The following is a 72,089-nucleotide window of genomic DNA, read 5'->3' on the forward strand; positions in this document are numbered from 1 at the left end:
GACACTCCTTTCTCGTCCTATTTTTTCCCATATAACCTTATTGGGCCAGGAGTAAATGGCCCAAATTTTGAGCCAGCTTTTACATCTAAGGCAGGACTAGAACTCATATTCTCCCACTTTCTAGCTTGGTGCCTTAGCCACTAGAGACTAGACCAAACTAGCTTATAGATGGAGTATGGGGTATTTGCTTTATCCTATTTCCAAGGTGTGTGGCTGTATGAGGTGGTGGGATGCAAATCATTTAACAACAGGTTCTGTGGATGTGGCTAGGTGGGCATGGTTAGGTGGTTATACGACTGGGTAGACATGGCTAGGTGGTCATGTGACTCGGGGGCGTGGCCAACTCAACATCACATCATGCCTGGCCCCGCCTCCCAGCCTCAACAAATACAATGTCTATTTATTTACTACCACTGAACATCATTTAACGGTAGCAAGGAAAACCACAAAATGGAGAAAACTGACTTAAATCATGCTTAGCAATGCAAATTTTGGATCAGTTGTGGCCATAAATTGGGGACTACCCCTAATGAGAATGTAGGATAAGGCAGTGTTTCCCAACCTTGGCAACTTGAAGATATTTGGACTTCAACTCCCAGAATTCCCCAGCCAGCGAATGCTGGCTGGGGAATTCTGGGAGTTGAAGTCCAGATATCTTCAAGTTGCCAAGGTTGAGAAACACTGGGATAAGGAGCCTACTTTGCTCACCCCTTTGGAGTAACTTTGAACAAACATTTCAGGATGAAATATTTTTGGGTGCAGGTGTTGTTATTGCCAAAGGTGATGTTGGTTGATGGGGCAGCTGGTCTGGGCCAGGGGCTTCCAGAGGGAGATGGTAAATCTGAATGAGGGCAGCACTCCCAGGGTCGCTTCTCAGGCGAGGAGATGGGTGCTACCCAGCTGCGTCAGGAGTGAGGGGGAATAAAGTGGCTACCCGGCAGGCCAAATGTTCATTCACTTGCTTGCTTTGCTGTCCTGCCTCTGTTCTTGCAAGCTGTCTGCAGGCTGTCCTTTAATACTGAGCTGTCAAACAGGTAACCAATCAGAAATGAGTATATTGCCCCCTGTCGAGGTCAGACCTGAGGGAAAACTTAAGGACATAACATTCCTTCCCACCTAGTGAGTGCATGTGTAGTCAGCAAGGTAGGCGGGGCATCGTCGAACCCGCCTGCATCGTTTACTGCAGTGTTTCCCAACCTTGGCAACTTGAAGGTATTTGGACTTCAACTCCCAGAATTCTCCAGCCAGCGAATGCTGGATGGGGAATTCTGGGAGTTGAAGTCCAGATATCTTCAAATTGCCAAGTTTGGGAAACACTGGTTTAGTGTGCCTTCAGCCGGCGAAGAGAAAGGCTGGACCTTTTGGGCTCTTGGATTTAATGGGGGCTTCGGCATATGATAAAATTAGAAAATCCAAACCAACAAAGCCATTAAGCCATAATAAGAATTGCCCAAAGTTCCTTCATTACATCATCACCCAGTAAGTTTCAACCAGGCCCAGGTCTCAAGACAACCTACAAAGTTATTCCTGCCTGACAACCAATCAGGGTACATTTCCTACACAGGAACAGAAAGCTCCAAGGCGGGACCCAAGAGAGGCTATGAATTGCTCTCCTCTCTCACCCACCCATGTGCCCTTTTCCCCCCAGGATCTCAAACCATGTGTTCCTGTCCACCATTAAAACATCTTTCCAAGCAGTCTCTATGTTTCCAATGTCTTTCTTTCCACTTGGAACTGAACCCAGATGGACATTTCTTCCAACAATAGTGTTGTGGTTAGCTCTGGCCCAGCTCCTGCCTCAAGGACTGTGGATGTGGGGGAGACATCCACATGCTGCAGGCCTGTTTTGCCCCCGGTGGAATCTGCTGATGAAGGCTCCTCTGACCAAGAAGACATGAGTGACAGGGAGGAGGAGAGTGTGGCAGATAGCTCAGAAGGAGATCAATTATCTCTCTCCTTCTTGGATTCAGAACAAGAGTTAATGATACAGCCACGCATGCAGAGAGCGATGCATAGGCAACAACAACTGAGAGATTATTATCAAAGAAAATGAGGCCACCTGTGGTTGGGTGGGGCTGTGGTAATTAGTGAGGCTGTGGGTTTGGCCATTGAGGAGGATTATCTGATCATTGTGTTTCGTGCCTGCTTTGCTGCGTTTGACCTTTTGTGTGCTGATTTTTCCCTGCTTTGAAACTAAACCAGGGCAAAGTGTGTTTCACTTTGTGAAAGAAGAAGGACTGTGAATTGCCTCACAGCTGCAAGCTAAGTATCACAGAACTGATAAGGGACTTGTACCAATTACCAGTTTGTTTGAAGTGCTCTTTGCTATACAAAAAGAGGGCTTAGTTTAAGTGAATTTTCATTATAAAGAACATCGTTTTGAATTTTCAAACGTGTGTGTGTCTGAAATTTGTACCTGTGAATTTTCGGGAGGAGTCTACCAGAGAGCCCGACAGAACAAATAGCAAAACTGACTCCAACAGCTGGTTGTTAGTGTGTATAAGCTGGGTTTTTGGAAGGAGTTTGGCAGAGCCTTCTTCTTAAGGTTGAGAGAGAGTGACAGTACTAAACTCTGATGTCTAAATGCCTTCATCACTATAGGACATCACACTGGTTCTCTCAAATTAGCAGGTTACAGAATTTGCATCCACACTGACTTTTTTCCATTATTGCTTCTTCGAAGTCAAGCCCCCTTTCAAGGTTAATTTTAAGGTGTTTTCACTTTTAGTTATTCCTAACAGAACAGGGATTTTGATCTCAGCAAAACAATTGCTTTGCAGCCTGTTGGGAATCATAGAGTGGAAGAACCTGACAACAATCTCTCCAAGGAGTCTGGCAAGCTTTATGAAATTTACTCAGTGCAGTATTTATAGCTTGGGTTTGGCCACTTGAGATACTCTTTTCAGTTTCTGTAGTAAACTTTGCATAGCCTACCATGCTGCTGATCTTATGCCTTGCTTTGCCGTTCTGTCGCAAGTTGTAATAAGTTACACATTCTCATGACTAAGGGAGAGATCTGAGTGGGACTTGAGGAGGCAGGGGTGTCTCAATGTCCTGCTTGTGACTCTGTTGAAAGCCAACATGAACCCAGTGATCTCAGTTTACAGATTCTAACTTGGGTTGAAAGTACAGTGTTCCCTCGATTTTCGCGGGGGATGCGTTCCAAGACTGCCCGCGAAAGTCGAATTTCCGCGAAGTAGAGATGCGTAAGTAAATACACTATTTTTGGCTATGAACAGTATCACAAGCCTTCCCTTAACACTTTAAACCCCTAAACTGCAATTTCCCATTCCCTTAGCAACCATTTAAATCATTACTGACCATGTTTATTTATTAAAGTTTATTAATTTAAAAATATTTATTAAAGTCGGTTGAAAGTTTGGCGATGACATGTGACGTCATTGGGTGGGAAAAACTGTGGTATAGGGAAAAAATCCGCAAAGTATTTTTTAATTAATATTTTTGAAAAACTGTGGTATAGACTTTTCGCGAAGTTCGAACCCGCGAAAATCGAGGGAACACTGTACTGTATTTTGATTCCACCTCTTTTTCTATAGCAGCCATCCTTGGAGAGTTGCTCTCCATGTGGTCAAAATTCTGCTTTGACTTGATGCCTGAAACTCAAACGACATTTTTATATCTGTGGCCTGTTTCCTAGCTTCTCGTAGATTTTCATCAGAGCCTAGAAACAATCTTTCATAGCCATTATTTTCTTGGCTATCTCTTTCTTTCCCAAATCTGTTTCAAGAGAACAAAAGCTTTTTATTTTCTAGAGAAGGAGGAATGCAGGGGTGGGCATGGGCTCCTGGGAGATTGGCAGGGTTCGGGTCAAGGACTGCCAGGGTTCGGCAAACCCCCAAATGAGGAGTGGCCACACCCACCCTTCCCAGGAGTCTCCATGCAGCCTGTTTATCATTCCAGGTAAGTGCAGAGGCTGTGCAGAGGATTGGGAGGGCAAAAAACAGGCCTCCAGAGGTTCCAGAAGTCCAGAAATAGGCCTGTTTCCAGCCTCTGGAGGGCATCCACAGAGCCCCAGGGAAAACAGTTTCCTCCTTCCTGGAGGTTTGAGGAAACCTTTTGGAGACTGGGGAGGGCAAAAAATGGGCCTCCCAGAAGTTTCGGAAGTCCAGAAAGGGGCCTGTTTCCATCCTCCAGCATCTGGGGGAAGCCATTTTTGTTCTCTCCAGGTTCTGAAGGCTTTTCCCAAGCCTCTGGGAGGGCAACAAACAGCCCTCCCAGAAGACCCAGAAGGCTGGAAATGAGACCATTTCCAGTTTCCAGAGCAGGGGTGGGCAGCAGGTAGAATGGGGTGGAACGCAGTTCCACCAGTGGAAATGAAGATGCATGCGCAGCTCTAGCTGATTGGTGGCTGTCACTTCCTGGATTATTGGTCTCAGCTCGGCTCTCTCTTTTCTCTCTGCTGCTGCTGCGTCTGCACTACTTGCTTTTTTCCTCTTTTCTCCTTCCTGGCCTCGGATGAGCTTCCCTCTCTCCTGCCCGGCTCCCCTCCAGCGTCACACAGCCACCTCCATCCTGAGGTGCAAGCAGAAGGCATGGGTGGAATTTATGCTTCTGGCAGCACCCATTCACCTAGCTACTTGGCCTGAGGCAGGGGAGCAACCCAGGAAGGGGAGCACGGAAAACACAAAGCAAATTGTCACCCCAGCGCGCAACACTGGTAAGGTTGTAAGTTGAGGACTTAACAGTTGATTTGAATGATCATCATTCAAGCCACTGCCACCTGGTCACATGGCCGGCAAGCCACTCCTACCCAGTCACATGACCATTAAGCCACACCCCCAAAATAAGCCACACCCACAGCATGGCAGTAAAAATTTTGGCTGCCCATTACTGCTCCAGAGGGACTCCGGAGCCTGGGGAAAACAGTTTTCATCCTCCTAAAGGCTTGAGGAAAGCCTCTGGAGCCCAGGGAGGTTGAAAAATGCCCCTCCACCACGGTGCAGTTGGCCAACTAGGCCACGCCCACCATGGCTACATCCACCAGCAACGGGGCAGCAAACCCATTGCTAAAGGATCGGAAGCCCCCTGCCCTTGGAGGAGTGGTGTGATCTCCTTTGGTTATATGTTAAAGTAAGTAGCTCTATTCAGGAAGCTCTTCCTTAAGAAAGACAGCTGTAAATTGTCTGGGGAGCAGCTGTCAATTTGCCGTTCTAAATGCAACGCAAGAGGTTGCTTCTTCCCTGTCTAAATTAGGCTTCATGTCAAGATTCCATGTCTCCATTTTGAGCTCCTTACTATCTCAGTGAGCGCCTTACCTTGGTGCAAAGAATGCAGAACATATATGACTTCTCATTGTTAACTTATCCTTTATTGCATCACCGGCTCAAGGTTGACTCAGCCTTCCATCCTTCCGAGGTGGGTAAAATGAGGACCCGGATTGTGGGGGCAATATGCTGGCTCTGTTAAAAAGTGCTATTGCTAACATGTTGTAAGCTGCCCTGAGTCTAAGGAGAAGGGCGGCATAAAAATCAATCAAACAAACAAACAAATAAATAAATTGCTGTGATTTGGGTTGATAGCGTTAGGGAGAAAGGCTGATAACCTTCTCCCTAATGCAGAAAGATACCAAGCAGGGAACATATTGACAGTCAAAACTGTCAGTTCAAATTTATTACAGGTTCTGGGTTTCCTACCCCTTTGGCTTGCCATTGTGCCTCAGCTTTCTGGGTCTAAAAATGGAATGGATTGGGGAGAAAAAAATACCCAAACAAGATTCCAGACCAGATTACCTCAGGGACCGCCTTCTGCTACACGAATCCCAGTGACCAGTCAGGTCCCACAGAGTGGGTCTTCTCCGGGTCCCGTCAACCAAACAATGTCACTTGGCGGGACCCAGAGGAAGAGCCTTCTCTGTGGCGGCCCCGGTCCTCTGGAACCAACTCCCCGCAGAGATTAGAATTGCCCCCACCCTCCTTGCCTTTCGAAAGTTGCTTAAAACCCACCTCTGCCACCAGGCATGGGGGAACTGAGATATACTTTCCCCCTATGCCTTTACAACTTTATGCATGGTATGTCTGTATGTATGATTGGTTTTTTATAATAATGGGCTTTTAACTTTTATCTGCAGAGAGGGGCGGCATACAAATCAAATCAAATCAAATCAAATCATAAATAAATATAAAGGTTCAGTCTGAGTTGCCAGGCAAGTTCCAGTTCAGATCTCTGACAAGATATAAGGAGAAACAAGAAATAATTACAGTGATGATAATTGACTAGTGGAAAAACTCGCCTTCAGAGGTTGTGGGTGCTTCATCATTGAGGTGGGGGTGTTAAGAAAAGCAGGGGGCTGGATTTGGAAACTTCCATTGCCCCTTCCAGCTATATTCTGATTGAATTTATGTGTTGTGTATGTGTTCTGTCTGGGTTCCCCCAGACCTCAACACCAACTGGAAAAAACAGCCAGACACTCTGGTAAAAGCAAAAGTACTTTATAGCTGGAAAAAATAAACACAGAGGAAAACCTGTTCTTCCCAACAGACAGGCTATAATACTTTACAGCAGAGTCCTGATGTCCAGACAATACAGCAAGCTTCTTGCTGGCACACCCACCCCAAGGTTTCAGTAGTCAAAGGCACAAACCAGGATTCCAAGACGCCAAAGTTCACAGCCAGGTCCCAAGACTCTCAAAGATAAAACTCCACAAGCCAGGAAGGGTGGGTCTGCCTTTTAGCCTTTCCAAAGAGCACCACACCCAAACCCAGCTGTTGCCTCTTTAATGCTGAAAGTACTTAGCCAATTGGTCCCTTCTCTGTGTAGCTCTTCTCTGTCGCAGATCAATTATGGCTTGTGCATTTTCCTCTAAGGAATCCAGGCTGCTTGCTGGGGAGAGCTCCCTCTGGGGGGACCCTGGCTGTCCTCCCTCTTCTTCAGCCTGGGATTCGTCCTCCTCATCTGCCTGCACCTCCTGTTCCTCATCATCTCCCTCTGAGCTGGAAACCGACAGAAGATCAGCCGTTCCCTGAGGGGCCTCAGACGGAACCACAACACCATGCGTGTGTGAATGCACACATATGTACCTACACATGCATGCTATATTTGGCCAGACTACTTACAGGACTGTATTCTGCTGCATACGTCCTAGGGATCGATTAGGGAAGGGGTAGGCAAAGTTGGCACTTCTATGACATGTGGACTTCAACTCCCAGAATGCCTGAGCTAGCATGACTGGCTCAGGAATTCTGGGAGTTGAAGTCCACAAGTCAGGGAAGAGCCAACTTTGCCTACCCCTGGATTAGGGCCCACAGGGTTGGCCTTCTCCGGGCCCTGTCAGTCAACAATGTTGATTGGTGGGACCGCATGGGAGGGCCTTTATTGTGGCGGCACCGGCTCTATGGAACCAGCTGCTCCTGGAGATCTGTACCCTTCTAGAAAGCCTTAAAAACCTGACTCTGACTTAATAGTGTTAACTAATAAGAGTCTGGCTCTTTTTCTTCTTAATACAGTACTATAATCTGTCCCCCCCCCCCTTTATAGTTGATAAATCTTTTTTTTTTTTGCAAGGGTTCTGGAGAATGTTTAAGAAGGAGAAGTAGGCATAATGGCATACCTGAATTTGCAAGAGGATAATGATATTAATTTAACAAAGGTTAAAAGGAAATCAATGTTGAATTCAGTTAGAAGAAAATTAGACATCTAGATGACATATCAGAGGTCGAGGTTGGGAGGATTGATGAATAGCGGAAGTAATTACTGTAATTTGGAACAAATAACTTTTGGGGGCAATTATATTTGTTTTACTAATCCGATACTGTTTTTATTGTAATGTGAAGGTATTTTGAAATGTATTGAAAAGGTTTGTATGGAGGAAAAAAATAAAAAAAAATTACCACCACCCCTCCCAAAAACCCTGGCTCTGCTGGCAGGCTTGGGGACGATGAGCTATACCAGTGATGGCGAACTTATGGCACAAGGGGCCACAGGTGGCATGCCAAGCGATATCTGCTGGCACATGAGCCATTGCCCTAGCTCAGCTCCAACGTGCATGTGTGTGCCAGACAGCTAACTTTTGGCTTGAACAGAGGCTCTGGGAGGGCATTTTTAGCTTCCAGAGAGACTCCAGGGAGATGGGGGAGGGTGTTTTTACCCTTCCCTGGCTCCAGGGAAGCCTTTAGAGTCTGGGGAGGGCAAAACATGAGCCTACTGGGCCCACCAGAGGTTGGGAAACAGGCTGTTTCTGGCTTCCAGAGGGCCTCCAGGGGGTGAGGGAAGCTGTTTTTGCCCTCCTCAGGCATTGAATTATGGGTGTGGGCACTCATGCATGCACAATAGCGCATGCGCACGCTCTTTCGGTACCCAAGGAAAAAGATTCACCATCACTGAGCCATACCACCTAGCTCTGGTGAAGAAGATATGAATGCTTTAATTTCAGAGATTTTAACTATTATATTATATTGTTACTGTTTTTATTTGTTGTACATTGCCCAGAGTCTGTAAGGAGTTGGCCACCCTATAAATTTCATAAATTAAATAAAATTAATAAAATTACATGATATATATTTAATCACACCTCCTGCATCCCCTTTCTACTAATTCCCACGATCCTTATGTCTTCAATCCATCCTGAAACTTTGCTATGGCAGTAATACAAAAATGGAACTGGGAGGCATTTTGAAGTGTAGGGCTGGTCCCGTGCTACAAGGCTTCGAGCCAGGCTGTGCTGTCACTGCGCCTATTGACAAAATATGGGCATTGTGGCCAGCGAAGAACTTTAGCTTGAGGAAACTGCCAAGAACCGATTCTCATGTGCATCCCCCCGCCTTCATTTTTTGGCCTTCATCGTTAATGAACTTGAAGCTGCTGCTTTTGAGAGAATACAGAAATAATAGGCAAGATCTCCAATCCGAAGGGTGGGAAGAATCTTGCCTGCAGCTTCAGAAGAGAAATGAAATGTACAGAAAGACGGTTACATCAGGTTCATTAGAGCTGGTGGGAAAAACAGTGAGGCTGGCTACCAGCCATATTTTCTAGTTTAAAATGGGTTGCCAGAGTCCTGAGAGACTTTAAGTGGGTGAACTCCACTCTATTCAGAGTGTTCACTGCATTTTTTAAAAAATGCATTTATATTTATAATGAAATGTAACAAGCAACACACATCTCTCGCATTGGTTTTGTGTGCCCTTCTCCTTTTCCAGCCTAAAGTGATGCTTTGACAATGGCAATCTCCATATGGGTCTATTCATACATGACAAATGCTATGGTGCATTTATCCTGATAATTATCTCCACATTTATGCCATCATTCATTTAATGGGAAATTCTTGTTTTCTTTTATTTTTTTGCAATTCAATGTCTGGTTTGATTCCAAGTGAAGATTATTTATTTGTCTGTCCATCCATCCATCCACCCTCCATCTTTATTACTTTATAGGTAACTTCAGCATCTCCCAGAGGTCTTTGCTCTGATGCATGGCTATCGAGTTCAGACATAAAAGAGGTGTGTGGTTTCCTGTGGTGGTTGAAATGCAAATCTATGTAGCCCATGTGGAAAGAAGCAAGAATGATGGCTTTTTAAAATGCTTTAAATGCAAATTCCAATAACCAACAGCTTTATATGATAAAAGAAAGGGCAGAAAAGATGAAGACTTGAGAAAAGAATTAAACCCTTCAAAAGAGGAATTTGGGTAGCAGTCAGTAATAAAGGCCATTGTGTTTGCTATTCCAAAACCTAATCCAGCAATTTAAAAGATGGACTCTGTAAACACAAAGATTGCCTGTAAAGATGAAAATGGCAGTATTTGTACTTTGAAGTGATTCAGTCCAAAATGTGCAAATCTAAAACGTGTTAACAGTTCAAATCATGGCCCTATGCTGACCAGTATTATTCACTCTATCTCTTGAAACTCTTATTGATTCCAACCCCCTCCATTAAACTCATAGCGTTCTGCAAAGGAGAGGTTATCAGCAGCGAAGATGTGGTCACTTTAAAGAGTGGAATACCTGGCCCCTCCCTGCACTTTTGTGTATTGCAATTTTGATAGTGGTTCTGGAAGACGTTATGGAGGGCACTTTTGACTTCAGTACAAGAGTGTTAACGTACAGATGGCAGAGGAAATGGCTCAGAGAGTTTCCACTGAAGCAATGTTCATGCTGCTGTATAATTCAAGTCAAGTCCCGTTCTTTGAATATTTAATTCCGAAAAGGACCATTTTTTTAAAATAGAAAAGAAACAGAGTTATGCAAAACTGCAGAAGCCGGGAATCATGTCAAAGGTTACAAGGTAGCAACTCACCATCTTCCAGCTCTGCAATATCCCTCTTTTTCAAAATGCAGCACATTTCTGGATTTAATTTCAAGTTAAACCCTTCACTCACAATTATTTTAATTTATAAATTAAAATAACATTTCACTGACTTTATGAGTCTTGGTAAGAACTCAATGATGATCCTTTTTGCTTTTTACTATCAAAAAATACCTGTATCCATGACAAATTAAAGATCCTTATTGCATTGAAAGGCACTCCCCCCCCCAAAAAATACTCTTGGAGAAGGGGGAGAAGAAAGAAGAAAGCAACATAGACGTTTGCTAGACAATCGCTAATCTTGGTTTACTAAACAGGGTTACTAAACTACGCATTCTATTTTATAAACCACAATGTTGGATTTACACATTACTGTCAACCCATACTATGTAAGCCCATACTAAGCTAAGTTGCTTAGCACAAGGTGACAGATAAGCTCATGCAAATATGTTCATGGCATTTGTCTGTTAACATCACATGCATACTGGCATTCTTTCTATGCCACTGAAGACGCTTATACAAGTCAAGCACATTGTTATATGAAAGGGGAAACAGAATTCAAGAATTCATGTGGACAAAGTAATAATCAAATGTTACAAGGAGATGACTTTAAAAAGTTTATTTGTCCAATACAAGTTAAGCAGAAAGCATACCAAAGAATAGTTAGATACATTTTCTAGATACCCTCACAAAACATATACTTATTGGAGTTTTCACATACATAGTTCCATGTATTCTTTGCACAAGAAACATCCACTTAACTGTTGGAAAGGTGGCAGGGTTTTAAACAAGGAGCAGTGTGCCCCTAACAAGGCACCAGCCTGCCACTACTGCCCAAGTGTCCCTCAGCTCCTCCCTGTTTTTCATTTGCTCTTACTTTTCTCCTTTTGGCAAGAAGCAGCTGCTAGAGGAATTCAAGGCACTCATCCCATTTCTATCAGCCTGGGGAACTTCTTAGAGAAGAACAATGCAATATAACATAACTGTTACTGAATGTTTAGCATATCTTGGACTGAAACTGTAAAATAAGCTAACAGGAAATAGAAAGACTTGCATGCTCCAGGTTGAGACGTATCTGTATTGCCTTGTTCTACCAACATACCAGAAAATGAAAGCTATTGCATGAAAAGAAAAGTTGGGTTGTAGAAGCTCTTTTGAGTTCTTTCAGCCCAGTATGGATTAGTGTTAGTTTACCAGTCTTTTTCTGAACTGGTTGACATACATCTGTCACATAACAATGATCTTTGCTCAAATAGGTTTTAGCAAAAATTCACAGTGTAATCATTTCTCCTTAATAAAGAGAGAGAGAAAAAAAATTGGGACTTCTCTCTTAACTGGCAGCTTTTATAATGCATTGTCAATAAAATATGTTAGTTAAAAAAAATAGATACCCACAGTTAACACTTCTTGCTTTTGAAATAAGGGATGGTTCACATTAACACTCAAGGTTTCCCTCATAATACCTTCTAGATTTAAAACGTTTGATATTGCACTGTTATATTATCCATCAGCTATCAATTTGCATTCCAGAGACTTATGAAACTGTAAAAAAGTAAACAGCCATTTTGTGCAGTCTTCAGCATTGCATCCGAGTAGTTGGAATTTGCAAAACCTTCATTACAACTACAGTAGCCTAAGCACAGTGGAATTTCTGCCCAGCTGCCTTCCTTATACAGTACAGTGACTGATTGTCCAGTCTTCAACCTTCACACTTTGAGTTTCCTCTTCTGCTCAAAGTAGGCATCAAATCTGGAGAGTGCATAGTCCTAAGTGGGGGGGAAAATACTACAGTTGAAAAGACTGAAGCTCCTACAATGTGTCCCAATTTCAGGGAACAAGCATTATACTAGAATTTCGTGCAGATCTATTCGTATGAAGGCACTTGGTTCTCTTTTACAAATAAATGAGAGCATTCTAAGTGATGCTAAGAAATCACTTAAGATAGGAATCCAATACTTTATCAGGTATCAATTCTTATTTAATGATCCTTGCTGCAGCCTGGATTTAAAATTGAATTTATGTGCCCAGTATAAGTATAAACTAGTCTTTGAAAATAAGTTAAAAGGATAAGCTAAGAACAATCAAAATGATAGGGTTAATTGATATTTAATGTAGAATCATTCAAGCAGTCAAATTAAAGCAGTTGTAATGACTGATTTTCAGTTAAATTAAATGCTGAAAACGTAGGGCTTTGGAGGTGATTTAGATCACTCTGACACAAGTAGGGAGAACCTGGACTCTTCAGATGTTACCAAAACTAATTTCTATCATTCCTCATCACTGGTCATGCTGAAAGAGCTTAGAAGTTCTGCAAATCGTACAAAGCTCCAATTTCTCAACTCTTACACAGGCGTAAGAACGTGATGCAGATTCTTAAAAATGTGAGACTTTTTAAAAGGCATACCATGTATCCAAACTCAATAGATGATATCTTTGCCTGTATAATGGACCACAGACCCCAGAAGATATGAGATGCAAGGGCAAACCTGTCAAAGAAAAACAGAATTGCATACTGTCACTGGATGTTTTGATACCAAACACAAAACCGCCCTGGCTTCTCTTGACTAGAATAAAAAAGGGAAATGAACAATACATGTCCTCCAATTGAATTCATCACCTCTCTTGGCATGATACATGATGTGGAATGGTGGAAACCCCCCACACCTGTAGGGCTATCTGTTATCTTCTCTAACCTAAAATATATAATAGAAACAGGCTGCTCATGTTCTGAAAAGCGAAAGGAGATGGTTTCCTTCCAACAGACCTTCGGCTATGAACAGCTTTATAGGGAAGATAATTCTCAGACATCTTGGGCTCTTAATAATTTTGAAATGCTATTTTATGTAGTCTCTAAATTTACATAGTGAAATTTATAAGAGTGGGTGTTATCAGCCACAAGCACCCATATAATTTATCTGAGAGACTCTGTCTTCCTATTCATTCATAAAATGTATTTGCTGCCCATCTCATGTCAAATGACTCTGGGTGGCTTAAAACATAAAAATATTAAGAAACATTAAATGATATAATGAAGTATAAGATAACAAAGCAGAGAAAATTCTGTTTTCCTACTTTTATATCCTTTCAAATACCGCCATCAACTTTCTATTTCTTTGGGGGTTATTTATTTATGCATATCCACTTTTAACATTTTATTAGCTGATGACCTGTCTCTACACGAGTATTTTTTCATCCTAATCACCCCCACCTCCTGCGTGCACAACCCCCTCTGATGTTCATTTTGAAAAATCCTTTCTTAGTGAGCATGTAGAAGCCAAGGGGAACATACGTGGCAAATTTAAAGTTTGTAGGATTTACGATTCTGGAGAGTTTGTGATTAAGTGTGAGTGGTTTTCCCTCTTTCTTTCTTTCTTTCTTTCTTTCTTTCTTTCTTTCTTTCTATCTATCTATCTTTCTATCTATCTATCTATCTATCTATCTATCTATCTATCTATCTATCTATCTATCTATCTATCTAATCTATCTATCTAATCTATCTGTCTAATCTATCTAATCCATCTACCTACCTACCTACCGGATTTATATGCCGCCCCCTCTCAGAGGACTATATATATAGACAAATAACTCAAGGTGGCAAACATATCAAACACAACTTCCTCCTCCTATTTTTCACGCAACACACTCCCGTCAGGTGAGTTGGGCTGAGAGAGAGGGTGACTGGCTCAAAGTAACCATGCAGTTTTAAAGGAAACATTTAACTGATATTCCATGCTATTTATTTTCTACAAAAACCTATCAAGCCTAGGTAGGGAACAAAGGTACTCTTTGAAATAAAAATAGTACTACAGGATGGAAATTTGATTTGTAGCTTATTCACTTTCCATTTATTTTAAAATCAGAATAAAGTGTATTGTTGGCACTTTGATTAACATCAAGGAGATATTCAAGGAAGCAGATCACATATCTTTTAATACTAGTAAGTACGTATTACTTCTGTCTTTAACTGTAGAAGCTTCCTCTGTCATATTTCTAGGTTTAGTGATCAAACCAGATTTTTCTCGGAGTAGGTAGTAAATGAAAACATCCATCTTAGAAAAATAACAACTGAATGCTACTTTATGTGTAAGAACTCATTCAGATTAGACACCAAACTAAACACCGAAGAATGTCATATATAACCTACATATATTCACTGAAAATGAAGATTTCTAAATAGGATTACATATAATTTTGAATGAAGAGAGAGGTTACCTGTTTATTTCAACCAACATATCTTCTTCTATTTTGGACTTATCTTCATGGCTCAGATTTTCAAATCCACTTTGAGATGCAGCTAGGTAACTGGTTATGAAATGAAGCTAAAAGCACAAAAGTGTTGTCAGAACAGCAATGGATTTGCTTAATACCAACATGCCAAGTTAACATAATTTATTAAAACTTCAGTTTAATTCAAAGCACTTAAAAAAAAGAGTGACAGTATTAATTTTCAAATTCATTCTAAGATCTAATAATTTGTGTTCCAGTTCATTCAATATTGCCTTAACAATGATTAGAGATGGGAAAACTGTGCCTCCTATTAATATACCACTGAACTTTAATTACCTAGTATTTTTCACTAGCAGGATGAATTAAATGGAATTTAGAAAATGTATTCTAGGAATACTCTTATTATTAAGAAAACTAACTTTCCTACTACCTTATTTCCCTGAAAATAAGACCCTGTCTTAATTTTTTTTTTGTCACAAAAAAAGGCAACAGGTTTTATTTGTAGCCGGTGGGGGATGTCGTCCATTGACTCACTTCACTTGTGCACATTGCCCTCGGCCTCCTTTTCATGGTCAAGAGGCCTTCAGGAGCTTCTTTAGCCAGCAAGTCTTTCCTGAAGAGCTCCAGATTGATCTCGAACTCTGTTATCGGCTACAGAGGCCTTCAGAAAAGCCTTGTCCAGCTGCAGAAGAAATGGACTGACAAGGCAGGTGTCGGGGTGTGCAAGACCTGGCTGCAACTGTCCGAAGATAAGTAGTAGAGCAGCTCCACCCCATCACCATCCCCACCCCAGGTTAATTTTTACACATGTACCCTGGAGTGGGCGGGGCCTTAATTAGGACTTATTTTGGGCGCACGTGTAAAAATCAAGGTAGCATTTACTTTCAGAATAGGTTGTATTTTCAGGAAAACACAGTACTAGGGGTCATAGGATGAAAATATAGAAGCCACCCATGACAACACAATTGGGGAATTTGTAGTTTTCTAGATTATACTTGAGCCATCATTCTACAATCAATATAAACAATGGTGAAGGATTCTGAGAACCTTAGTTCAGTAATTTGTTTTGGGGAGGACAACAGTTCTCCATTGCTAGATGATTAAAACATTCGATTTGGCAAGATTTAACTCAAGAATGCAGATTAAAGTTGAATACGTACAGTGTAGAAAGGAAGTTCAATTTGAAAGTGAAGGATAATTCAAGACAGTTATTTTTACTGCTTACCTGCTGCTTCTTTGTGGGATAGTTCATGAAGTTCGCTTTGAAGAATGGGTATTTTTCATGCACATAGTCATACATCCATTCACAGAAATGATTAGCAATATCAAATCCTCTAGAATGAAAATATTTTCAATATGTAAGAAATACATTCAGTTCCAAAATTTATATTCTTAAGAATCTGGGGATTATAGAAATAGCTGTGCTGGATGAAACTTAAGTTCTACTTTGTTAGTATTCTATTCAGTGGAAATGGATGGCCTACAGATAGCATCCATCTATTTGTGACCTCACGAAGCAATGTAAACTAATGTGATCAGATGAGCTTTCTCTCTCAAATTATTTGATGTGGCAAGGCGATCCTGTTATATTTGTTGACAAAGTTGGAAAGATGCTTTAGAAATAAGTGAGAATAGCGGCTGTTACAAACATTGTAAATACTGTGGAAGGTTACTCAGGATTTTTAAACCTGGGCTGTTAAATTTGCGGCCCACGGCTAGCTGCGTCACATATTGGCCATGCCCAAACCCAATTTAGCAAAGGGGGGAAAGTTGATACATCATGTGACGATACCATGATTACCCCCACTTTAAACCCTTTTTGTAACACTTTAATAGGGTTTCTCTTTTTTTCCTTTCCACCCTTGTTTAATTACTATTGTTCCTTTTGTCATGTACCATATATATTTTATTCCTTTCTCTTTGTTTGTTGCCAGTTATTCCTTCCATTTTCCCTCCATTTCCATTCGTTGTTGTTGTTTTAATTTACTACTGCCTCTGCTGAAAGGCGAGAGAGGAATTTGGAAGAGGACACTTGAGTGTTTGGCTTGTGGCAGTGGATCATGTAAAATAAAATTATTAGTACAGTGGTACCTCAAGATACGAACCCCTCGTCTTACGAACAACTCGTGATACGAACCCGGGGTTCAGAAAAATTTTGCCTCTTCTTACGAACTTTTTTCGAGTTACGAACCGGCGTTTGGAGACTTCTGGGAAGCCGCGCGGCTGTTTTAAAAGGTGACAGCCGGGCGGCGGGGCTTCCCAGCAGCCTCCCGAATGCCGGTTCGTAACTCGAAAAAAGTTCGTAAGAAGAGGCAAAAATTTTCTGAACCCCGGGTTCGGTTCGGGAGGTTGCTGGGAAGCCCCCCAGCCCGGCTGTCACCTTTTAAAACAGCCGCGCGGCTTCCCAGCAGTCGCCGAACGCTGAACGCGGAAGTTTGGGTTTGGCGTTCGGCTTCGGGAAGCTGCTGGGAAGCCGCGCGGCTGTTTTAAAAGGTGACAGCCAGCCTGGGGGGCTTCCCAGCAACCTCCCGAACCCCGAACTTTTGCCGAACTTCTGGGTTCGGGAGGTTGCTGGGAAGCCCCCCAGGCCGGCTGTCACCTTTTAAAACAGCCGCGCAGCTTCCCAGCAGTCGCCGAACGCGGAAGTTCGGGTTTGCCGTTCGGCTTCGGGAAGCTGCTGGGAAGCCGCGCGGCTGTTTTAAAAGGTGACAGCCGGCCTGGGGAGCTTCCCAGCAACCTCCCGAACCCCGAACTTTTGCCAAACTTCCGGGTTCTGGAGGTTGCTGGGAAGCCCCCCAGCCCGGCTGTCACCTTTTAAAATAGCCGCGCGGCTTCCCAGCAGTCGCCGAACGCCGTTTTTTTTGCTGGGTTTTTTTTTGGTTGCACAGATTAATTGACTTTACATTGTTTCCTATGGGAAACAATGTTTCGTCTTACGAACCTTCCGTCTTACGAACCTCCCCCTGGAACCAATTAGGTTCGTAAGACGAGGTATGACTGTATATGAAAAAAAATCAATTATTTTAAAAATGAGACACCAGTTGAAATTGTCTATAAAGAAAGATTTAATTCTATTGAAGTTTACTATTTTGGGTTTCCTACCAGTTAAAATTGTCTATAAAGAAAGATTTAATTCTATTGAAGTTTACTATTTTGGGTTTCTTTTTCTGAATGTGCATCTGGTAGGCATATAGAACATATACAGAAATTTATTTGGGTGAGAAAAATTCCCAGGACTGGATTGAGTTGAGACTAGGTTGTACCTGATTTGTACCCGTTTTAAAATTTTGTTTTCTATCTGCTCTTTTTTAAGGGGGATTGCCTTAAATTTCTTCCTTCAGGGTAAATTCAGTAGCTCTGAGGAACTTAAGTTCAACTGACTGTATAGTCCACTATTACATTGACCTCACCAACCAGCAGGGCTGAAATCTTTTCATCATTAAAGGCTAAAAGAGTTCCTAAATGATGTTAAAACTAACTCAGTCTATTAAATAAAACCAACTATCTATTCTAATATACCTACTCTGACTGGCAGGTGCATAACAATGCAAATACATTTGCAAACTGTCAGCTTAGGTATCAAGTTAGGACAATGAAAAACTATTACTACTAAGCAGACTAAGTAATAATAATTTATTATAAAATAAACAGTAGATAATAGCAACTCTTTGTGTTCATCTTTCTCAATAATGAACAGAAAGAGTTGCTATTATCTGCTATTTATTTTACAAAGTAGCTTTATCTTAAACTTTATTACAAACATTTGAAATAGATTTACTTTATATGTAAATTTTATTAAAGTAGTTTTAGCATAAGTTCATTACTCCAATTTTTTTTTTGCAAAACACCATATGATTCAGATACTATATTAGATATTTAACTTTTTAAGGCAAACACTGGTAATCCTAATAGGTTAAAAGCAAACAGACTATGTATGCAAAAACTAATCTGACATTTGTTAAGCTTGTATTTTTATTCATTCAAGGGGAAATCCAACATTTACCTATAATTGTAGCTGCTGTATTCAAAGTCAATAAGTATCAGCTTTTGTTTTTCAGAATCTTCTCTGCCATCAAGAAGCAAGATATTTCCTGGGGATATGGGGAAGCAAGAGGTATAAAATGATTTGTGCAAGCTTTCTGAGGAATTTTCAGATCATTACATTGGATATTTTTCCATAGCTCAACTATCCTGATTCTTTAACATTAGAACTATGAATGTTCCATCAGCAAAATGTATGTATATAGAATGCGTAAATGGAGATGGTGGGAAACACATAAAGGCAGGGGAGGCAGCCACTTTGGGCAGGATTAATTTACATAGGCCATAAAAATCCACCCAGCACTAAATAGCAGGAAAGAGATACAATAAAAGCAATTCTAATGCTTCACTGCAATTTTGAGACCAGATGTTTCCCCATTTTCTCTGCCTACCCTTAACTATTGCACCTTCAGTGGGGATAAAGTTTTATATCTTTCCATAAAAGGCTGCATCTGAGAGATCTGTTCCAAAGCAAATAGGACTTATGCCCTGTGCAAATACCTTGGGCACGTGCACTCAGCTCTGGAATCCATTTCTAGAATAAGAGTCCCATTAGTAAATAGTGTATGTGTTACTTAAATGATGGTAGAAAGAAGGCATTTATTAGGGCATGGTTGGAGTGAGGCCTAATGACTCAAATCTATTTTGAAGTACAATTTATATTCATACATTTATACTGCTTAACTTTGAAAATTTTCATCCTAAGAATCGATTTCTATTTTAGGAACTAGCTACAAATAAGCCAGATTTTAATCTTCTTCTAATCCTGTTATTCAATATTGCAAGAACACATCTTTGTATTTACCTCCATGAGATAAACAGAACATGTTCATGTCCTAAATTTAATCAGATGTCTAGATATGAACATTTGCTTTGCTATAACTGTTAAGTTATTAAGATATTAAGAAAATCACAACTGTAAAAAATGCAAAGACCATGTTATTGTACCTTCTTGGCAGTCATTATGACAAAACACAACTGGAGATGGAGTAGCTTCAAGTAAAGATCTAAGGGGGAAAAGAAATCCAAATCACTTTTTTTTTTACTTAAAAGGAACACAACAGTATATTCTACTTCTCATCTCCTGAATATTTTTTTTATCAACTATGTCTTTTCCCATACGAACCAAATCAAGGAAACTGTTTTTGAATGAAGATATTTCCTTCCTTCTTCATTTTTCCTCAAAGTACAAAGCAACAGCTTGACTTACTGCATCCCTAAAAACCTGCTGGGTTCACTGTCCCTCTTCCTATGACAGCACAGTGCTTGTAAAGCAATGAAAGCCATTTGGAAGTCTTGGAGAGTCAATTATTCCCTCCCTTTCTTCAAACCAACATTGGAACAAATACTCTGAGAGAAAATAATTTAGCATAATTTAGCTGTAAACATGTGGATTCAGGAATTTGGCAATGATCAATATGAAATCGACCGAGTACTAGATTCCAGAGTCTATAGCGGTAGATTCCAATACCTGGTGTGATAGAAAAGGTACCTTCAACAGTGGCCTCCTGGGTGACAGGCCTCCTGGGTGACAGGGAAGGACATGAAAGTTCCACAAGAGCTATCTCCCCACAAACAGGGAGGGAGGGATCCAGGCATCCATGGATATACAGTACAACTGTGATTTACTGTCTTTCAGATGCGACCCTGGTAGGCAGAGCCACCTGCAAGCCCCGATTGAGTTGCCATATCTTTGGGGGGGGGGTGTTGGAGAGTGCGGCAGCAGGAACTGCCATGTGGCGGTATGCCTGCCAGCAGCAGCCTGAGCAACAATGAGGTACCTGGCTGGGACGGCGTCTGTTCTGGTTGCAGCTGACTGGCTAGCACAGGAGACAATTGTGGCATTTTCGCACAGGTGACTGGAAGCTTTCTGGGCCCAGCTGGCTGTCACCGGTGCGTGTGCTGGAAACAATCTACAGCCCATGGGGCAGAGGCTGGCGGGCCCTAAGCACTGGATAGAGGACTGCTAATGTGGAACTGGATGCTGAATGATAGTTGCGTGGGTGCGACTGAGGGGCGTGGTCTCACCTATTCTATATAGAGCGCTGGGAGGCTGTAGCTGACTTGGCAACGGACTGCTCTGTACTAATTTGTGCCAGGCCTCAGGCTTGAATAAACCTGTATCTAACAGTTCCAGAACATGCATGTTTCTGTGTTCACAAGGCTTGGAGAAGTGGATATTTGAGACCTATCTCTGCTTGCTGCAAGCCACCCCTCCCCACTATGCTTCATGGTCTGATAGCTGCATTACACTCAACTAGCACAATGACTTCTTCTAATTAGAACAAGCAAAAGAGGTATGTTGTGATATGATTTGTAGAGGCACCATTTAGTGAATGAGGTCGAAAGAGCTGCATTCACAGTTGAACAACATTTGCTGACATTTCATGTCATGCAAATGTATAATGGGGAGAGGAGAGAATTTACTTTCAATTTATTTTAATAAGCTGCCATGGATACCAGCTTGACTCTCTCTCCATATTAATGGGATGTGTTACTGAAACAACACACCGGCTATGCAATGTAAGTCCTTTCTCTACAGCTCAGATAGGACATTGTACACTATAGGATTCCTTCCTCTTTCCCTGATCCAGAGGTAGGCTTAGAAGATTCTGATGGTGCTTTCCATGGGAGAAAATAGTCCCATCTCCAGTTTTAGAATGATGAGCCAAAGAAAGTTCAAAGGAAGCACACTTGAGAAACTTAGGATACTGGTGATTGCTGTCCTTTGGAGCAGGTGTCCACACCCCACTCTTCAGTATCACCTAAAGCCAGCTGCCTTTTTAACAGATAGCCACGCCACAAAAGGAAATTATACACCTGAATTAAAGAGACACTATGCTTGCTGCAGCATCTTTTAATCAACTCTTGAATTCAATAGTCTTATTTTTCTCAAAATCACATTTGCTTGAGATATAAAAAGAAAAGTATGAGTTTAGCTGAGACTGAAGAAGCCCCTGGAGGAACCAACAAGCACATTTATAATACAGAGCAAGGCAGGACCAGAATTTGTGTTGGAATGATCTCCTCCCACAGGAAAGACTATCGTAATCTTCTAACCCAGCCTCTACAATAAATGAAAATATTCCATTGTGGAATGCAGTGTCTAGACAATGCGAAAACACTAATACAAATAGCTACAATGCAACTATATTCTTAGAAAGCTAGATAGATATAGACGTACTAAACATTAAAAAGTCATAAAAGGTATGCCTTTCACAATATAATCAATTACACAGTAAAATTATGAACTAACAAAGTATTAAGAATTAGAATGATACCTTAAGTTTTTCATTTCTTGAGGCAAGTTGTAGCTGAGAATCTTGTTCAGTTTTCTCACACGTGACTCTCTGGTAAACTTGATCCTCATTACTTGGTTCAAGTACCTGTATGAAGATTTTATTGTATAGTTAGTATTCTAAGCAAAAATTTAAAATTCTTTGCCCACAATCATATTCTGAAAGGAAAATATAATTAAAATTTTAAAGACATTTGTACGACTCAAAGTAGACAAACTTTCTCACAAAATGAAAAATGTTATTCATTTTCAACCCAAAACAAACACCATGTCCCACATATTCTACCAAAGTACTCTGATGAACTGGTAGAAATAATTCTGTTCTTCACAGTTTTGACCTCTGCCCACACCTTCCATCCCCATCTTTTTGACAGCTCTCAGTGATATATCCCACTGGGTTGCTTCCCCTCCCCCATCCTCTCAGATCTACTACATACCCAGTGTGGCTTGCTCTCATGCATTATCTTGTAGTCCTGCTTTCTCCCTTCCTCCCTTATCCACTGCTGATGTCCTTGGCTTTTTTTCTACCCTTAAACTTCCTAACAAACCTTTCTGCATGGAACAACTATGTTTTGATCCACAACTGAAGCAAATCAGCTTTGTTTTGTCTGGATCTAGACAAGACATGCTTCAGTTCTGGCACTGGACCACCTGAAACCATCTGTTCCACACAAAATCATTCTGCATATCCTTCCTGGATCCAGCTTAATTACTCTGTATGTATAGTTCTTTTAAGATGCTTAACTGTCGTATTAAAATAAAAAGACAACACTTCTATTGCTTACTTCTCCATGGTTCCAAAGAGCCACTTAGGTTCTTTATTAAATGGCATTTTCATTCCATGAAATTTAGCCATTTTTTCAGCTATTTCTGCTGATATATCTGGCACGCTTAGTTCCTCAGTATCCAACTTTCTGCTCTGAAATATATAAATAGCAAAGAGGACATAAATGATGAGAAATAAAGAATCCACCAGGTGAATTACAAATGTACAAATAGGGGAACTCAAATGAGGACCTAACATATTTTTATTTTTCAGTGCCGTAATTTACTCAAACGATGACGTTCTCGGTTCTGCTACTATAAAGAAGAACACCCTATCACATGTTTCATTAACTGAAAGTGGCAAAAAATTAATACAGGAAATCCGAGCTCAAGTTTGCATTGTCTACATATTGCCCAATCTAACAATAAAACAAACCTATTACTACGCGTTGGCAAATATATAACTTTTGTCTTTAATTGTGCTACATTGTCAAATTCAGTTTCCACCACCACCACCACCACCACCACCCAGCTTATATCTGGTACATACAGGAATGAATTCCTCTAGACGGCCTTGCGGGAATATTCCATAGAGTTTTGGTCCAAGAGCTCTCTCTGCAAGAATGGCAAACATAACACTCTCCAGAACAACAGCTTCTGCACCCTGCAAAAGAAAACGGAAGCTGTACAAATATAATCAATGTAAATCAAAACCTCCCCAATTTATACTGCAGAATAAATACAAATTATATTGTAGAATAATCCTGTTGCAAAATAAAAGTAATTTATGCCTAGTGTAAACTTCCAAAACTTTCAGAGACACTATAGATCCTCCCCTTGCAATTAGTAAGGTATTTCTTGTTATATAGTGTTAGTACTATGGGTTGGCAATATATAAACAAGCTAAGAATGAATGTATTGAAGTACTTTAGCTTTAAGAGGTAGTGTTGCAAATTGCCATAAAAGGGAGCCAGAAAGCATAATTCTCTCTCTGCTTTTTCTGCTGATTCACTGTGACTGATGTAGTAAGCTCTGTACGTTCAATGGTAGTTTAATGTATTTGTAAGTTTATTTATTTTATTTTATTTTATTTATTTATTTCTTAGATTTGTATGCCGCCCCTCTCCGTAGACTCGGGGTGGCTAACAACAGTAATAAACAGCATGTAACAAATCTAATGTTTAAAATAATTAAAAAACCCTTATACACACAAACATACCATGCATAAATTGTATAGGCCTAGGGGGAAAAGGTAGTTCAGTTCCCCCAAGCCTGAGGACAGTTGTAATGTATGTCTGATATGTAAGACAAAGGCAGGCTTGTAATATTATTGTATTGAGAGATATTGGCTGATTTGAATATGAATGACCAGACTGTTTAACTTGACTGTGCTATTTCTAAAGTAAACACTATTTTATACACTTTAATGTATTTGTTTTGTATGGCTGAATAATTACTCATATCTCCTGGATATCTGCTGGAATCCCACATTTTCATCTGTGTACGTTCATGATAACACAAGGGTTCTGCACAGTCCTTAACATATAGGAAAGGATAATCTAATTGTACTTAACCAAGTTTCATATTAGTATTTTTGGCTGCTCATTTGCAAACTGGCTTTTTTTATACATTTAGTGACAATTCGAAGTTACAAGGGCACTTACAACCACTGCAGCATCCCCACCGTTATGCGATCAAAATGCAATGGTTTGCGATTGGCTAATATTTATGATTAGTTGCAGCGTCCCAGGATCATGTGATTACCTTTTGCAACCTTCTGACAAGCAAAATCAATGGGGAACTCAGGTTCACTTTAAACCATATTGTTAACTTATCAACTATAGTGATTCACTCAATAACCTTGGCAAGAAAGATAATAAAATAGAGCTCAACTCACTTAACAACTGTCTTGTTTAGAAATAGAAATGTTGGGCTCAATTGTGGTTGTAAGTCAAGGACTACCTGGATGTGAATTCACTCAACTTCTTGAATAACAAAAACCTTAAAACAATCGTACTTAATATTGCTCATTATACATATACAATATAGTATATTTTTTTGCATTTGTTTGTTTGTTTAATTGATTGAATTATATGCGAGAACTTGGAGCAGCTTACAACATATTAAAAAACAAAATACAAATATAACCATCTGAAATCCAATTAATTTAAATAATTATTTTAGAAACCATTCATTCCCATTCAACAACATACATATATCACACTAGTTACTTTCCAGTAATGCTAAGAATCGAAGCCCTAATAAATATTCTTTTTTGTTGCTAGTTGCAAAGTCATGTTCGACCCATCGTGACCCCATGAACTACGTTCCTCCAGGCCTTCCTGTCCTCTACCACCTCCCGGAGTCCATTTAAGCTCATACTGATTGCTTCAGTGACTCCAGCCAGCCAGCCACCATACAATAAAATGTATTCTTTATGCTTTACTAATTTGAGGAGGCACATGAAAACATACATTTTTTACCTTTAATTGTAAACAGAAATACTTCAGTAACATACACTTTCAATTAATTTCTTTTTATCTTAACAATGATTAATCACACATTAAAAAAAACTAAGGCTAAAATACTAATGATTTACTGAAAGAGTTATTTGAAAGAGATTAGAGCACACCTTTTAGGGCCTGCTGGATGAAATGTGTTAATTTTTAACTTTGAAGTTATTGGCCTAATTCAAACAGAGATTTCAAGGTTATTCTTTCCATTTTAGTTAGCACTTGTTAGAGACGATCACTAGTCTGCTTGATGTATTCAACCAAACAAACTTATATGGAGCCTTAATATGGGCTGTACCAATTAACTCTTCTCCAGATAGACATAGTAATTTATCAAACGGAATGCATTTGTTGCTTAGTTGTACTTCTCAGAACGGGGATACCTGTGAGCACAAGGAGGTATTCTTGAAGCCTAATCCATTGACATACACACCGCACAATGTTGAAAAACAAACAGGTTATTTAGAAAAGAATCCCAGAAGTCAAAACTACTATCCCTAATTTTGTGTAACTGAAGAAAGAAAGCAGAACAGTATTTCAAATGGAACAAAATCAGACAGAACAGTACTGCTATGATAGAAAATTTTCCGTTTCTTTAAAAATATGCACCCTTTGTATATCCAGTCACACTTGGCCAATAAAGAATTCTATCCTATCCTATCCTTATACAGCTAACTACTGTTAATTGTTACAATATTTTATCTTAAATTTTCAATAGAATTGTCACATGATTCACCTTTTGACATATACGCTCACCTGCCAACTAAAGATGAATGTGATGGATCTAATGAAAGCTCCCTCAAGTTATCTAGGAATTCACACTAGTCCCGATTAACTAGATACATCCACAAAAGTTCAGCCATCTGTGTTTTATATCTATGTCCCTCCTGGTTGGGAAAGGCCTCCCGGAAGGTGACATATGGTTGGCTTCAGTGGCAAATGCTGGGTTGCGCTATCTGCTTTAAAAGAGACAGTTATCCACACTGTTTTCAAGAAGCCATCACTGGAATGAGGAGATAGGCAGGTGGGGATAGTTCAAGTGAAAGCCATCTCTTAATTTAACAAGGCTTGGACTGGGAGAAACCATGGCTTGGATCAGGATGGGTCCTCACTAAGTGAAGGAGTCATGTGACATCAAGCTGCAAGATCAACTCGCTTGACAACAGACATTTGAGTCCCCAATACTGTTAACTGAGGATTACCTGTAATGTTGTTAAGGTTATGTCCAGTGTTGGGGTCCAGATAAAGAAGAATAAAATTGAACAAATGAACATGTTGAGACCCCTGCCCCCAGCTCTGGAGACTTTCCATCCTTATCTCTGAATGCGGCAGCGCTAAGCAGAGCTGATGAGCAATCTGAGAGTCCTCCTGGACTCACAGCTCTTGATCAAATTGCTAGTGGCAACTATGGTTAAAGTGGATTTTACACAGGTTCATCTTGTATACAAATTTCCCTTGTTGACCAGGAGGTCCTTCTAACAGTAGCGACCAGTGAGCTGACCCATACCATTCAGAGTGCTGGGTGTCATTTATGAAGCTGTACAAGAGACGCAGCACAACCAGGATGTGCCTGTCTCCAACTGTTTCTGCTTGCCTACTGAGAACTAACATGTCCCTTCAATCAGAAAACTTGGGAGTTGTGTTTTTTGTTGATATAGCACTTGCCTTATGGGACAGTGTCCCCCTGGGTGATCAAAGGTATCTCCAGCCCTCTTGTAATAATAATAATAGTAATAATAGTAATAATAATAATAATAATATGTATTTATTAGATTTGTATGCCGCCTCGTTCCGTATAATAATAATAATAATAATAATAATATTGTCCTTACATAAGACATTGAAAACTTTGATAATCCTTCAGACATTTGGGCCAATAGTGAATTAAATCAATACTGTAGATATATCTGTCACATTTATTGATTGAAAATGAAACAAGTTTTAAATCCTCAGTCATGTGTTGTTATGAAGACTATTTTGGATCAGTATTTTGAAACGTTCATTTTGTAAATTATGCTTTTGTTTTTAGAATCCTTTTGTGAGGTAGGCAATTATATGCATTGTACAAATAAATTAAATATTTTCTTTTAGCAAGCGAGTTTGTATACTTCTACATAATTAAGGCTTCCAATGGAGAAACACTATCTCTTCTATCTTTATACTTGATAGAATACAAACAATCAATCACATCTCTTGTTTTTGCTTCAGGAGTCAAAGTTTTCTTAATACAGTACTGGTGGATAAGGAAGTTTTCAAAATGCCTGAAGGCATTTTGGCTCAATATACTCACTTACATGAGCATCTGTAGTTTTCCCCATGACTGCTACAGCTGGTTTTTATCAACTAGAGCCAGCTGGTGTTACTTTTGAAATACAGTTCAAGGTTACAGTTCTCTCCCCCAACACCTTTCTTCAAATAAAAATGTGTGCAGAGTCTAATACATATGATTTTATATATATTACAAACATTATTTGCTTCATCTGATTCGAGGCATTGATCCTCCCCAGCTGATATGACTATGTTTTCAATCTTAATTCTAGAATATCATCCTTATATATTATTTCTGTCACATGTCAGAATCTTTATCAACTATTTGTTCTTTTCTGCCCTAGCTCCTGTTGCTACTAATAAAGAGAAAGAATGGAGGATTTGGAAGCGCCATTTCTCTGATGTCTCAAATTGACCCACAACTTCTGGTTTAAAGGAATAATTTTTGGTTATGTTTTGTATCCGTTGTGACAAATTATGGAAGAGCAATAATCTTACAGAAGTACTTTTTTAAGGTCTTCCCACCTCCAACAGAGAAGGCAAATTAAAATAGTTGTGGAGACGGATAAAAGACAAGCAGATAGTAATTACCCTGCATGTGCTGTACTAATCAGATATGGACATTCACCAAGGACAATACTTACTTGTAAATCATTCTCCTTTTGAGCCTGTCCAGATCCTCCTTTATTACAGGACCTCTATGAATGAGAAAGGCAACATTTCCAATAAGACATTGAAAACCAATATGAATCAATCTGTAGCCACCACAATAAGGAGAGGCAGGAAGACCAGCTATATTTAGAATGTATATTCAACAATTATCTTACAAAAGATTTTAATGGAACTCTTCTCATTTACATGAGGTATCACTTCAAATTATTCAAAAAGGATGTGCCATTGAACTCCACTATCTAAATCTGCCTAGAATAACAGACAGACAAGACCATATGTAATACAATATGTAATCATTTCCTTGTCTACCAAATATTCCAGGTACACAAGAATATCCTGATTTTGGAATATAAATGAGGGTTCAGCACTAACTAGGTTTTCTAAGATATATAAAGCTAGCATCACAGTATAAACCAATTATTACAGGAGCAACTACTAGATACAAAATCTAGCGGAAGCATTATCTAGTTGTATAGGTAAAGAAGGCACTCACTTATCCCAGTAACCATTTGTTGACAGATGTCTTTTACACTGAAAAGTAACAATATTTTAATACATTTTATATATGATCACCAGTTAAGTTTCAAGGCAATTTAAGCAAATCAAAGTAAAGATCAAGCAATTTCAGAGTTGGTGGACAGCAGGGTGTTTCTTAACTTCTAGATTTAAACATATTCTAACTTTTTCATTTTGTATTAATGTATAGTTCAATGGCACATGCTTTCATTGTAATTACTTTAAACTCTAGCAAAAATGCAAGCTTTGTAATCCATTAAGGCTTTCAAAGCTATGAAATACATAGGCCTGTTCCATTTCCCAGTTCCATTGAATATATCATATATGGCATTTTAAAATAATTTCCAATGTTGTACTTCTAATAACACATGTTTAAAACCAAACTACATTTAAAGGCTCCTAGAGAAAGCCTTTCACCAAAATTATTTAAAGGTGATAATGGAACTGAGCAGTCTTTATTTTGCATCATACTTCTACCAAATAACAAATGAATAACCAATTCAAGAGTTGTGCTACAAAATTGTTCAATTGCTTCAATATGAAAACTGTTGTCTACAATAAAGTATTTTCATTAAAACACTATATTAGCAAATACTCATACATTTCTCTATAAAATATTTAATTAAAGCAGACATTGTGATTATTCATAAAGGCAAGCTTAGAACTGCATATTAAATAGAAATGTTGTGCAAACTTATGTCACTGCCACTAACTGACAATCACTCACTGTCTATTTGTTGAGTAACAATCAAAGTTATATATTAACCAGAAGTATTTCTGGCTTATTGCTCCTTTTTGATAGTACAATCCATCAGAAGCAAACTGGATTAGAGAGGCTTTCCTCAGAATTTTAGGAGGTGTTTATTTTAACATGCAGATAGTCTTTGATAATTAGGACTAGGTGAGGTGATTACTAAATGAATTTTGATTGATTTTATAACCAATTTTGCCATGATCCTTAAGAAAATCACCGTAATTGTTAAGTGAATCATTCGAATCTGGTTCCCTATTGACATTGGTTGGCAGAAGCCAGCTGAGAAGATAGCAAATGAAGATCACATAACCCTGGGATGCAACCATTGTAAGTATGCTCCAGTTGCTAAACACCTGAATTTAGTCCACGGGGAAGCTGCAACAGTGATAATTATGAGGACTGCTTATAAATCAGTTTTTTTAGTGTGATTGTAACATTTCTCTCTAAACAAATGATTGTAAGTCAAAGATTACCTCTACCTGGATTATCAAATATGGGAACTAGCTAGTATTTTTGTATGCCTCTTTCAAATAAGCACATAATGAACCTATTTAACATGATGAGTTTTAATTTAAAGAAAAAAGGGGTAAGAATATAATATCTAAAAGTTTTCATTGGAAGAGAATTTTACAATAATTTTGTATACTGTGAGCTACAAATAATGCCTAATACAGACATTCTAAAATCAATGGGCTTGCTTCTAAAAATGTAATCTAGAATTAAGGTGTTTCAAAATTGCATCTTAGTACATTGGAAAAGAATGAAAAACCATTAAGTGGAATAGGCTTATATCACTTTACATTATAGCAAACATATGCCTATATTATATTGATAGCTTGGGGTAATATAAAATTGATTTGCTTCAGGAATTCCTGAAACAAAAATAATCAATAAATAAATGAGCCGGGGTGGCGCAGCAGGTAGAGTGTTGTACTGCAGGCCACTGCAGCTGACTGTAGATCTGTAGGTCAGCGGTTCAAATCTCATCACCGGCTCAAGGTTGACTCAGCCTTCCATCCTTCCGAGGTGGGTAAAATGAGGACCCGGATTGTGGGGGCAATATGCTGGCTCTGTTAAGAAGTGCTATTGCTAACATGTTGTAAGCTGCCCTGAGTCTAAGGAGAAGGGCGGCATAAAAATCGAATAAATAAATCAGACCAACAGAGTCACATTGCAGTTTACATATTGTGTGCATAAAAGTAGTCTATTTTCTTTACTTCAATAATTTTTAAAAAAACATTACTGTACAATTCATGAAAAAAAACTGTTGCAAGATGCTTCTAATGGTCTGATCTACTAGTGCAAAGGCCAGAAATGTGTAATTACCTATGAAGTATAACTATATATTTAGAAATCCATGCTTTCTGCTTGGGAATATGAGCTGCTTATTAGATGTTCATGAAGTCAACCAATTTGCATGTGAACTTGCTAAAATGAATATATTACTTGCTAATTACCATAAAGCTACAGGTGGTCCTTGACTTACAACCAAAATAGGAAATGAAGGAGTTAAGTCATGCCCAATTTTATGACTTAGCCACAGTTAAGCAAATCACTGCAGTTAAGTGAATCATGTGTCATTAAGCAAACCCAGCTTTCTCCATTGACTTTGCTTGTTGAAAGTTAGCTGGGAAGGCTGCAAATGGATCACATGACCCTCGTAAATAGGCCAATTGCCAAGCAACTGAATGTTGATCATGTGATTGTGAGGATGCTGCAATGAGTGAGAGCAGCAGTTTATAAGCCACTTTTTCAGTGCCATTGAGACTGAATGGTCACTAAAGGAATGATTTTAAGTCTATGATTACTTGTATTGGAAACCTTTGATTTGGCAAGTTTTGTAGCATCCAATGATGATGGTACGAAATGATTCTTTCAATCATTAGCAAAGTAACTTTAGGGAGTTAAAACTTTTGGAATAAACAGCAAATGGGTGATTAGAACTCTGACTTCAGAAAGTTATAGACTTAAGGGTCCAGATAGATTTGAAATAAAATTTTGAAATTAATTATAAGAATCCTTTCCATGTGAAAATATTATTCTTTTGAATTCTTAAAAAGAGATGGAATTAAAATTTGACAGGTCCAAACTAAATATTTAGTAATCTTTAGTACATAAAAGTACTAAATATTACAATTAACAGACATACTAAAGATTACATTTAAAAGAACATTTAAATTTGATTTACTATTACAGAATGGAACAAAACACTTGAACACTGGATGCACTGAAGAATGTTTGGGAACAATGGACACAGAAGTGACTTTTAAGAGTGTTTGTCATTATGGACAAAAGATGTTATGGAATAAGAACGAATTTCACTAGACAAGGCTAAGATTGATCTGAAAGTGCATTTAAAAATGACACAATACAAGAATGATATGGAAGATGCTATATTGGACACACAAATGAAAGCCACTGAAGTCTTAATATTTATAGAAGAATATACAAACACCAAACAAAAAAAGTGTCTTCAATTATGGAAGTGTCTTGGAATATGGACCTTTCTCATATTGGATTTACAAAAGATATGTTAAATTTTGAAAAATGTCATGAAAATTCTTATGAATCATGAAAAGGAAAAAAACTGAAACAAATCAAGTTCTAGGACATCTTTTGAACACATTAAAGATCAAGATTGTTAAAAATAAAAGGAAGGGATATAAAGTTAGTTCATTTGATCAAGTTTAAAATAGGTATGTTGTCATCTCTGGTAACCCTTAATGGATTCTTACTGACCAGGACTTGAATGATGAGGTTTTAAAGATTTCTTTATAGCTAAGAGATGAGATACAGTGGAACCTCTGGTTAAGACCATAATCCTTTCCAGGACTTCGGTCGCAATCTGATTTGGTCGTGACCGGAAGCAGGGCTGACTGCGCATACCAAAAAAAAAAAGTGGCACTGAAGGAGAAATCGCTGTTTTAAGGAAAATTGACCCGCCTGTGTTTGATCACCACTCAAGGATGTGTTTGCGACCAGAGTGAAACGTTTAGTGGATTTTTTGGTCGGCACCCAATTTGGTTATACTTAGAAGTGTTCATGACCTGAGATACTACTGTACTGGAAGAAGAGATCATTTGTTGTATTTTAAGAGAAGAGTAATACCACTTCTTTATATATTTCTTTTCTTTTTCAAAGTATATTCTTATTTTTCTATTTTTTTCTTTTCTGCACATTTTTTTTCTTGTAGTTGTATTATTTTTCTTTTTAAATGTAATGTTTATTTACTATTAAAAATCGAGCTCTTCTTAGAAAATTAATATAGAGAAAACACTTGTAATCCAGTGCCTTCTTCAGAAATCCAATCATTTGTCTCTGTAAAAAACTATGATACAAAGCTTTGTAGAAAGATGTCTAGGAGCTATCACTGGTAAATAAGCATTATACAGCATCATATCCATCATGGCACCCATTTTGTTGAGAGCATCTACACCAATTTCTCAAACTATAAGCATAGAGAGAAATTGCTCAGTTCTTTATTAAAAATAACATTTTGTGTTCACTAAAAAAATCAGATGGGAGGCATTAAATCACTGGTTTAATTACTGGTCAGCATATTTATCTTGTAGAATATGGCTAACCATGGCAAGGTGAAGACCTGTGGACTTTAACTCCCAGAATTCCCCAGCAGGCATGGCAAGGCTGAGGAATTCTGGGAATTGAAGTCCACAAATCTTCAAGTTGCCAAGTTTACAGACCTGTTGTAGAACACTCAAAGAAACTCCACAGGATATGGGTAGAGTTGCACTGAATATCTAAAGTGAATTTTTATATCTCACAGTTAGTATCTTATTTGTGGTCTTGAACTGCACATGGGGAACTTCTGGTGTTGGGATTTATTAGTAATATGGGGGGGGGGTGTTAATCCCAAGAACATCCCTAATCCTTTTTACTTCTGATAAATTACCATTCTTTTAAGGGAGCAGAAAGACGGAATGGTGCAATCCATTTACAGTTTCCATTTAAACTGTGCAGATATTACCAAAATATTTATTAAAAAATAAGCCTTTTCATCATAGCCTCATACTCTGAGCCCAAAGGAAATGAAACCAGCAGAGAATGCTCCAACTTCAGAGATCTCATACTATACCGTGAATCGTGTCTGTCACCTGGAAACCAGAGTGCTCTAGGCACGATCGCATGGACAAGCCTGCAGCAGAGAACACATGCACATACAACTAAAATGGTACATTACCCTCAGATGACCCTTAACGCCACCCAACAAAACAAGTGTCCCCTTATCAGGAATTCTATATGCCAATAAATGGGCATTTTTAGTTATTCTTTGCGACCAGGTAATTCAAAGCAAAAATTTCAACAGTGAAAAAGCATTACAGAATTCTACGTATTTACTGAGTTACAAATAAAAAGTAGGAAGTAGGTATGTAATACCAAGCAATTGCAGTCAATCTATATATGATTATGAACATTAAATAGTCTTAAATGCTTTCTATTTTATTAAAACTCAGACAGGTTGCTAATAACAACAGAATTCTAATATCTGGCTGCTAAAATAAGGTGTGAGCCCTCCCCCCCGCCCAACCTCCCAATTGTCTTTATTTGGCTAAAATGGGGTTTCTGCCATAAGTAAACAATACACTATACAACAATATAATGCAATTTGTACATTTTTGCAATAGGGAAGGAATAAGGAATACTGTAATTCTATTTATTTCAATTGCTTTAATAACTGCCTTTCAGATGTATACACCAACCAATAATATTGTTCTTTCTATTAATCTTGGAGAAGCCGACAATGTTTTTACAATTTACTTCCTAACCTCATAGTGGCACAAAATAAAAGTTGGCTGAAGAATATCTCAAGTCTTTTCTGCATTTTCTTGTAGCCAACTTAAAGCAATATAATTGAACAGTATGTATGCACTGACATTTGTGTCTTCCGGTATTTATGATAAGCAAACTGGACTATGTTGAAAAGCAAACAGCAGGCACATTTTTTTTTTTTAAAAAAATGTCATTTCAGTTGGAATATGAGGGATGGATACGGTATCTTCCAATTAGCACTTTTTGAATTTGGAATAAAAGTGCTGAAGAATTAAAGTTTGGTCCTGATAATTGATATGAATCTGAAAATGGGAATAACTGTTTTTTGAATGCCAGTTAATATAAGCTTTACTTCTAACTAAAAAGTTAGAAATTCATTTAAATTAAATTAAATATAAGGAGCCATTCGTAACTTTGCAGTTTTATTTTTCTTATTACTTTATTGATTTTTGAGATCAAAATATGACACTAGAAAAAAATCAGTTTGCTTATGCATTAAAAATAGTTTAGAAAGAGACAAATGTTTATATTGAGACCCTCAATATAATCTGAAAGTTTTACCTGAGGACTGTCTCTGCTTACTTAAACCTTAGTGAACTGCACCAACAAAAACAGTCATTTCACTGCCACTATGGAAATAAAGGAAGTTAGATATCTTCAAAAATCTTAAATACCAAGTTAAAAAAAATAGGATAATACTCAAATGAGCAGCCAAACTAGGACTGAATCCAAAGATTCTGAATTTTTTTCTTCATAAAAAGGCAGAAAATATACCATAAAAATAGGGGGAATCTTAAGCACAATCCAATCCAATTTATGATTCTGTAAGGCTAAATGTTCAGAGTACTATAACTGCAGTATGTACGTCAAAATACATGGTAGTGTATATTAAAGTTCTGAAAACTCCACTATATTTTCAAATGAAAACGAGCATATCACAACCAAGCACTAATTTGTATTTACTCTGCAGACAACTTTTTTAAAATATGTAATCTTATGCGCTGAATAATAATAGCACCATGATTTAATTCATTTCTTAATTAACGAAACAATTATTTTGAATTGTAATTCTAGCATTCAGTATTTTAGATCACAGCAATAAATCAGCAACAGCAAAGATCTATTTATTTGGTTATTGCCTTGCAAGATTTCAACCTGTTACTTTTTGGGTTGTAGTACCTAATCCAAGTTTCAAAACATATAGTTATAATAAATTATGCTCAGGATTACTCTCACTATACACTCAAATGGCATTTAATATTGAATTTCAATATATTTGGAGTTCAGGTGTTATAAGAAATTGAATACAGTACTATCATGAATACTCTTTTAAGAACCAGATCAAAAGTTTGCACTAAGGATTCTTAATGGAAGGAAAGCTATACTACGGTACATTAATTTATCAAGCTTTAAACAAAATTTCTACATCTTTGGTCACTACTGAACAATGTTGTGATGTAACACATCTTTACAGTCTTGGGACAATGCATTACAAGAACTATTATTTCAATCAATGTCAGATTATCTAATCTGTAAAGCTATCCAAAAGGTCTAGATATTTTAGGCATTATTGTTATCTTGCTGAACCATTCTAGACTATACATATGAATATGTTTAGAAAATAAAACAACAGTAATACTCAATTATGAATAATGTTACACTTATAGATTTTTCTGTTAGTTAAACAACTAGAAATTTAGAATTGCAGTAATGTCCACAAATAATTAACAATCAATGACTTTGGGCCAATTTCAGACCTAATTTCATAGTACGTATTTCATAGAGAAGGAAATGGTAATTTGTAACATTTTTGCCTCTTTTTTTTCACTGGATCAATTCTAGGCATCTCACTTAAAAGCACTACTTGAGAACAAATTCCTTGGCTTCATTAAATAATCAGAAAATCTTTCTTGTGTTAATTCTGTGATATAGCACCACCTTTACACAAAAATGCAGCAGGACTCACATGCATTGTTGGTGCAATGGCTACATACCACGGAATTCCATGGGTTTAATAAGGGAGCTTTAACAACATAAGCAGATTTTTAGCAAGTCCAGATTCACTCTATGTAGCCTCAATGAACTGAACTCCTATTTGGACTGCAAGAATCAGAATCTAAACTTGGTATAGATAAATTAAGTCATTGCTATGCATATTCTGATAACTGCTGGGATCAACTACAGGTAGTCCTTGTCTTACGGTTATTTGTTTAGTGACCATCAAAGTTAGAACAGCATTGAAAAAGTGACTTATTTTTCACATTTATGACCAATGCCATATCATCAGTTATGTGATCCAAATTTGGGATCTTGGCAACTGGCATATATTTATGATATGACAATTGCACTTTCCTTAGTCATAGGATCAATTTTTGTAGCCTTCCCAGCCAGCTTTTGACAAGCCAAGTCAATGGGAAAAGTCAGATTCGCTCAATGACTGCATGATTAACGTAACAACTGCAATTATTTTCTTAATCAGTATGGCAAAAATATTGTAAAACAAGGCAAAACTCACTTAACTGCCTCGCTTAACTACAAACTTTTAGGCTCAATTTTGGTCATAATTTGAGGACTACCTGTACTGCATAAACTGTACATAATTTGTTAAACCTATCTTATATTTTCTCTAGGTCAAAGTAATGTAAATAGGTCTCCCTTCTTCAATTCTTCCCCAAAAGCAAGTTTGAGAGATATATGAGAGTTACAGAGAACTATCTCAAAATTGCTCAGTGAGCTTTTATAACCAGAGGTGGATTTTAATCTGTCACCTCAATCCTGGTCCAAAACCAATTACATTAGGGAGGATCACTTCTGAAAACTACCTGGAAACTGCAGCCAATTCAACTTCTACCTGTTTGGGATACTAAGTCGAAATATGCTACTGATAAATATTTGCACTAGCTTCTGTTCATTCCTACTTCTAGTTAAAAGTGTAAAACCTACCCTAACCCTAACTCTGATATAACACCTGCTGCTGTGTTTATGTGATGGTACCTTCAGAATCTTTTCTAGATGCCATAATCACCTGAGGTAAAGTAGACATAACTAACAGCATTTCCATGGAGAAGGGGGGCAGCGAGACCAACACCAATCCTGTTACCTTTTCAATGCCAGGCATTTTTTAAAAAAATATTTATTAAGTGTTTAAATCTAAATTTAATCTCTTAAAATGTTCATTAACATACTTACACATTCAAGCTATTTACATGTTTGATTGTATCTTAGATTTTTTAAAAATTACTTTTAGTTGGCACTAAATTCTTAGCATGAGAAACATAATTGTATTTTTAGTAATTTTTGCCCAATGCCTGAAAGCATACTTAGCGGCTGACAAGCAAATCAATGAACAGTAAAGAAAAAGAATCCTTATTATTACAAAGGCTGATTCTTTTGATGAAGAGAATGGGGAGGCCATCTCCTGTGTCTTATATACAGAATCTGCTTCCTTTTATTATTTCTAGACTAATCGATATCACTTTACGATGGATATATTAAAAGGAATTAACATTAACACCTGGCAGTAGAAACATGGTAAAGGTGAAACTTATATCAAATGTAATGTTGCTTAAGCAACAATAAAGACCTACTATGGGTTTCCTGCAAGAGTCGTTTTGGAAAAAGATGTGTAAGTCACTATTACTCAAGGCTAATGATTCAGTTCAGAGCTAGGGAGTGAACAAAGTTATCAGCAATGTTATTTCTCAATTCAGATATGCATAATGATGAGCCAATAACAAGTGTTTAAGACAAGAGTCCTACGTGCATTGACAAAAACTAATAGATATTTTGTATTTCAAACACACTTGACATTTACATTAAAAACCACATATTTTAATGCAATAAATAAACCAACATTGGTGGAGCAGCTGAAATGTATATTATTCATATATACACTATGAAATCATTTCCCCCATTGTTCTATCAATACTCACCATTTGCAGAATTGCACCATATAAACGAAGAAGAACAGTGCGTGGTTCATCTGCAACGGTCTCTATAGTGTCAGGCAAAGAACACTGGAATAGCATGTTGCTGAGTCCTCCTCTACAAAAAGAAAAGCATTTTTATTTAGCACAGGAAAGTGTCGGTATTCAAATAAGATGGACTATATGATTCCGAACCCAAGTGTGAAAAATGGATTTATACTTTGGATTCAAATCCAAATTTGCAGTGCCTAGATTCATGTAGCTTTCTGCATAAAGATATTTTGGAGCAGAAAAAAATCAAGTTCAATTAGTGGTCTCCGTTTTGAATCCCAAATCATATTTCTTGCTTGTATTTGTCTCTTCCTGTTTTCTTTTTTTTTTTTTTTGAGTATGGACAGATCAGTGCACACTGAGAATTCCCATTTTGTTACTAAGTTTATCTCCATGACAAGACATTCATGCTTAGTCATACCCAAAACAGCCATTTTATGATTATGCTGTATCTTTCCATTTTAAATAAAATCATTGGCCTTGTTTAGTAAATACAGTACTTATTCAAATTTACATGTTAGAAAGACATTAATAGCAGCATAATGGTATTAGCATAATAATGTAGTCTGTTGTATAAGCTATTAAAAATAGATTTTACAATTAAAGAACTGAGCAGGTTCACGATTTATCTTCCTATTTCTAAGTACAGGAAATCCTAAAGTTACAGCAATAATGGAGCCTGCCCATTGTAGTTATATTATTATTATTATTATTATTATTATTATTATTATTATTATTATTATTAATTAGATCTGTATACCCGCCCCTCTCCGAGGACTCGGACCTGGTTATATATCATGTTATATATCATGACGGTTGTAAATCAAATCAACCATACTACTGATCTGAATTTCCCTTTTTTTTTGTGATGGCTATAAAGCGACCACCATGGCCTTTAATTGAATGCAGTGCTCATTAAACAAACTAATGATTACCTAACTATGGGCCATTTCTGTTGAAAACAGGAAGTAAATTCTGGTTTTCACCAGACCAACATAAAATCCAGTTATGAAACAGTGAGATCCTGCAAATAGCCATAATTCAGGTCAGCTGCCAAGCACCTGGGATGGACAGAAAATGGTAATTGAAAGCTCAAATCCAGGTAGTAATCACCCCCCAGGGAAATCGATCATATCTCTGAATGGTAGCTAAGTGAACAGTCATAAGTCATCCCCAATCCTTCTTGGGTTTTTAAAAATCCACCCCCCTCCCATTTCTCTCTCAGACTGGAAGAGTGATGGCGAACCTATGGCATATGTGACACAAGTGGCACAAAGAGCCATATCTGAGGGCACGCAAGGCCTTGTCCTATGTCAGCTCCAGGGAGAATGCGCTAATTTTCGGCCTCCTTTTCGGCGGTTTTTGCTCTCCCCAGGCTTCAGGAAAGCCTCCTGGATGAGCCAACCGGACGTTCACTTGTGTATATCACTCCCAGCCTCCTTTTCGCTGTCAGAGGTCTTCAGGAATTTCTTCAGCTTTGGGCAGTTGCAGCCAGGCCTCCCATGCCATTTCCTTCTGCAGCCAGCAAGGCTTTCCTGAAGGCCTCTGCAGCTGATAACAGAGCTCCAGATTGACCCAGAGCTCTGTTATCAGCTAGAGAGGCTGCAGGAAAGATCTCTGCAGCCGATAACAGAGCTCCAGATCAATCTAGAGCTGTTATTGGCTGGAAAGGCCATTAGGAAAGGGCTTTGTAGCTGATAACAGATGAAATGGGCGGAGGTGTGTGAGGCCTGGCTGCCACTCTCTGAACGTAAAAAGGGCAGCTCCACTTCCATTTTTCCCCCAAACTTCTGATTGGCCCATTGGACCATTTTCCCCCATGCCCAAGCTTCAGGATGCTTTCCTGAACCCTGGAGAGAGTGAAAAACAGCCTAACAGGCCTAATGGAAGTCTGGAGGGTTTAGTAAGGACTGTGCACATGTGGGGGGAGGGGAGTGCAGGAGGTTGTGGTTGTGAGCATGCACGGGAAGTAGCATGGGGTTTGTGTGCATGCGCACAGGGGAAGGATTTTGCATTATGCATGTGGGCCTGTGTGCGCACACTATCGCATGCACCCTTTTGGTACCTGAGCCAAAAAAAGGTTCATCATCACTGGACTAGAGCTGTTTGAAAATGCAGTGCCATAGTGTAGATTTCTGGATCAACATCTGGCTCAGAAATGTTCTGGGAATCAAGATGGCAAGCAACTAAAATCTAGGACTGTCCAGAAAGCAAGAAGCTCTGCATATGAGCAGTGCTTGGGATAGAGATAATCTGTAGCAATCATATTACCAATTTTTAAAATTCAAATTTAGTATCAGATACACAGGAAAAATTCCACTATTTTTTTTTTCATTTCACTTTGATAGATTTTATGATCATGTAGAGCAGTGTTTCCCAACCTTGGCAACTTGAAGATATGTGGACTTCAACTCCCAGAATTTCCCAGCCAGCAAATGCTGGCTGGGGAATTCTGGGAGTTGAAGTCCAAATTTCTTCAAGTTGCCAAGTTTGGGAAACACTGATGTAGAGGACAAACAGCCTGGTATGTGGCTTTGTCCACTCTACTCTGCCCTTGCCTAGTTTTTGAGTACAACCTTTGCCCCATAAAAAGCCATTGGTTGGATTTATCCCACACCCAACTTAATAGCACCAATAGCCCCACAGAATATTAGCAATAACATCTATGTTCGCTCCTGAAGTAACACAATTTTTTCTTCCTAGATTTTCATGACAGAAGACAGCTTTTGCAGGTAACTTTCTAAAGGTTGTCAGTCTTTTTTCCTGAGAAGCAGAAGTGAGCAGCCTTTGAGTTTCTTTGTACAAATAGTGCACTATTCTTTTGCAACTTCAGCAATGTTTAAATATTAAACCCAGCAGGTACTGCAGAAGCTAGGATGTAACAGCTGCAATTTTTTTAGTTTTCTAAGAAAGAAAGGGAAAGCAGCTAGCTGGAATCCCAAAACCAGTTGGCTTTCTCCAATAAGAAAAGCCCTGCCTAATATTTTTTTTAAGGAGGAGTGAGTCGTCTGGTACTTTAGGTTGTTTCCAACACTGTTTCATGTTGAATTGGACACTCTATTGTTGCTCTTACTTGAATAATCTCAAATTACATAGTCTTGAAGAAAGAAAAATGTACAGGTAGTCCCCATTAAGTGACAACTGGGACCACCTTCTCTGTGGCTAAACAGAAAATTATATACCAGTAGCTGCAACCGATAGGTAATATTTTCCATTTGGCCTAAGTGAATCTGCACTTTGGATTTTACTTCTATATTTTCCATCAAGTCTGCTTGTTTCATGCTGGTTGGGTATGCTAATTTTATTTTATTTTAATTTATTAAATCTCTACACTACCTAAATAGTGTACATAAGGTACATTACCACCTAAGTAATGTACATAAGATTCAGGAGGGAAGTATTTTTAATAGGAAAGTGAATACAAGAACAAGGGGGCACAATCTGAGGTTAGTTGGGGGAAAGAAGCAACGTGAGAAAATATTATTTTATTGAAAGAGTAGAGGCTTGGAACAAACTTCCTGCAGACATGGTTGGTAAATCCACAGTAACTGAATTTAAACATGCCTGGGATAAACATTTTTCTATCCTAAGATAAAATACAGGAAATAGTATAAGGGCAGACTAGATGGACCATGAGGTCTTTTTCTGCCATCAATCTTCTCTGTTTCTATGTTTCTACCTATTTCACCTTAGTGACTTTACAACAGGATAAAGGTCTGACTAAAAGCAGTAAAAAAAACCCAATTAAGAACAAGGTTTAAAATGGTGGTCATGTGAATGCAGGACACTGAAATAATGAAATTTGAGAATTGGACATATACTCATACACTGTATATGCATACACTGTGTTTATATGCATACACTTTTGTAACGTCAAGTGATTACTAAAGTATGCAATCAGTAAACTAGGACTACCTGTATCCTCTTCAATAATACAAGAAAATGTCAAGCAGCTTGGCAGCTTTTTGTGCTGGCCGCTTCAGAAATAACGGAGTAGAACATGGGACAAGGGCCCCATTTTATTTTTACAACAGTGTTAAAAATCATAAACTATCCCTATAAAAATATCTCAGACAACCCATAACCTCTTGGGTCATTGTTGTAAAAATACTTCCTCCTTACCAGGTTCCTCAACGCCTTCTACAATGGAAGAGCTTTTAATATAGGCAGACTGTGCTTAACAACCAGAGTTGGGACTAGAATCTTAGTTGTTAAGCAAATCAGTTGTTAAGCAAGACATCATGTAACTGCTTTAGTCAATGCCTGAACTTCCGGTAGCAGCTGTTAAACATGCCTCATTATGCAAACAGGTGGAGATAAAAATCCTTTTTTCTTTGCCTGCACAGACAGAGAGGGATGCAGAGAGAGAAGGATTTCAGTGCAGTGCAGTGACGGTTTGGATTTCAGCAGGTGAGCTGAAATCTTTTGGTAGAGAGCTCATTCAATCAATTCCAAAGACAGGAAGGATTCTCTCAACAGAGGGCAGCAGTTTGCAGCTTCCCTACCAGCTTCCCCATGGACTTTCTGGGGAAGTTGGCAAAGACTGCAAATCACATGACTGTGGAGTGTACCTGTCATAGGTGCAAACAGACTGCCATACATCCAGATTGCAATCATGTGACTTTAGGGGTACTTGGGGTGCTTTACAAGATGTAATGCACCCTTTCTGAAGTTGTTAATTTGACCAGTTGTTAAGCAAGAATTACCTACAGTATATGCTTGAAAAGTTCTTAAAAATGCAGAGATGTATCTGCCTTGAGAGTAGCCCATGGTGATCTATATACTACAGTCCAACAATAAAAATTAACTACAGGAAATGCTTTATGACATTTTTGCATTATGCCGTAAATGCTTTAGGATAACTTTTATGTTATAAAACATTTTAAAAAACTGGCCAAATTTCAATGCCACAAGAGTCACCACTTAATTTTGGATACATTTTGTAAGCTTGCTCATTTGAGGTATGTTAGGTCAAAACATGTGGCCCTATTAGTCATTTTTTCATCCAGTAAAGGTTTTTCACTCAGTAAAGGCACTTGATGTCTATCAATTTAGCTAGCCATTTCATAAATATCAAAACTAGTTGATAGAATCATCACCTTTTTTGACCATCATACTGATGTTCCTGTGACACAGTATTTTTCCGGCAGGGAATCCTCTCTATTGTTCAACCATACCCATACGTTCATTTAAAGTTGATATTCTGTTAATAAACTAGGCAGTTTTGTATAGCTCAACTCAATTTAGTTGTCCTACAGTTTTGTTCTAGTCACTTACTTTTTAATCTGCCAAATGAAAATATCTTTGACACCGTACAGGTTTAAATGTCAAAATTAGAGTGTTGTCACTAGTCTCAATATATAAAGGTATAAAGTGATCACTTCACCCATTCATTTGGTATTTCTATATTTTGCTTCTCTCTCTAAAAGTTAGTACTTCTTCAAATATCAAGTATTAAAGCAGGATTGCTTTATTACATAAATCTAAACTGTGGTTTAATTTACTACATGCATTATTTTTTGTTTTGTCTGTGCATTAAAGAGGCAAGCTTCTTAAATTCCAGTAGGAACTATGTAAATTTAGGTACAACAAAGCAGATATTAGAATAGGGGCTGGGCAACCATCTGGCATATATACTGGGGAGGGGGGGGAATATCTGGGAAAAAAGATATTTTAGCAGAATAAATTTCACCAAATTTCCACTCAACTCTTTCCTATTGGTGAAAAAGGCTGCTCTAAATGAAGAAGGTTGCCACTCAAGCAAAAAGAAATTAGACCAAAGTTCAACATCTCTCTCTTGTGCACAAATATAACTTAGATATTCTTTTTTTAAAAAACCTACACTTTTCACATAATTCTGAAAACATACATAATTTAAATGGCAATACAGTGTTCCCTCGATTTTTGCGGGTTCGAACTTCGCGAATAGCCTATACCACGTTTTTCAAAAAATATTAATTAAAAAATACTTCGCGGGTTTTTTCCTATACCACGGTTTTTCCCACCCGATGACATCATATGGCATCGCCAAACTAATAATTTTTGCAAATAAATAACAATTTTTTTTATTGTTAATAAATAATTATGTTTATAAATATCAGGATCACTAAGTGTCTTATTCAATGGCGAATACCAGTAATAATGGTGAGTAAATGGTTGTTAAGGGAATGGGAAATGGTAATTTAGGGGTTTAAAGTCTTAAGGGAAGGCTTGTGATACTGTCCATAGCCAAAAATGGTGTACTGTATTTACTTCCGCATCTCTACTTCGCGGAAATTCTACTTTCGCGGGTGGTCTTGGAACGTATCCCCCACGGAAATCGAGGGAACACTGTACACTGAATTAACAAATCTTCTTAATCTTTACTTTTCTAGCAGTATTTGCAAGGCAGTTATTTTATTTTATTTAATGTATATGCTGCCCAACTCCCCAGGGACTCTTTTTACTTCTGGGATTATGAATCAGAGAAAGGCACCTAACAATTTACAGGAACTTGCAGTCAAGAAATGACTCTTCATGCTAAGCAGTCTTATTTCAAAAAAGGGCAGAAGCAATACAAGTCTTCATTGTTCAGAAACCATCCCATATGATCCAAATTTGTATCACCTCAAACTATGAATTTTTCTCTAAAACATTTTATGCTACGCAAACTTGAGACAGTTGCTAATGGTGACTATTAAAAGTAATCAGCCAATTTTATAGGGCATTTCAAGGGTTTAACAACAAAACAAAATGTATTTGAAGCCTCATTAAGATTGTTCAGAATCTGAAATCACAAAGCTTTTTCCTCATTCCAGACTAGGCAGAGTTTCACAATAGAAATTTTACTTAGCATGCAATACACGCACATGATCAAAGGTAAGTCCTACATTTTATAAACCACTCCGAGTCCTGAGGGAGGTGCGGCATATAAATCCAATTAATAATAAATGAATATTTTTTTAAATATTTGAAGCAATCCTCTTCTTCACTAGACGGAAAAGAAGCGTTGCAATGTGTCAGAAAGTTACTGCAGATATATACTCAAAGAACAGTTTATGAGTCATCTTCTATGCATCACAAATTTTCTCCAGTATTAGCTAACCTGGAGAAAAAGGCATAGGCTAAAATTAATAACCACTCTTAAAAAAACTTTATAGATTAATAGCAGTAGCATTTCTGGCATTTAGACTTTATATACCGCTTTATAGTGCTTTTACAGCCCTCTCTAAGCAGTTTACAAAACCAGCATATCGCCCCTAACAATCTGGGTCTTCATTTTACCCACCTCGGTGGTGAGATTTCAACTGCTGAACTACAACTAGCAGATGTGTAAATACCCTTTCCATCAATCATTTCCAGAACGACTTTGCAACCTTCCCAAGCCTCACCCTAATTCTTTCGTCCCCTGTCCAATTGTCTTTCCTTTATCTCATATATCATATATATTTTCTTCCTTTCATATATCTTCTCCTCTATTTTTATATATTTTCTTTATATATATTACTACATGTCTATTCTCTTCTATATGTACTGTGTATTGGACTAAATAAATAAATAAATAAATAAAAAATATCTGAGGGAGAATGGCCTTAATAATAATAATAATTTATTAGATTTGTATGCCGCCCCCGTCTCCGAATACTCGGGGCGGCTCACAACACAATACACAATGTACAAATCCAATATTAAAAACAGATTAAAACCCTTATCATAAACATTAATCACACAACCCAAGCAAACCATACATAAATCATAGTAACTACGGAGAATATCAACTTCCCCAAGCCTGGCGACATAGGTGGGTTTTTAAAATTGCAAAAGGCAAGGAGGATGGGGGCAGCCCTAATCTCCGGAGGGAGTTTATTCCAGAGGACTGGGGCCGCCACAGAGAAGACTCTTCCCCTTGGTCCCGCCAGACAGCCTTGCTTAGTCAACGGGACCTGGAGAAGGCCAACTCTGTGGGACCTAACCAGTCGCTGGGATTCGTGTGGCAGAAGGCAGTCCCGAAGATACTCTGGTCCGATGCCATGTAGGGCTTTATAGGTCATAACCAACACTTTGAATTGTGACCGGAAACTGATCGGCAACCAATGATGGCCTTTGGGAGAGACCTTTTTCCTAAAGAAGGAGCGAAGAACAACTTTTGACACCATCTGGTTGCTCCCGCCATTTAAAACACAAAAGACACAAGGTGAACCACAACTATGACAATCCTTAAGTGTTGTACCTCATGATTCTTGACAAATGTATCTTTTTTTCCTTTTATGTACACTGAGAACATATGCACATTTCCTAGTGTGCACGATCACACTTGGCCAATAAAGAATTCAGTTCTAAAATATCAGCCCCACCCCCACTTCCTCTCAGTTTTGTTGAACGACACTCCCCCTCCCCCACCGTTTTTTAACATTTAAAAGATTCCCCCCTCCTCTCCATCTCTGGGCTACCCGTGGCTAAGGCAACGGCCCTCCCAATGTCATAAAGGAGAAGCCCCGGCGACTAAACGCCCCGTTGGGAAGGAGCCGAGCCCCCCTTTACTCCCCCCACCACCACACCCGGCTGTTAGCGGTATCCCGATACTAGCGAGATGCTAACCTGATGGGCGTGATGCGCAGCTGGTCCTCCCGCAGCCCCCGCCACGCCCCCCGCAAGAACTCCCGGCACCACAGATACGCCTTGCGCCGGGTGCGGGGATCGGGCTGCTCCTCCGCCGGCGGGGATGTCGGGGTGGACGGCAGAACCAGAGGCGGCTGCTGCTGCTGAGGTGGTGGCGGCGGCTGTTGGTGGCCCTGGCCCCGGAGCCCCAGCTCCTTCCCTTCGGCATCGGCGTTGGAAGTCGGGGGCGAGGAGGGCGACTGGCTGAGGGCGGGGGGTAACACCGGCCCCGGGGCGCACCCCAGCAGGAACCCCAGAGGGGAAGAAGGGTCGGCCTCGCCGCCGTTACAGAACTTGGTCTTCATGACGACCGCGCGGACGGAAGAGCAAAAAGGGGAGAGGGAAAAAAAACACGCCGAGCGCTCCAGCCGGAATCCCCCGCAGAGAAAAGGTCTAACAGCGCGCGCCACGGGCCTCCACCTCGTACTTATAGGCGCTCGGCACGAGGACGCCAGTGCACGAGATCGCCTCATCTAAAAAAGCTGCCTCCCCCCGCCCGGCCGGCCTCCCGGCCCCTTTGTCTGTGTTGATTGGCTGCAGGCCCGATTCCAACCGCAAAGGTTGCGGTCGCGACGCTCCCTGATTGGCCCACAGGGAAGAAGCGGCGCGGGAAGACCATTGGCTGCCTTCCTCGTTGCTCTGGTTATTCGAAAGGGGGAGGGAGGGGCCCCCTGAAAGGCTTACGCGTATCCCAAAGACACAAACGTAGAGAATGTAGAAGGTGGGAGGGGGAGGCGGAGGTGATGTGGGTACATTTTTTCTATTCCGCCTGCGCCACAAGCGGGGCCTGGGCGAGTTCGCACTCCCGCCTGCCCGCTTCTCATCCCTCCCCCCTGCCCTCGTAGTAGTAGCTCAGGCTTGGCTCGCTCCTCCATCTTTCATCAAGCTCCATCACTCTCCTCACTCGCTCCGCCGTTTGTGTGAAACCTTCCCGTCCCCGCCCCTCTCGCTTCACGTTTGTAAGGTCGACTTTCATGCCCTTCGGGAGTGGGGTGGCATATAAATTAGATAAATAAATAAATAAATTTTCTTCTCGGCTCCGTTCTTTTTAACCACTTGCTTGCTTGCAGGCGCCTGGAGCGCTGTAGGATTTGGGGGAGGCCTGAAAGGAGGGCGGGGGGTGTCGAAAGCTAACCAGAGAGGGTGCGAAGCGAGGGCGAGGAGGAAGAAGCCGCCCAGGCCGAAACTGGTGCTATGCGGTGGGAAGCGACCAAGGCTTGGAAAGACCGCGCGGGAAAAGACCGCCTTTGTTCCCTTTCTCCCCCTGGAAGAAGGTGGGATTTGCCGCACTGGACTCTGCACGGCGAAGCAGAGTTTGTCTGAGGGGGGCCCCGGGCGGCCCCCGCGTCTCCTTCCTTTCAAGGCGGCGGAAGGTAGCGCCTTTGCTCTGGAGCCAAGTGCAGTCCGCACCATCAGGCCAAGGACACGGGGTGGAAGTACAGTACACGGCGTGCTTCTGCTCCGGAGAAGGAAGGGTGGGGGGAGAAGCAAGGCGGTTGCCACCCTTTTGCGATTTTTTTAAAAAGCGGAAAGTTACAAACTCGTGAAGTGAAAATTGAATTTAAGACTACAGTATTTCAGTGCAGGAAAGGAACGGCGGGATGGTGGTGGTGAGGAAGAAACCCGACCCGGAGCAGCGTCGGGTTGAAAGTAAGATGGACTAGATATTTGGACTTCAACTCCCAGAATTCCCCTGCCAGCGAATGCTGGCTGGGGAATTCTGGGAGTTGAAGTCCAGATATCTTCAAGTTGCCAAGGTTGGGAAACACTGGACTAAATGACCTGCAAGGTCCCTTCCAACTCTAATAATAAAATAAAACATAACCTCAGTTGTGTTTGTACTTCGCTGCAGGTTTACCTGCGCTCCGTTCTTTTATTTATTTATTCAACTTCTATGCCGCCCAATCCCAAAGGACTCAGGGCGGCTTACAATAATGATATAAATACAAATACAAATAGATACAAAACAATAAGAAAAAGTCGAATATAATATTTAAAACTATAAAACCCGGTAATAAAAAACTCATTTGTTATAAAAACAGTCATAATTACAGTACATGCATACATTTGAGACCTTCAAAAGAACCAGAACTTTATTATTTCTATCAAAAAATACTTCCCAAAGTCAAATTTTAACAGTATGAAAGTGGTATGACATAATCTTTTGGGGATTTTTTTTAATGTTTAATTTTTCTTACTAATACATATTATGACCTATTTAAGTAATAGGAAAGTCTGACTATGTTTATTTTTCTCCATAATAAATGATTGTTTATAATTATATATTTTCAGAAGCCACATGATAAATAAGGGTAGGCCCTACTTAAATAAAAAAATAAATATTAAAACTATTTGTCCATTAAATAAGGAATCCATTTGTAATCCATCTGTGGAGCAAAAGGGAGGCATATAAACTTATGGTTTTTATTAGCAGTGATTTTGTCAAGTGTATACATTACTTAAGAAGTATTACTGTCTGTATCAGCTGTATATGGTCTCTTGTTATGCCCTTTGCTAATAGGGCATTATAAATAAACATTATTATTATTCACAACCATGGGATTTAAGTCCTGTGTGTATGCCCATCTTCGAGTGGGCAGGAAAAAAATCCTGCTTGACATGGACGGTCCCTCGTCCAACCTGCATTGCCGGTGTCCCCCAATCGTTGGCAACTGCTTGACTTTCCTCCAGGTTGGCTGATGACAGAAGCTGATAGGTTTTATGCCTCTTGAGGTGGCCCTTGTCAGATTAAGGAGAAAAAGGTTGATACACCAAAGTTGCTTTAAGCCTGTTTGCTCTTGGATGGGGGTAGTGGTGGTGGTGAGATGAACAATGTCAAATAGGAATATGGGAGGCCATGTTTAGGTATCAGTTGGGAAAGATTTTGTATTGGAAATCTATCCCACAAATGCCACTTTTATTCTTCAATAGCAATAGCATTAGCGATAGCGTTTAGACTTATGTACTGCTTCATACTGCTTTTACAGCCTTCTCTAAGCAGTTTACAGAATCAGCCTCTTGCCCCCAACCATCTGGGTCCTCATTTTACCCACCTTGGAAAGATGGAAGGCTGAGTCATCCTTGAGCCAGTGGTGAGAGATCTGAACTGCTGAACTACAGCTAGCAGTTAGCTGAAGTAGCCTGCAGTGCTGCACTCTAACCACTGCGCCACCCCGGCTTTTTAAAATATTGGGCAATTTGTAGATGTGAGTGATTGACCTCATAATCATATGATAACTATGTCTCATTTTCCCAAACGAGTAAGGAAGGAATATTTCTCAGTAAGGACTAGGTCCCTTTACATAAAGAACAATCATCAATCATCATGTATCTTTTAGGTACACTGAGAGCATACTCACCAAAGACAAATTCTTTGTGTGTTCAATCACACTTGGCCAATAAAGAATTCTATTCCGTCAGATATGGTTTCCAAAATAATCTTTGTCTCTTGAATTGTGTCACTTCTGCCCTCCAAGACTAAATTGTGAATTATATTTGGTGTCATCTAAGACTAAATTGTGAATTATATTTGGTGTCATCTAAGGCAGTGTTTCCCAACCTTGGCAACTTGAAGATATCTGGACTTCAACTCCCAGAATACCCCAGCCAGTGAATGCTGGCTGGGGAATTCTGGGAGTTGAAGTCCAGATATCTTCAAGTTGCCAAGGTTGGGAAACACTTATCTAAGGAAACAAACTTAAACTTTCTTTATTTCATCCAGAAATGATCCCAAGTTAATTGGAATAAATAGAAAAGTAATATAATGCCACTTCTATTTCTTGCTTCTAATGCTTTATTTGTTCATTTACATCTTGTTTATTCCATGCTTTAAAGTGATATTTTTTCAGAGCAGGTTATACAATATTCTATAATGGGCTGTATAATCTAGCAATTGTGAGAAAAATTAAAGATCATGTGTGAATTATGATTGGTTGTGGGGGAGAAACCACAAAATACAGTATTGTAACTATTTGAAATTTTGAGGTGCTTTGAATTCCCTTTTAAAAGTCTAGTAAATATATGCATATATCCACAATTACTAAGCTACGTATGCAAGCATTAAAAATTTGTTTTAAAAACGTTAACCAGTAACACACATTTGCTATCTACAGTTCTTTCTCCACACTTATCCAAATAAAAAAAGTTGCAAAGCCGGTTCTACAATTTTTTTAAAAGCCCAATGCAAAACAGTTGAATAGTACTAAAATGGAAAATACGTGGATTAATATATGAAAGCTTATATGATTATTGCTTAAAGATAACAAGTTGCAAGCATTCAGTATTATCTAGTGAGGGAGGATTAGATTCAAGACAGCAGGTGGATAAATGGATTGTCTGAGTCTGAACCTGCAAAAACAAGAAATACAGTGATTCAAAGACCAATTGGTCGTACATCCTGGCATATTCAAGTAGATTTTTTGAGCGGCAATATAGAAATAATTTGTCACTGTCTTCTTCCAGCATGTTTTCTGGACTTCCCAGTCCAGCTTTTAGTTTCATAATCTCCGACAGCCTTCCATCTAATCAGGTTGGTGCTACTCTGAGCACTGAGGCAACTTCTGAGGGTTGTGAAGAGGATTAATAAATATGCGTCCAGTTCTCACTTTATTTCTAAGCAAAAGGAAGATGCTTTGGAAATCAGGAAAAGATTGCAAAGAATAGTTTCAAAGTAATACCTTGTCCATCTGTGCCTTTATGCACAGAAGTTAAGGACTATTGTTAGCAATAGCAGAGAAATTACTACTGTGTTCAGGAAATCTTTGTGAGAAAATGTGCTCACTTTCATTTCATTGGAAACAGCTAGTTTTCAGCCCTCAGCATATTAATCTTCCTTTATTTTTTTTTAAAAAAACCTTGTTTCCCATGTACTTTGTACAAGGAAGCTGAAGTTTGTACTTTGGAATGTTCATTTCCAGTTCCTTTGTTTACAATTATTGTTACATTGATTTGCACTCAAGCCCCATCCTGAAGAAGCCATGCCAATTATTTATCAATTTTGTTTTCTAGTTTTATACACTACTTCGATTGGGAACATATAATATGGAATAAAAACAAATCATCTACAAACAGAATACTGGGAATACCCATTCTCTAGACCAGTGTTTCCCAAGCTTGGCAACTTGAAGATATTTGGACTTCAACTCCCAGAATTCTGGGAGTTGAAGTCCAGATATCTTCAAGTTGCCAAGCTTGGGAAACACTAGTCTAGACCAGTGATTTTCAACCTTTTTTGAGCCGTGGCACATTTTTTACATTTACAAAACCTTGGGACACATTGAGGGGGGGGGGGCTAAAAAAAGTTTGGACAAAAAATTATCTCTTCCTTTCGCTCTATTTCTCCCTCCCTCTTTCTCTCCCTTCCTCTTTTTTTTTCTCTCTCTCTCTCCATCCCTCTTTCTTTTTCTCTTCCTTCTTTCCTCTTTTTTGCTCTATTTCTCTCTCCCTCCCTACCTCCCTCTATGTCTTTCTCTCTCCCACCTTCCCTCCCTCTCTTTCTATCTCTCTCTCTTTCTTTCTTTCTTGCTCTCTCTTTCTTTCTTTCTCTCTTATTCTCTTTCTCTCTCTCTTGCTTTCTCTCTCTCTTGCTTTCTTTCTCTGTCTTTCTCTCTTGTTTTCTTTCTTTCTCTCTTGCTTTCTTTCTCTGTCTTTCTTTCTCTATTGTTTTCTTTCTCTCTCTTGCTTGCTTTCTCTCTCTCTTTCTCTTTCTTTCTCTTTCTTTCTTTCTCTCTCTGAGCTTCGCGGCACACCTGACCATGTCTCGCGGCACACTAGTGTGCCACGGCACACTGGTTGAAAAACACTGGTCTAGACTACCCATTCTATTAATCCTGATCATCATCCACTGTGTGAATGACTTGCTACCCTCATATTAATTATTTTACCAGAAAATACCGGTATATGTTGAAAGAGACAATGTTTCAGTCATAAAAATTGTTTTGAGGGCTGCATAAATTCCACTTTATATTCAAGTTATTTTATGTCATACTCTCCCAGATAAAAATGCTCTGAATGAATCCATGTTCAGAAGCGATCCGTTGCAAATCTATGAAACAAATTATAAGATAGCTATACATTTTTATTATTGGTGAGCAAAATATTTCCAAGTTATGCACATTATTACCATACCATATGCTTGTTAAAAATCATGCTAATTATGAAGAATGTGTATATTTGAGCTGAAATAATATTAAATATACTTTTAGCAGAATAAGAGTTCCCGTTCTGCCTCTCTTCCCTTCAACTCACTTTTCTAATTTTAATTTGGTTCACCTAATGTACTATTGGACTATACTCAGGAATGGAAGAGGCTGGGTTGGCTGGCACTGATGGAGATGAAAGGAACTAAGTCTCCATCTCACTTACCTGTAAGATTAAAGGAGATGATGCAGGCAACCTTTTTGGAGAAGGTAGTTCACCCTGCTGGAAGTGGGAGAAAAAAACCTCATATATAAACTGAATAAACAAAATCTCACAGCCAACCCCCACTCAGTAAAAGACCTTGGAATACTAATATCAAATGATCTAAGTGCCAAAGCCCACTGCAACAATATCACCAAAAAGGCTTCTAGGGTTGTTAACCTGATCCTACGCAGCTTCTGCTCCGGCAATCTCACACTACTCACCAGAGTCTACAAAACTTTTGCAAGACCCATCCTTGAATACAGTTCATCTGTCTGGAACCCATACCACATATCAGACATCAACACCCTTGAAAATGTCCAAAGATACTTCACCAGAAGAGCCCTTCACTCCTCCACTCGAAACAGAATATCCTACGAAAGCAGAGTATCAATCCTTGGTCTTGAAAGCTTAGAACTACGACGCCTAAAACACAATCTAAGTATTGCCCACAAGATCATGTGCTGCAACGTTCTACCTGTCAATGACTACTTCAGCTTCAATCGCAACAACACAAGAGCACGCAACAGATTCAAACTTAATATTAACCGCTCCAAACTTGACTGTAAAAAATATGACTTCAGCAACCGAAGTGTCGAAGCATGGAACTCATTACCTGACTCAGTAGTGTCAACCCCTAACCCCCAACATTTTCCCCTTAGACTATCCACGATTGACCTCTCCAGGTTCCTTAGAGGTCAGTAAGGGGCGTGCATAAGTGCACCAGTGTGCCTTCCGTCCCCTGTCCAATTGTCTCTCCTTATCTCATTTATCTTTTCTTCCTTTCAAATTTGTTCTCCTATACTTTTATATCTTTTCTTCTATTCTTTTCTTTTGTTATATTACTACATATCTATTCTCTTCAATGTGTATTATGTATTGGACTAGATAGATAGATAGATAGATAGATAGATAGATAGATAGATAGATAGATAGATAGATAGATAGATAGTAATTTCTGTGGCTGGATAAGCCCAAGTAAAATGAACTAAACATTTTACTCCCTGTAATTTGTCAACTGGCTGCTTGTATCTTCCTGCTTAACTTTCACTTTCTTTTATCCTTCTTTCTAACATCCAAAAAAGAAGAAAGGAAGCAATTGAAACTTCCCAAAAAATTTCAAAAGAAGAGCAGCTGCTGTTTCTTGCAAGTGCTCTCATTGCTCCTGATTGCTCCCATGATTTATAAACATACTAAGGCTGTACACACTTTGAAAAAATGATTTGGTCAAACTGCTTTGGTCTTTGCACACAGCATTCCTCTGCAGGCTTGATTTTTTTTCTTTCTCGCCTGGCTTCCACATGGGCCTGGAAAATAGTTGCTGCTACTTTAGGAATAGTGTTAACTTAAATGATTTGATTTCTTAAATGAGCAGCATCTTTCTTTTTCCAAGTTCTTAAAATCTAGTTGATTTAATGGAAAAGCAGAGGAGTGTTATGTTCCTGTAACATCTAAGGTAATTCTCTGAAATTATTTCAAAACCTAGCCATAGCCTTTATAGATATGCCCTGTTGCCTATCTAAAAGTGTGTTTTGCAGACTCTAGGAATTAATATAGTACATACCTTTTTGTACAGTTTTAAATTAATTTTTAAATTATTGGCTTTCAACCCATGTCCTGGTTGGGATCATACCTAGCTGAAATAACAGCTCTGTAGGATGTTGCCTTTAAAAAAAAAAGAACAGATGGCTTCCTTGTTTACAGATACAGGTACAAGGAGCAAAGGACTACACCTGTCCCAGGTACAGAGAGACATGAGATAAAAGGCTTTGATGTAATCAGTCCCAGAAAACCATGTTCCCTGGATACACTGTCTCTGCCGCTGGTTACATAAGAAGTAACTCAACCTACGTGGAAGGAGATCTTTGTCACTGCAGGTTTTCTGGCTGATGGAGACATTACCTTGGCAGGCCAAGATGTTCTTTTTAACTTAAGTGGAATATGAAAAACTGACTTTCAATTATTTCTGCCCTTGCATTTCTTTTTGGTGTGTGCCTCTAAATATTATTATTGTTGAAAAGTTCTGCATTTTGCCAAATAGTTCTAGGATTCAGGATAACAAACAGCACAAAATGATTTAGATAAAATGTAGGACTTTCCAGTGATAATAAGAGAATTTTCTACGTGTCACCTTTTTTGTGTGGCTCTGGGTGTCCAAATCCCTTCCATGACCTGCATAACTCCCTCATTCATAATCAATTGTTCTTCCATTGGTAAATTGCACATGGGGGATTCCTACAGATACATAAACATGTTCCATGTGGATGCCTTGACATGGAAAAAACTTAAAACCCCAGTTCAAATTGGAATCTTCACCAGAAATTATTGTCGACATGCATAAAAATCAAAGGAAATCCTGCTCACAAATCAATTATGTCTTCAATATTACCAACTACTTGTCATTGCACATATTTAAACCTATAAAAATATGACCACTTTAAGGCTTAGAATGAAAACTTTTGTCTGCTAAAGGTTTGAGGTTTAATCCAATCTATTGTTCTAGAGACCCACTTTTAATCAGGGTAAACAGCAGTGCCCTAAATGATCAAATGGGTTAACAGAGTTGGAAGGGAGCTTGGAGGTCTTCTAGTCCAACCCTTGCCCAAGCAGGAAACCCTACATCATTTCAGACAAATCATGCTAAATCATTATTTATTTATGGTTAAGTGAACACAGCACAGCAGAATTCATGAAACACTTGGAATAAAGTATACAAATTGCAGTATGGGTTTATGAAGCAACATTGGAGTTTAGTGCGATATCTTAACCCAGATAATGTCTTCTCCTCACTACCAGGCAATATATCAGCTCTCTAAGTCATTATCTTATTCACTTTTTTTTTTTACTGTTTTATGCATTGGTTTTATCGTGCTGGATGTTGACACTGACAATAGTTTGGAGTCAGACAGAATCGAAATCCAACTAAAGAAATGAATATACAGACAGGGTCATAGACTGGGTATACAGCAAGCACATAAAACCATCATTTCATGGCAGTTCAGAATCTCAACCCAAGATAGGAAAAGTAGCTGCTCCAAGCACGGCGCGCCCACACTGCGCACCCATACAGCGTGGGAGGGAGTGAACTGGCGGCGAGGTAAATTAGAACTCAGCCCTGCAGCGGACCACTGTTTTTTTCTTATTAACAAGGAAGCAGAATAGAAGCAAGTTTGAATTTGTCTACGATGTTGGTACTCATGGCTTGGGCCAATATTCCCAGTCATATAAAAGGAGTGTTCCCAATGCTATTAGTAGAGATTAGACGTACACCACTCCCTTGTTTGATCCTGCCACATAAAAGAACCAGTAAAGATAAAAGTCTCCTTCAAGTCAATTATAAGTTACTTCATAAAACATACATATGTTATATTATTTGTATTTGGAAACAGAAGTGTCTTCTTCCAATACGTTTTTCTTATTGGAAAACATGCTTGTAGTTTCCCAGTCTCTCACATTCAACCACTAAACTGCTGCAACTCTGATGAGCTTTTCAGACTGCCATGTTGGCAGCGGTGGGCTAAGAGCTGGAACACTAAACTGCGCTTGCCGCGGCGGCTCATAAGTTCTTGCGGGACCAGCGCGATTTTACTGCTGCACCTGTGGAGGTAGCAAAATCGCACACGGAACCGCAGGTGCACCTATGTTTCAATGAGTTTTTTTGCTTCCACGCATGCTGAAACGGGCGTACCTATGCGATTTTGCTTTCTGCACAGGTGCAGCAGCAAAATTGTGCTGGTCCCCCAAGAACTTACGAGCCGTGGTGGCGAGCGCAATTTAGCGCTCCAGTTCGTAGCCCACCGCTGCATGTTGGTTAGTGTTTGTCATCTGGAAGGGAAGTCTTGCTGCAACTTATCTCAGTGACACCTATTTAACTTTATTATTTTATAACTTTATTAACTTTATTATTCAGAATTCTTGCATTAGTGAAACATTGCTTATATCTGGATATGCCAGCATAATATACCAACCTACAGCTGCTTGATTGGATACTCCCTAATTTCTGCCTTGCTTGATGGCCTGCAATATTTGGCTATTACGATTAAGATATTTTACACTGGGGTTGTTCTGAAAGAGACACACATACTATTGTCTGATCCAGGCTTTGTGTTTGATTTATTTAAGCATTTCTATCTTTCAAAAGCCCCCATATAAAATGGCAAGACAGCTTGCAATAAATATCAGCTGGATGTTGTAAAAGAATAGCATCAAAGAAATCCAAATCCAGGAAACACAAACATAAATACATTTTTTTAAAAAAAACTATTTAGGACTTGATTAAAACAACTGATGGACATGAGAACAAAAGTAAGTTCATTAGATGTCACTGTAATGTAAATAATTAAGACTGACATTCATTTGCTCTACTTCTCACTGACATTTTTTAAATCTTGGCTCTTGGCTTGTCAACAGGATCAAAGTTGATGTCAACTTCGCTATGGTTCTACATTTTACACCCCCGATGGGGGTTCTCATGGAATACTACATGGATGGCTTAAATGATGACTTGTGCAAAGGGTGAATTCAGTAGCTATGAAATTGGAGCGACCCGAATTGTTGTGGAAAATTCACCCAGTGTTTCACGTCAGTCTACTCAAACCGGAGCACACATCTGATTTGCGCCCTGCTCCAACAGCACACCTTTGCTCATTGAAGGAGAGCAGCATTTTGAAGTCAAGGAAGTTCTTGATTCTAGGAGACACAGAGGGAAGCTTCAATATTTAGTGTCATGGAAACATTTCCCTGCATCTCATGCAGAGTGGGTTGATGAGCAACACATGAGAGCCCAGAGAGAAATCGATCATTTTAGAGAAAAATACCCTGACAAACCGTAATGCATAACTGTGTGTTTTTCTTTGTAGTTATTTTCTTTTCTCTTTTAGAACTAACGTCCCTGTTCTGGGGAGGTCCAAATGTCAAACTTGCTATGGTTCTACATTTCTACTACGCTTCAGTTGCCATGAAAAATGGGGGGGGTGGATATTGGGGGGGGGGGAAGAGTGCATTAGGGTGCAGGAGGCCGTTCAGGGTGGGGAATTTGTAGTGGGTGGGACATTTTATTCTATTTTTTATTCTATTTTTTATTTTATTTTTAAATTTACCTATTCTGATTTTATGTATGGTGGGACTGGTCTCTGGGTGTCACACGACTTTCGTTGCCAATGACAATTCGTTGTTTTGACAATGACAATAAAATTATTATTATTATTATTATTATTATTATTATTATTATTATTATTATTTAAGTTTTGTTTTCCTAATGCAGAGTGGAATAGCTTTTGTTTTCCTGGAAAGCAGGTGACCAGGAGGAGACTGTTACCGTAGAAGCTGCATTCCATCAGTGTGACGTGGCTTTGAAGATGTGTCCACCTGACAGTTATGGACATTAGGGATTGGCTATTCTCCAAGGGGGGGAGTGTCAAATGGGGATTTTGATATATGCTTGTATCACACCTTTTTTCTCAGTCTTTGCTTTACTTCCATTGCTTTCAGTTCTGATTTCTGAAAAAAATCACTTTTGAACTTAAAACGGACTCTGAGTTTTATTTTTCTTAAATTCTGATTGAAGCAGCTGACAATTGGTATCTGGACAATATGTGGAAATGTACTCAACTAAAACTTAGACCTGACCATTGATCTTTTCCTCAATTAGACAGAATTAAACCTTTCTAAATGGAATACATTTCTCCCCCCAAAATGATTTAATAGCTCCTCTAAAACTTATCCCACATGGTTTATAGTACTTTTTCCCTGACCCTTTATTATATAGCAGATTTGCAGCCCTTTATCATTAATAACAAATCTGAGCTTATTTATTCTTCTATGCCTGCCTGCTTTTGACTGTGCAACACATCCAGTAAAATGACTGAAATGGCTGCCAATAGCTATATTACTGTAATTCAGTGAGGCCTCTTTTTTTTTTTGGAAAAAGGAGGTTTATAGTTTTCTGTAATGCTCAATCCTTGCTGCTCTCTGAGCGTGTTTGCTTCTTTTGTTTGCTTGCTATGATGTTTCCTTAACTAGGTAACATCAACAGTGCTAGTGAGTGTGGGTTTTGCCCCCTATTCACATACAGTAACTTGCCCTGCCAGTATTGGTGGTGAGCATGCAATTTTCTTCTTGATGGTTCCTTGATGAAGCTATTGTTTTCTGCTTGTTTGTCGGGTGTTAATCCATAGGCTACTGGAGTATTCTGTCTTTTTGTCTCCTCCACACACACCCCTTGTCACTTCTGAATGGTTGTAAATGTGGTTCATCTCTATGTAACTATTGATGGCTGATTTGTCTGAATGCCAAACTTTCAAGGATTCCCTAGCATTTTTGGATTCCGTTTGAATGCTCACAGTTTCCCAGTTGAAACTATGGTTGAGTCTATCCTAATGTGAAATGACAGAGTTTCATCATGACTTCTGATTGCTGCTTGGTTTTCAAGGATGTGCTAGTTTTCTGCCTGTTTGTCCTACATAGTGGCTGTAACCGTCTTTATACTTGTATGCCTTTGATGACTCCTGTTTTTAATTCTTGGGCTACTAGGTCTTTTATGATGTTTTGCAGGCCTTTAGTAGGTTTTTGTGCTATGGTGATGCCATGTGGTTGTAATTGTTGCTTTTTTAAACGAGATTTTTGATGTATGGCAGTGATATTTTTTTCATGCTTGTGTTGGTTATGCTGTAGTGTGTCAGGAATTTTTTTGATAAATGTGTATGGGTATCCATTTTGCTGTAAGATGCTGTATAATTATATAACCTGCTACCAGAGGTAGGTTCCTCCTGGTTTGGACCAGTTCTATAGAACCAGTAGTAACTTGGTGGCCTACGTCATTAGAACCGGCAGTGACCCAGGCCTGCTACACCCCCTAAATGGTTCTCTTGGTGCCATCATAGGCATTGCCATATTGATTTTTGCTTCTGCACATGCTCAGAAGCTGTGTTTTAAACACATCACTGAACGAATCAGCAGAGGAAAAAAATGCCTGCTACATACTGTACAACATACTATGCAACATCTTGGAGAGAACTGAGGACTCCATCTTAAAGTTCTTTCTTTCTTTCTTTCTTTCTTTCTTTCTTTCTTTCTTTCTTTCTTTCTTTCTTTCATTTATTTATTTAGATTTCTATGCCGCCCTTCTGAACTGACTTATATTCTTTCCTAAAATGTTTTCAATATGCTAATACCCTAGCATTTTTATAATATAATTCAGGCATCGCTCAAATGACATAAGACCTATTGTCAGTACAAAACTGCTTTTTCAGCATGACAATGATTGGATTACTGCAGAAGTCACTAGTGGGGCTTCTATCCAAGTAGCCTTACATAAGGGTAATCTTTATAAAAGAGACCAAGCCAAGGAGTTAGTAAAATTATGCTTCCAGTACAGGGTTCTTATTCAATATATTCTCGATATATTAAATTGGTAATATGTAAAAATTCCACAACAAGGAAAGCGTTCAAATTAATCTTATGTAGATAGTATCTACATATTCCTCTCAACTACTTAATGCATAGTTTCTTAAAGAGACTTGTAACTGATGAGAGAAACAGAGAGTTGTAGTATTCATTCAATTGATATTATACTGCAAATAGAAAATGGCTGATGGAGTAAAAAAGAATCCCTAAGGTACAATGTATACATATGAATGGTGCTGTTAAGTATATATTTTTATCCTTGGCAATAATATGCCAAAGTGGAAATATAAAAACTGAAGGTAGGTTTTCATTTTTTTAATTTCAATCTTGAGATCCATTATCCATACCCTTGTAATTGAAAAAAAGACGTCTACACCAGGGGTGGGTTCTAACTTAACCTCGCTGCTGGTTTGCTTCCCCCCGTGTGACGTGGCCCCATGTGCATTTTCGGGTGAATTTTTTTCTTCTTCTCCAATCACGTGTACAGAAAAAAAGATACCATTAATTTCAAATTAATTTACAATATAACATTTTTACAATTTCGGTATGCACAGATTAAACCAATGCCACCTCCTGATGATTTCACATCTGGACCAAAAAATAATTATTCCAATTCCTCATATGATAAAAAAAGTTTTAAAAAAAGAGAACTGTATACATTTTAGGCTGTTACTATTCTTAATCACATCGAATTAATTAGATCAAAATGTTTCAATTTTCTCAAAAATCTCCTCCATATCAATTTTTATATATACTTTAAACCCTCTTCCATAATAAATGCCCTTTAAAATAAAAGAAAAAAAGAGAGAGAACTTTAAGGGGAAAGAAAAGAAACAAATATTTCCAATGATCTCCAACATGGTATTTAAATTACTATATTAAAAAAAAGATAGCTAAAATATATATAAAGGGGGGAAAAAAAGAGAGAACCCACCATATAGTATATCCCAAATATTGCCAAATTAATAAACCAAATTAGAAAGGAACCTAGTTTAAAAAAATAGTTCCCTTTCATGAATAGAAATACAAAATAGTAATAAGGATTAAAGAAAATTAGAAAATAACAGAGAGAGAATAAGGGAAAAAAATATAGGGAAAGAGGTAAAAAAAGGGGAGGATAAAAACAGAAACTAAACATTCCATGCATTCATACATTCATCATATCCTGTTCTGGTTATACAACTTTCAGTCCCCATGTGCACTTTCCACATGAACGCACGCACAGTGCAAGAAAATCTGAAACAATTCCCCCCCAAAAAGAAAAGCCAAAAACAAGATCATGATGCATGCACAGTGCCAGAAACTAGGCTTCTACAGAAGAAAAAAAAACCTCGTAAAAATCTCTCCCCACCATTATTTTTAAAAAAACAACCCCCCCAAAAATTCAAAAATTCAAAAGTCTGTGGAGAGGGGCGGCATACAAGTCCAATTAATAATAAAAGAAAAAAGAAAAGAAAATGGCAGCGCACATAAACTGGCAACAACCAATCAGGTTCTGCTATGTCATTGTGACATCACCAATGGTTTGCTACCAGTTCAGGTGAACCAGTCTGAACCAGGAGGAACCCACCTCTGATCTACACCAGAGGTCCCCAACCTCTGGGTTGCTATCTGCAACCAGGCTATGGAAATAGTGAGCGAGTATGTGTGCGTTGTCCATCCCCACTTGCGTGACCAGCGAACAATCATGTGCACACATGCTCCGTTTGTGTGAGATGGAGAAAGGTTGAGGAATTCTGCTCTACACCAAGGAATTTATGTTGAGAAAATTTGTTCTCGTAGCTTTGGTATATAATATTCCATTTCACTTTACCTTTCCTAACTACAGCAGTATTTATTTTATTTATTTATTTATTAGATTTGTATGCCACCCCTCTCTGGAGACTCGGAGCGGCTTACAACAACAATACATAGTACAAATCTAATGGTTAAAAAACAGTTTAAAACCCTTAATATAAAAAACAGTCATGCATCCCAAACAAACCATACATAAAATGGAACGGCCCGGGGGAATCAATTTCCCCATGCTGATGGCAGAGGTGGGTTTTTAGGTGTTTGCGAAAGGCAAGGAGGGTGGGGGCAGTTCTGATCTCCAGAGGGAGTTGGTTCCAGAGGGTTGGGGCCACCACAGAGAAGGCTTTTCCCCTGGGCCCCGCCAGACGACATTGTTTCATCGATGGGACCCGGAGAAGGCCAACTCTGTGGGACCTAACTGGTCACTGGGATTCGTGCGGCAGAAGGTGGTCCCGGAGATATTCTGGTCCGATGCCATGAAGGACTTTATAGGTCATAACCAACACTTTGAATTGTGACTGGAAACTGATCGGCAATCAATGCAGACTGCGGAGTGCTGGTGTAACATGGGCATATCTGGGAAAGCCCATGATTGCTCTTGTAGCTGCATTCTGCACCATCTGAAGTTTCCGAACACTCTTCAAAGGTAGCCCCATGTAGAAGTATAGTTTAGGGTAGAACTAAAACCATTTCAAGTGTTGTTAAAGAAATGCTTACATTGCTCTTTCAAGTTAGCCAGTGATTTATTATGGGGAACCCAGGTGATCTGATTTCCATTTGTACTTTAAAACAACCAGCATATAATGGCTCTCCCATTAGAGCAATGTTTCGCAACCTTGGCAACTTGAAGAAATTTGGACTTCAACTCCCAGAATACCCCAGCCAGTGAATGCTGGCTGGGGAATTCTGGGAGTTGAAGTCCAAATATCTTCAAGTTACCAAGGTTGGGAAACACTGTATTAGAGAATGCTGTCATCATCTCAGAAGAAGGGTCAAAGAAGGAATGGAATAATGAGGACCTCATGGACTTCCTTAGGAGGGGTCAAGGCAGCCAGGAAGTCACAAGCGACAAAACCATGCATCATAATGTCAGAAACTCAAAGTCCACCCCTTACATCTTTACGTGTGACATCGTTATACCCATGTATGAAAGGAATGGGATCTATGTTATGATAATGCAATGCATCTTTTGCCATTTTGGAATTATCTCAGTTGAGAAGAGATGCCTGTAAATTAAAACTACATATTCTGGGCATCCCTATAGGGATTAGGAAGCATAGTTCCCTCTAAGCTGAGCAGTGAGCAATCGCTCACTTAAAAATCATCATCAACTCAGAGTTTTCCAAACCTGCCCAGAAGCCGAGAGGGAAAGAGTGAGAGGGAAGGAGAGAGAGAGGAAGAGAGGAAGAGAGAGAAATAGATAGAAAAAAGAGAGGAAGGAAAAGAGAAAGAAAAAGAATGGGAGTAAGGAAGAGAGAAAGAAAATAAAAATCTAGTTTGAAACTAGCTCAACTATTTAAGTGGCATTTTGATATTAATAGAGTTGCCCTATTATGAGCTCACTGTTATAGATACACAGTACAGTATTTTATTTTGAAATTCTCTGAGGCAAAACAGGGTGGGTTTTTTATTTGTTTGTTTGTTTATTTATTTATTTTTTCTGTGCCACCCAGTCCTGAAGGGACTGCCGCTCAGACACTATACTTTTCTGCCCACCCCCCAAAAAATTAGAGGGAACACTGTTAGGAAGCCTTTGGTTGTTTGTCCTTTATCAGTATTAAAAATCTGGCTGCTACCACACGCATTATGGTCATAAGTTTAAGTCAACTCTGGTGGTTAATATTGGTTAATGTTATTCTTTATGATTGCTTTGGGCGTTTGAGTTTTGTTGTTTTTAACCCTTGTATGTCTCCCAGAAACGTTTCTGGGAAATGGGAAGCCTTATAAATTGTTTTAATAAATAAATAGTTTTTTAAAAAATAAAATTCTGTGCGTCTACCAGGTTTCTGCTGACTGACATTAAAACTAGAGACCTCAGGTCACTGATTGAAAGACACAGCTCTTTGACATAGAGGTTTATTGCAAAAATTAAGGGGAAAAAATAGAAATTCTCCCCTCATAGCTCCTGGAGAGCCAAAGCTGAATGGTACAAACTTAAAAGCATTTCTTTATACAGCACATAGTAGAGTTAAACTCTTGAACTTGTGGTTTGCATTTGTCTGTTATTCTGGCACCTGCTAGGAACAGTGTTTCTAAACTTGGCAACTTTTAAGATGTGTGAACTTTAACTCCCAGAATTATCCTTGCTACTTAGTTATTTTGGGATCTCATTATTTAATGCTATTCTTGTGCTAGGAAATACACAGAAAATGGACATATTTATGTTTTAAAATATTATTTTATTCCAAAGGTACACAGACTGCAGCAAGATCCAGAAAGCCTGTGGTATGACTTGGCTTGATGTTGTGATCAAAGGCTTCTTTTCTGTGGAATTCCATTCTTGAGCTGTTGCACTTCTTGTAGAAATTTTATTTGTTTGTTTGTTTGTTTAATTTTATTTGTCAATCAAGTATAGGATAGTAGTTTATATAAACATAACATAGAAAGTAATGATAAGACAATAGGACAGTAGGACAAGGATGGTAGGCACAATGGTGCGCTTATGCACACCCCTTACAGAACTCTTAGAAAAAGGGAGAGGTCAACTGTAGACAATCTAAGGTTGAAAATGTTGGGGTTTAGGGAAGAAACCACAGAGTCAGGTAGTGAATTCCAGGCTTTGAACACTCTATGGATGAAGTCGTATATCTGGAGTCTCTAGTTTGGAGCAGTGTAAATTTAGTTTAATATAATTTTTGCGGGTGTGTTGTGATATCTCCTTCTCTTATGTAGACACAACAGGACTGCTTACAGTTTGTTCCTCGCTGGGATTCGAAGCAGTGCCGGCAAAAATGAAGGGAATCCCTTCATTGTTGTTGGCGCTGCTTTGGCTGGCAACGGAAGTCCGGAGGTGGGGTTTCCCAGTGAGGGGAGCCTCAGGGGAATCCCTGTGCTTTGGCTGGCAACGGAAGTCCGGAGATGGGGTTTCCCAGTGAGGGGAGCCTCAGGGGAATCCCCGTGCTTCGGCTGGCAACGGAAGTCCGGAGGCGGGGATTCTCAGTGGCACAAGGCAAAAGGGGTCATTTTGGGATGGGGTTGCATGCATTATTTGCTTTTACATTGATTCCACCTGGGACTCAGAAGGCAGAGAATAGATGTGGGGTATCAGTCAGAGGTGATATTTACCAATTCTCTGAACTACTCAAAATTTCCACTACTGGTTCTCCAGAACCTCTCATACCACTGTGTGAAAGTAGCCAATTAATTAATTAGCCAGCAATATTAGATTTCAGATCCTATGTATGTCAGATGCTTGGTGAGCATGTCAACACAGCAAGTGAAAGAGTGGGGGAAGGAACTCTGTGTCAAATTGAAAGAAATAACGAGAAGGTTCCAGAATTATCCACATGCTTTTCTTTCCTTTCTATTTAGGTTGCTTTCAAATTAGCCAGCTTGTCTGGAATTGCCAAACAAGTCCAGAAAGTCCAAATGAGATCATTGCCAATTCTCCATTGCATGAAACTGTTCTTTAATTCTGCTTTCAACTTCATGTAGAAAAATAATATATCAGCATATTTAAATGTTGCTAAAGCAGAATTGTGGAGTCATTTTTTGTGTGCAGGAACATCTTTGAGCTGCTGTAGTAACTGCTAACACAGAGAACTGAATTAAAATACCATATTTTCAGAGTGTAAGACGCACTGGAGTATAAGACGCACCTTAATTTTGGAGAGGAAAATGAGGAAAAGAATATGCTTACCAGGTATTAATCTGGCTGGCATCCTTGGTCTGGTCAGCTTCAGCACATTATTTTATCCCCTGGTTAGGGCTTTAAAAAAAAACTTTATTCGGAGAGAATAATAATGACCTGCAAGCCAGTAACAGCTGGGAACTTCATTAGCACCTGGAAAGAAACATTCGAAGCAAGTAGAGCAATGGAAAAAAAACCCTGCAAAGACTTAGGGCTTGGAAAACATTCTTTGCAGAGAGTAACAATGAAAGAGTTTGCAAGCCAGTAAGAACTGGGAACATTGTGAGCACCTGGTCAGTGCTGGAAAGAAACATTAAGAGCAAATAAAACAATAAAAAAACCTCCTACAAAGATAGGGTTTGGAAAACATTTTTTGCAGAGAGTAACAATGAATGAGCTTGCAAGCTGTAAGAGCTGGGAACATTGCTAACACCTGGTTAGGGCTGAAAAGACACCTATTTAGAAACATAGAAGACTGACGGCAGAAAAAGACCTCATGGTCCATCTAGTCTGCCCTTATACTATTTCCTGTATTTTATCTTACAATGGATATATGTTTATCCCAGGCATGTTTAAATTCAGTTACTGTGGATTTCCCAACCACGTCTGCTGGAAGTTTGTTCCAAGGATCTACTGTACTACTCTTTCAGTAAAATAATATTTCAGTAAAATAATATTATTCAGTAAAATAATATTTGGACCAAGTTAGAGAAATGAAAGAAACCCTGCAAAGACTTAGGGCATGGAAACATTCTTCGCAGAGAGAAACAATGAAAGAGCCTGCAAGCTAAGAGCTGGGAAGATCGTTAGCAGCTAGTTAGGACTGGGGGGGAGGAGCTACATTCAGAGTATAAGACACACCCATATAATCAGCCTCTTTTAGGAAGGAAAAATGTGTGTTTTATACTTTGGAAAATACTATCCTCTTAGAATCAAGAGTTGGCTGCTGGGGGTTCACAGTAGTTCGGGAGAACCTCTAGGTAAAAATTTCAGAGAACCCCCCAAATCCCACTCTTGGCTGGCCCTGCCCATCCCTCCCAGGAGTCTCCATACAGCACATTTTGGATACAGGTAAGTGCGGGGCATGTGTGGAGGCTTGGGGAGGGCAAAAAACGGGCTTACTGGAAGTTTGGGAAGGCCAGAAACAAGCCCAATTTTGGCCTTCAGAGGGCCTCCAGAGCCTGGGAGACCATTTGTGCCCTCCTGGAGACTCTAAGAAAGCCTTCAGAGCCTGGGGAGGGCACCCCGCTATGGTGCAGGAGCTGAGTAGGCCATGCCTACCACACCCAAGCCCACCCATCAACTGGACAGAGAGCCTGTTGCTAAAATTTTTGAAGCCCATCCCTGTGTGAGATATTGGTTAGCTGAGTTTAGGACAGTTTTCTTTGTAGAGTGTAAGAAAACTTTCAGATATTCAATGCACACCGGCCAAGACGTTTCCTCGTGTTTATTGTGCAGTATGAAAAAAATTGATGTGCTGACTGTAGGAATATTTCTAATAACTTTGAACATAACTTTCAACATAACTGGAGCAACATATTTGCACTGTTAGGCTATAATGAAAGCTGCTACAGTTTGATATGTCATGAGGGCAGCTACTATAATTGAGAATCAGAAAAAAAAACCCTAGGTATATTTGTTTAGCTTGTTGAAAACCAACCTTATTTTGCAGCCAGGTTATAAGTCATAGGGACATATTTGAACCAGCTTCTGCAGCAGGCAATCGTACAGATCTCGAGGGAAAGTCCAGTTTAAGGTACACATTGGGAAACATCTCAACAGAAATGAGCTCATCCCAAGAACAATTTGTGAAATGTGAAAATCATTGTTGCAATATATCCAAGTTAGTCACAGCAGTATTGCCGTGTAGGTCCTGCATATTTGGAGAACGAACAACAAATATAAATACAGTATATATTTTTTTTTTATTATTATTATTATTATTATTATTATTATTATTATTATTATTATTATTATTATTTAGATTTGTATGCCACCCCTCTCCATAGACTTTAGCCTCTCATTTTTAAAAAGAAAAACTATTGCACATGTTACTTATATGTTACATACAATCGTCTGAGACTTTAGTGAGAAAAGGGAGGTCAAGAAGTGACAATCTCCATTATCTCATAGAACATATTAGTGTACAAATTATGTTTCTTGGACATATCCCATAAAAATTGTTCAGGAGTCTTGTATATCTTAATTATATATTTACTAAGTCTGCACCACTATATTAATCTTTTCATTGTTCCAATCACTTATCTCCTCCCACTAATGGCTGTGTGAGTGTAAATTAGTTGCTTGTTTCCTTACAATTTATATTGACTGGTCCCTAATATGATATGTTTGCTTATTTGTACCTGGACTATCATTAAGTGTTGTACCCTATGACTCTTGCCAAACCTATCTTTTATGTACACTTGGAGCATGTGTACCAAGACAAATTCCTTGTGTGTCCAATCACACTTGGCCAATAAAAAATTCTATTCTATTCCCTTCCCTTCCCTTCCATTCCATTCTGTAATGGGTTCCTATGTCATTGGCCTGGTGCTGGTCCCTGGGGGACACCATTTTTTTCCTGATTTTTAAAAAATATTTTTCGATGTTGGGGGCATTTTTAAAAAATTTTCTTCTTTTGAACATGCACAGAAGTTGAACTTTTAGCACTGCGCATGCATCGCCATTTGGTTTTGGGTGGGGTTTTTAATTTTAATTTTTCCTTCTGAGCATGTGCAGAAGCCAAGTTCACGAGTTAGTGATGGAGTCGACGTATAGGTCAGTATATCCTTGGTCTTGAAGTCTTTTAAGTTCTGCTCGGAGTTCACGGGAACGTATTCATTATAGGATGGATAGGTCAGGCCTGAGCGAAGTTTTCCGGGGCTGGTGTCATTTCTGTTAATAGAGTTTATAGTATAAATGAATTTATGTTTGATGGATTCATCCTTGCAAACTACTCTACAGAATGGTGGGGTCACCGAACCGTCTCTATATTGAACTCGGGGCCATCTGTAGAAACTTCAATGATGTCTCTGAGGGAGATTTTTAGTTCTATAATTTTGCAAACTTGTAAGATATCAGGTTTATTGGTGACATGTAGCCCAAATAAGATAGCGTTATTACGTTTCTGTTCACGTTCAAGGGTGTGTTTGATCCCAGGATTCTCTCTTAAGAGTCACTGCTGCAGGCAATTCCCAGGATCTGAAATCCCCAGTCCACTTCAGGTTGGGATGACAGTTGGATGCTGATGAGACATTATGATTTGGATGTCTCAAGGCCAATTCCACAAATGATACTGCAGTTTTTGGAGCTTATTTATTAGAGTTTGCAAGTTAATAGCTCAATTCTAATTTGTTGCATTTTGGCTTCAGTACAGTGTGAAACTTGGACGCGAGACCCAGAAATGTGTCAGGCAAGCAAGACTGTTTTTTTCTCCAATAACAAAATCTAATTCTCCTAATTAGAACAAACCCGAGTGATTCATTCTTGACAAAAAAGTGCCTCTTTTTTTATAGAGCAGTGAGCATCCAAAAGAGTAAAGCAGGTGTCAGTCTTTTTTAGAAAAAATGTACCTGTGGTTCAACCCCACTTTTTCTGTGCAATTACACCTATACATGTATCTAACGTCTGAATTAAACCTAAAGAGGCATAATGCCAAATCCTGAGATTATAAAATCAAGTACAGTGCTCCCTCGATTTCCGCGGGGGATGCATTCCGAGGCCGCCCACAAAAGTTGAATTTCCGCGAAGTAGAGATGCGGAAGTAAATACACCATTTTTGGCTATGGACAGTATCACAAGCCATTCCTTAACACTTTAAACCCGCCCCGAGTCTTCGGAGAGGAGCTGCATACAAATCTAATGAATTATTATTATTATTATTATTATTATTATTACCATTTCCCATTCCCTTAACAATAATTTACTCACCATTATGACTGGTACTCACCATTGAATAAGACACTTAGTGATCCTGATATTTATAAACATAATTATTTATTAACAATAATTATTTTTTTTCTTATTGATTTGCAAAAATTATTAGTTTGGCGATGACATATGATGTCATCGGGTGGGAAAAACCGTAGTCTAGGCTATTTGCGAAGTTCGAACCCGGAAAAATCGAGGGAATACTGTACAGTAATGCTATAAAATTAAAATGTAAATAGAAGCATTTCCACTGTTGCACTCTGAAAATATTTTGAACAAGGTGAACTTACAGTTTCGGCCTGTTTTTCATTAACCTGTTATTTGGGAATCCATATGAGTAACATAGGAGATGTTGCAAAATCATGACCCCTGTATAAATCACCATTAGGCCTTGGGTAAATATTGGTTTAGACTAGAGGGAGGGCTGCTGTTTAAAAGGTTACAGGGTTGAAACACACTGCCTTACACAGCACCCTTGTCTTCACGCTGAAGCAAAGTCAACAACATTTTTTTTTGCTGAATAGTAAACACAGCCTTAATAATCTAACCCAGCTGCTGCTGCTACTTGTTTAGCTTCATAGAGAAAATGTCCTAAGGAGAAAGAATGCACACTACCCTCAGATGTTGTCAAACTGGAAGATCCACCTATCTGCATTCATGAAAACACCAGTAAATAAGCAATAGCACTTAGACCTGTATACCACTTCACAATGATTTACAGCCCTCTCTAAGCGGTTTACAAACGTCAGCATATTGCCCCCAACAATCTGGGTTCTCGTTTTCCACACTTTGGAAGGATGGCGGGTTGAGTCAACCTTGAACTGGTCAGGATCGAACTGCTGACAGTCAACAGAACTAGCCTGCAATTCTGCATTCTAGCCACTGTGGCACTGCTCCACCGGGGCTCTAAAGTTGGTAACTGCAATGACGCAAGATCTCGGCATTCAGAGAAAGGCAAAGTACTTACATTTTTTAAAAAAATATTATTTATTTTATTAATTGGACTTATATGCCCAGTCTATGAATGTAACAGACTACTTACGGAACCGCCTTCTGCTGCATAAATCTCACTGGCTGATCAGGTCCTACAGAGTTGGTCTTCTCCAGGTCCCGTCGACCAGACAATGTTGTCTGGCAGGGCCTAGGGGAAGAGCCTTGTCTGTGGTGGCCCCAGCTCTCTGGAACCAGCTCCCTCTGGAGATTCAGACTGCCCCCACCCTCCCCGCCTTTTGCAAGAGCCTTAAGACCTATCTATGTCGCCAGGCATGGGGCAACTAGCATATGCCCCCCTCCTTCTTACCATTAAAAGTTATGTGTGGATATTATTGTAATATTGAGTGTTGATTGTGTATTACTGCTTGTTTTTAAGATAATGGGTTTTAGCCATAGTTTTAATTATTAGATTTTTATTTATATTGTGTTATTGTTGTTGTGAGCCGCCCTGAGTCTCCGGAGAAGGGCGGCATACAAGTCTAATAAATAATAATAATAATAATAATAATAATAATAATAATAATAATAAAAAATTAGATTTGTATGCCGCCCCTCTCCGCAGACTCGGGGTGGCTCACAACTATAATATCCCCCCCCTTCCGACCATTAAAAGTTATGTGTGGATATTATTGTAATATTGAGTGTTGATTGTGTATTACTGCTTGTATAATAATAATAATAATAATAATAATAATAATAATAATAACAACATCAATAATAACAACAACAACAACAACAAAACAACAACAACAACAATAATAATAATAATTGTTATTATTATTATTAATGGCATACCAATTCATAAGATGGTTACAGTACAGACCCTTCCCTTCCCTTTCCACTGTATTCAATTTGTAATGGTCTAAACTGCATAGACCAGTTATGGTGAACCTATGGCACGGGTGCCATTGGTGGCACATGGAGCCATAGCTGCTGGCATGTGAGCCGTTGCCCTAGCTCAGCTCCAACATGCATGTGTGTGCTGGCCAGGTGATTTTTGGTTCGCA

General features: G+C 39.0%; 1 protein-coding gene across 2 annotated transcripts; it reads right to left on the reverse strand.

Moving 5' to 3' along the window:
- Window positions 1–10,860: 10,860 nt before the first annotated feature.
- On the reverse strand, window positions 10,861–47,167 carry CHKA (choline kinase alpha). Of its 2 annotated transcripts, XM_070765757.1 has the most exons (12): window positions 46,653–47,167; window positions 38,031–38,142; window positions 28,013–28,066; window positions 23,138–23,251; window positions 22,608–22,741; window positions 21,806–21,910; window positions 19,473–19,531; window positions 18,487–18,574; window positions 15,709–15,817; window positions 14,469–14,575; window positions 12,661–12,742; window positions 10,861–12,022 (listed from the first exon to the last, which is right to left on the reverse strand). In XM_070765757.1, the coding sequence occupies exons 1-12, from the start codon at window positions 47,015–47,017 to the stop codon at window positions 11,963–11,965; spliced, it is 1,389 nt and encodes a 462-aa protein (XP_070621858.1). In that variant the 5' UTR covers window positions 47,018–47,167; the 3' UTR covers window positions 10,861–11,962. The 2 variants fall into 2 exon arrangements, with proteins under 2 accessions (XP_070621858.1, XP_070621868.1); XM_070765767.1 differs by lacking the exon at window positions 28,013–28,066 and having other exon boundaries at window positions 46,653–47,166.
- Between the last annotated feature and the right edge of the window lie 24,922 nt (window positions 47,168–72,089).

Source organism: Erythrolamprus reginae, chromosome 1, assembly GCF_031021105.1.
Source record: "Erythrolamprus reginae isolate rEryReg1 chromosome 1, rEryReg1.hap1, whole genome shotgun sequence".
Lineage (NCBI taxonomy): Eukaryota > Metazoa > Chordata > Lepidosauria > Squamata > Dipsadidae > Erythrolamprus > Erythrolamprus reginae.

Excerpts from the sequence above, each read along its gene's own strand:
- CHKA (XM_070765757.1), bottom strand. The coding sequence starts at position 47,017 with ATGAAGACCAAGTTCTGTAACGGCGGCGAGGCCGACCCTTCTTCCCCT. Across the intron at positions 38,143-46,652 it reads CTGCGCATCACGCCCATCAG|AGGAGGACTCAGCAACATGC; the intron begins GTTAGCATCTCG and ends TTCTTTTTGTAG. Across the intron at positions 23,252-28,012 it reads AAAAGGAGAATGATTTACAA|GGTGCAGAAGCTGTTGTTCT; the intron begins GTAAGTATTGTC and ends TTTCTTTTGCAG.